A 72089-nucleotide genomic window follows, 5' to 3' on the forward strand; every position below is an offset into this window, starting at 1 on the left:
ACAAGCGTAATCCATCAAAATACAACCTCGCTACGAGCTTTCCTGTTTTTTTATGAAACTGTACGTAACTTTTTTTTTCTTTCCTATGAACAGGTTTTCGACATCGGCAGCCAATTTCACCCGAGCCATACACCTGCAGAAAATAAATGGATTCCGGACTCTGGGGCAGTGCGGCAATTACATTCGTCACCATCTTCGTGCTCGAAAATAGGAACAAGGTGCGTCCACCGTGTCACGATAATAAGTTCACCCTCATCCAGTGGGTAAGACCTGCTTATTTTTTAACTACCATATTTTCGACTGTTCGTCACGAGATTCGTGCCCTCGCTCCGCTTTTCAGTGTAAAGGATTCCAGGAAATGACCTCCTCCTTCTGTCTACTCAACCAATTACCCCGGAGTTGAACCAGCTTCGTTTTCCTCGTTTTAAAATTCTTATTTGAAGCGAGAAAAGAGATATCAGTTCAAACTTTCAACCATCCTAATACAAACGTTGTTAAGTAATAATAAACGAGTATCGATGGATTCAAAAATATCATCACGACCGTAGAACCGATCATTTATTCGACTATGGTTGAGGAATTCCGCAGGTGAATATCATTTTTTTCAAGAAATTAAAGGTTCCTCGAACCAACAGACGTTTGATTGCAATACCTGAATTCGTCAAAACCCCCGATTAGCTTAATTTTGTTCAACCGAGCCGTTTTCCAGGCGTGTTGAAATTTAAAAATTTCTCAATGCCAGTTCTCGAGCAAAGCACGTAGGCGAGTAGATGAATATGAAGTTAGGCAAATAATTGGCCCTTTGCGAAGCGAAGGTTCAGGTCCGATTGTAGCGGTATCAGAGCGACGTCGTTTCCCCGGTCCGATATCCATCAAGCGAGTTGGCGTTCATAGCTGTTGTATGGGGTTATAATGAGGCACAGTGGCCTTGGCACCGTGCAGGAGATTGGAAGGCGAGGTGGCCCGAGTTTTCGAGCAGAATATACACCGTCGGCCTGTCCTGCAGCCGTTGCACCGAGCGTGGATGTGAAGAGGCCGGCATAGATCTGACGTGAGTGGTGAACGCGCGGCAGGATAATATTAATGATGACTGGTCGACTCCTCCCGTTGTCCTGGTGCACGCCGACAACGCCGCGTATTCCGCCTCCGCTCTCCGCAGCGGCTGTTCGACCGCCTCAAGAAGCCCCGCAGGCTGTTCGAAAAACGTTTCATTTATTGGCGAGTGATGGAGGCAAGAAAAGCAACGAGGTCCTTCTTCCTCCCGCGGTATCCTGCCGCAAGCTCGATCTGGAATTCACCCAAGGGGCTTTCTCCCCGCAGGTGAATGATCTATTTGGGACTGACCTATGAGGGGACCTGTTGCGGTGATCGAGTGCCAGCTCGATCATACGGTGAAAAATTTAATGATTCCGCATTAGGAAAATTACGTTAAAAAGCAATCAATAACTTAAGGGCAGTCTCGTCCTGCCCCGCTTCGGGGCCAACAAAATGGTCGATCCGGACTCGGAGGCGACCGGCGACGCAAGACGCCAAAACTGGTCCCGCATGCCCTCTAGGGTCCGGCCGTCTATCCCTCCGTAGGCCTCGTGACGGCGGCCGAGATGACCACCTGCTGCCTCTTTGATTCTACCGCCGGAATCTCATTTAGCCGTGTAATCCCGATATTCATTCACGATACATCACACTGCACTACGTCGCGCCGAGTTCAGGCGTTCGCCGCCTATTGATCCGTTGCGCGGACGGATCTATTGCCTTTCTCACGAATTTCGGAATAACGATCTAATTTTACACAAATTGCAACAGTTGAAACAGTCTTAATTCTTGCGATCGGACAACCACTGAAAGTTGCCGTAAATAACGATGGCTAAGAAACGCTACAGACGGAAAACGTTCCGTCTGATGTGACGTGCACTTTAGAATTTGTTCGTACATTCTTTATGTGTAGATTATTGTGCAGCAAGGCTGAACAGACTGAAAGTGGAGAGAAAATGGTCGCTTTTGCTCCCTGTACGCGTAACGTCTTACTCACTAATGGATCTCCGGCATTACGCGTACGCTCGAGGGATGAAATAACTCTTATTGCGGTGGAAAAGTCAAGTGGCAAAGACGGAGACCTGCACGGTTGATGTCTACGGTAGACAGGTAAACTCATATTAATAATTTGCCACTCTTGGTTTCCAGACTCTTCGAATTTCTCTTTATGCTATATATCCACTGATTACAATGTGGTAGAATTTAATTTCACAAGAATCGTTATTTTCACGTATTTCTTTTTTAACTTTTTAGATTCGTCGAAGCATTTGTCAAAACCAGAAATACAAAGCCGTAATTAAGGTAAATTATAGTCTTAGAATAGATTTGCTCTACGCATGCGACCCGGAAACAGGCTTGCAGAAAAGTAGCCTAACATCTATCGAAATTGAGGCACAATTATATCGTTCACGTGCGTGCGGTAATCTTATTAACGAGAAACAGAAGACTGGGTAAATGATTTTGTTGATAATTTGAACAATAATCGAGCGATCGAAGATGGCATCATCACGGAATCTCGCGATTTATTACCGTTCGAGCAGTCGCACTTAGGCACCCAATAACTTGAACGCTAAGCCGAGTGGTTACGAATGCGCGGTTCTGTATACGTAGGTATATAATGGGTGTGCATCTCATAGGGAGAACGGTCGAAAAATCTATTATAACATTCGGAGCTGGCTTACACACATGTATATCCGTATAAAATGCAGCGGAGAAAGAAATGGCCCCCGATACCGGGGCGGGCAGGGGTTGATCCAAAAAAGGGGATGGAGAGGGGGGCGGGAAGGGAGGGTTTCCTTTCTGCAGGCTCCCCTCTATGATATTCCCAAACACCCACCCACTCTCGGCTTGAAGCGGAGCTACGCAACCCCTGCAGGACCCCGTCGGGGCCCGACGAGAACCGCGAGAAAGCGGAGAAGGAAGGAGCGAGCGGAGAACGGAGAACGGAGAACGGAGAAACACGGCGGACGCAGCCGCGCGGCGCTGCCGGTGGTGGTGGTGGTGGTGGTGCTGCTGCTGCTGCTAGTCAAACCAAAACTCAGGCATGATTAATGATCGCAGGCAGAGCGCTGCTTCAAACAACAAACTTTTCCCAAGGAACGGAGGAGAATACAAGAAAAAATATATAAGAAAGAGGGAACTCTCTTTCTTCGCATCCACCCTTCAGTCGACTAATACCCCGAGCTCCTCCACTCTGACAGCCTTTCATTTCTTTCTATCCTTCTTTCCCTCGTCCTTACTTGCTTACTTTCCTCTCCGCGTCTCTCCCGCTCCCTTTTTCACTCTCACTCTCACTCTCTCACTCCCTCTCTCTCTCTCTCTCTCTCTCTCTTCCACTCTTTCTCTCTATCCGCGGTCCCGTTTCTGCGGCATTGTCAAGAATTTCTCTCGCTCTCCGTTTCTCTTTCTCCGCGCTGAGAGCTTTAATATCGCGAAGCTTGCTGTAAGGACGTAAGGAGTGCACATCCAGCGAGTCATTAAAACGATGTTTATCGCTTTCGCTTCGGTGTATTCCGGAATTTTCATAGAAAAAAAAAAAAAACCAATTGTATTAAGAAGAGAAAAGTGACCCTGATTCCTATATTTTTTTTCTCTCTTTTCTACTTTGCCAAAAAAAAAAAATTTCGCTCGGCAGAGTAGTACATCAAGATTCATCGCTGTTGGTGTCAATTTTCGTTCAAGTTACGGGATCTGCCAACACCATTTTGAAACCAAGAGTGATGCGAGCTTAAAAAGTTTTGAGGAGATGATGCGGGCATATTGCGCTCATCTCGGTGAAGCGAGGAGATAATTTTTCGACGAAAATTTTCGGCAACTGAGCAAGTCGAGTCGTTTGTCGAGAATCCAGAGACCGGGCGAAAAGTAAGAAGGGAAGAAGGACAAAGAAGTCGGTGCGAAAGCGATGCTCCGAAGTGAAAAACAATTATTTTCTACGAACGGAGTTTTAAACCGTGTAAACTCAAAGTAGGCATCGAAGAAAGCTGAAGAACGAAGCTTTTTTCCTGAAAACGACGAGACGGTGCGTTCCGAACTTTTGATTCCGGAGCACGCGCCATCGGGAAAACTTCAGCTACACCTGGCCGTGAAATTGGGTCGAACGAGGTAAAAAGTCGCGATGCATAAAGGGGAAATAAAACGAAATAGAACTCTCACGGCGTGTCGCGTAAACTCGAGGAGCCGAAATACGGGGCAGACTGCTGTTCCAGCGTGCCACGCGGTACTGACAGGGCACGGGGCCGAAAGTGCAAAGTCACTGGGACAGCCAGCCGACGTGGATGAGGCTGACCGAGCAAGCCTGCATAACAGTACACGGAGGATGGCGTAGCGGTTTGTCGGCGAGCAGCCGTCGGCACGTAGATAAGTCGGCGCTCGGACACACGGTGGAGAATAATGCGACTTATTAGCCAGCTACCATTTGTGGCCGATTCACTTGATGAGCGCATTCGGGCCTTGTAACGAGAGCCAATTGACGGATTCGGCGTATCGCGATGCTTTCGTCTCGCGGAATACCTCAAACGTAGTGAATCTTGACGGAGAACTCGGACGCGAGCCACCAAGGGATTATGACTGATGAAGCAGCGGCTGATCGCACAGGTCTGCAAAAAAAATGTATTCTTTTCTCAGCCGTATGGAATGTTTTTCGTAAGCTTTGTGTTTCCGAGCGTCCCGAATCGAAAAATGACATCCATTTGCTTCCGTCACGTATACAGTGTTCTTGCAAAATTCAAGGTGCTTGCATAAAAATGCATAACAATAATGAAAAAAAAAGAAAAAAAAACACCATTTTATTACGATGAACTGAACAATATTTCTTACAAGATTAAATTAAATTAAACTCTTTCACACACTTCCGAAAACACTCGCATTTTCCATTTTTTGTTTGTATTTATTCTTGAGTCTCACTCTAATACATGTCAAATGGAAGTAAGAAATTATTTTTGTATAGAATTTTCAGAATCAAGAAAAGGATACCAGATTTCAAATTGAACGGCAGTTTCCACTCTAAATGAAACTACGAACACGAGTTCAAGAAAAACCCTGACGTATGGAATTTTTAGAGTATTTTTCCCGGTTTCAATGAGGAAAAAATCTGTAAGATAAAGTATAACAAACACCTGTCCAGTTTCTCAATTGCAGATCTGTGCAGGTACTTACAGCCGGTGCATCGCATGAACACTCTCCACTCCTCGTTCTTACATCAAATTAAATTGCACCGTCCGCGAAGCCTGATCCTGAACAATTAGCGGACGATTCACTGAACTCGAAATGGATCAAGGAGCGGCGAATTGTTCTCGGTCAGATGTCCTGATGATAATTATTCTATGATTTGTCCTCACGGGTCACGAGTGCCACTTGCATTACTGTCGTTGCATCTGTTGCTCGGACCCATGTACGACTCACGCGATCACTATGTTCGGTTAATCAATGCTGTGTTGAACTCTGGACTCCGAGTGGCGGCGGCGATGCGCGAGCTTAACGTCTCGAGTGAACTTCATGTAATTCTACAAGTGTGAATTCTTTCAAATACATTGAATGATGGACTCTGTTCGATGTTGACTTGCATATTATTGTTGACTTGTTAACAGGTATGTAACGGGTATGAAAGTTGGTTGTGTGAATTTCAGTAGTTTCAGTAGAATAATCTCACCTATCAAAGGCCTGTCACGAAATATAATAATATATAAGGTACCGTGTGAAGTGATAAAAACATGAATCATACTGCAGGGTTAGGTAAAGCTGAGAGTTGTTTCGTCGTTTTATAATCACGAATAAATCCTGGAAGGTTTTCATCGCCGAATATGAAACGTTTATAGTGTGGAGCTTACATCATCACTGCGTATCTGCAGAGGATGAGAAAAGTTCAGGGAGATGTGGAAGACCTCGAGAAGTCCGTCTATTACTAGAAAACGATCAGGGATTCCGAAGGGGTGAGCTTACCAACTTTTCGATTTCGTGATACACGACTGTTTGTATCATGCTTGTTTGTAACCCGATTTCGTTATCTTCAATTTACGATTTTCGAAGTACGCTATTGTTAATCACAGATTCAAAAATCTGGTAGTTGACAAACTGGATCATCCAATACTCTTTCAAATATTTCAATTATTCTCCGGTGCAGTACAGCGGCGTTTCTCGGGTTCCGGCAACTGTGTTAGATCCCCGATTGCGAGGGCGGTTTAATTAACCCAGGTCAGGGGGTTCATAAAACGCGCCGAAGAAGCATTAGCGTCCGGCAATTCCGAGTTCGGATCGAGTGTATCGTATCGGTTCGGCGACGGTTCGAGTCCTGGGGAGATAGATACCTGAAGATGATGCGCGACTAGGTATCGGGCGGGTACCTTGAAACTACGGTCCAAACGTAGAGGTATAACGTGATTAACGATGCCCGGGTCCACTTCGAGGTGGGTGGCACATGCCTTTGTGACAGGACGGCGGCTGCTCGAGTCCAAGGATCCTTGACAGAGCCACCGCGGCTCGGCGAGCCTTATTTTGTTCTAGTCGGAGCGAAGTCGTGATTACATCGAACAGCTCACGGTCCAAACAAACTTCAGCCTGACTCAGGATTAATACGTTTCGGAGAAAGTTGGTTCGGAAAACGGAGCGGTGATCGGGCGAATATCGAGAAAACCTGAGGGAAAGGAGAACGCCATGGGAATGAGCACGCCGAGGTCCATCTCGCGGAATGAGTTCGGCCCCGGAGAAACAGAGGCGGGTTCGAACGCGCCCGGGGGAACGAGGAGGGTAGCTCGATCTGATGAGGGTAGTTTCTGGATACGCGAGCACACGTGCAAGTGTACGTCGCTATATTGGCAGGCGTGGCCGCGGGTCTGTTCGGGCCGAGGGTTCAGGGGGAGGTGAGGGGGCAGCTGATTGGTTCCCGGAGTATCAGCCCCAGGTTGAACCCCGGCGTGAACCGAGCCCCTTGGGCGAAGGGAACCCCGTATTCGCGTCTCGAGGAGTGCCTTAATAAAATGCGCATTTATACGAGCAGGGCGATATTGAACCTTGGGATAGAATTTGCTCCGACGCTTATCGGCTTATCCGCAAAACCCCTCGGCTCATTTAACGCGACGGTCGAAACGCGCCTTGTTTCCTGGCTGTGCGCGTCGCTGCTCAACCGCGCGTGAAACCGGAGAACGAAATCGCCGCGGGCACGGCGAAAACGGAGGCAGCTAGGCTGGACGCTTCGTCGGATATCGGAGTTGACGAGTCGCTGAAAGGGCTGAAACGGCGCCGGACGAGCAGCCATCCGCTTTCCGGGGTTCGAGAAGACGGCTGAACTTTCCCGAGAAAGTTTGATGAGTCTATCAAATGCTATTATTCGGCAGAACCTGCCCCCCATCCCCCCCGCCCCTCACCCCGCGAGGGCCACGCACCGCCCCCCGTCCTCCGCGTTCTTTAATCATTCAAAGTAAATCAATCACCCATCCAGCGGCCTGCAATCGCGCCAGTCACCCTCCGGTCTCCCTCAGCCAGAAAACTTTGTATCCCTCAGCCCGTCGCTTTAGACCTCAAAACTGAACGACGTTATCAAGGAGACCCGCACCCTCCGAAACCCGTCCCTACCGCCATCGGCTGTAATTATAAAAGTCTGGGATGCCAAAATTGCTTCTTTACAGTCACCGCGGGACGATAATTTGAGTGACTACTTGTCGCGACTCCGATTCGAGGAGAAGGTATCTTACGTAACATCGAGCGTAACTCGGAGCAGTCGGTCCTCGATGATGATTGACTCGGTCCTGTCGCAGGTAAAATGCCGAAGTTTGTTCGGCGAGCCGAGATTTTCGGAGATCTGGACGATGGAAAAGGGTTACGGGAGTCAAGAGAAAGTTGCTAACTTTGAAAATTTGAATAATTTACTGCTTGTAAATATGGCAGTGAATATAATCAACCGGAAGCTGGGTCCATTGTCCAGTTATCGGAAGGCTACAAACGCTCACCGCAACTAGTAGTGGCTTACGGTAAGCCGTCCCACCGTCCAGAGGACTCCGTGTATCGAAGGTACGTCAGGCCAAGCTGCAAGTAGCCAAAGGGTTTCCGACGTCCACCTTTCTCCGTGATTTATTACCGTGCGAATCGAATTTTTTCATTATTCCGCCTGTGGAAGATTTTCACGACTGCCAAAAGACGGAGACAGAAGTTTTCTTGTGGACTTGGAAAAGTTGCTAACATTTTCGAGTAAAGTCTCGGAGAAAATTCGTCCGTGATAAAAATGAACGACAAATTTATCTCGGATTGATTCTCCTGACCCGCATGGCATGAATATTGGCTGGATATTATTCGGGATGAAATCTTTTACGATCCTTGAGGACTCGCAACGGGGTGAAACAGGATTCGGAACGACGTCGAGCACGGATGGACCGGAGCTGCAAGTATCGAGGGAGCGAAGGATAGCGGTTCTGCTTACGGAGTGTTATTGTGTGCCGATCAGTTCCGGCTCATCAGCCGACGAGGCTTCGAGTAGGACGCGTATCCAGACGTCCCTGGATGCCAACCCGTTCCTCCCCGCCCCTTCCCTCTTATCTCCACTGTTCCTTTAACTTCTGAAGATTGTTATTCTTCCGCCGTACGTTGCTTCCACGGCGTCGAGGCCTGCTCTCCAGGTACCCCGCAGATGCCGAAAACAGGAGTGGGTGTCCTCCGCCCACATCCGTCCGCCGATATAATTGTAAATTCGGCACTGACAATAAACACAGTACAAATTGTCGGGCTTTTATCCTTCGACATGCGAACGAGTATCAGTCCCCTGGGAGTTATGAAACGGCAAAATTGCTGTACCTCCTCCTTGCCCTCCCGGTTCTAACTTCTTTCTCTCACTCTCTCAGCACTCGAACCTTGCTTCGAAACGACGAAAGGATGTACTCGCAGTAACGACCCGTCTGAATGACGCAAGGGCGAATCATGTGGAATTGAAAATCGCTGGACTGAGTCGCTGAGGAATTTTTTTCGATTAGCAAACAGGTCGTGTAGCGAGTATCGGAGAATTTCGTTTGAAACTGTTGAAAATTTTTCGCACGTAACTTGAGAATCAAGAGTGGGTACGAAAAAAAGCAAAGTTTGAGAAGAAGGTGCGAGAAAGAAAAGGCAGCGGTGTGAGGGGGGGGGGGGGGGGGGGGAGAGAGAAAAAAACGCGCCGGTTTAATTTAGCTCACCATTTACGTTTGCGAGCTGAATTCGCAGCGATTCCTTCGGTCATCCGGAACGGACTTTTTGAAAAATGAATGTTTTCTCCTCGAAGAGTGGGTCCCTAAAATGGGTGAAAAATACCGACAATGCAAATCCATTAATCTTAAAGTTTGCCGCTCACAACTCGAACTCGTGATGCCGACACAGACATCCCTTTGCACTTACGTCTCTGCTCTGTACGAGGCTCGTGACTTCGACCTGCGTTGCAGCGAGCCGTCCGTTCGGCTGCATAAGATCCGTTTTGGGATAGGTCGGCAGAGATGCGAGTCCTGCAGGTCCTTTTCGGACAATTAGGGCTAGAGAATGAAAGTGGGTCATTCCTCAGCGGGGCAGCTACCCTTTGACCCAGGATGGGATTCGTATGCAAACGGCTGAAAGACGCGAACGGTACGACGACGTCGGAAGGCCAAAGTGGGTGGATGTAATTTCCAAGGTCACGGACAGTAGCTGACCTTCACCTCGTGCCCTCCACCTTCTCCTCCTCTGCATCCATCCTCATCTGGGCCGGTAATCACCGAAGAGCAGAATTCTCAAAGCAGAATGTAATGCTCTTGAAGAGTTTCAAGAGAACCGCTGACGCCTTCTATCGTCGGCTGTCACGCGTCGACGTACGCCTTAAAAATGTGTAATATACGTGTGCATGCGGACCCGAGCACGGCGTTTACCCGCGAACAAAGCACTTCTGGACGCCATTATGTTAACGTCAAAAATGGGCAGAGGTCTATTTGAGTGAGGAAACGAAAAAGGTAAGGATGAAACAAAAAAATAAATGAAAAAAAAAAAAAAAAATGCGAGAACGAGAGAAAGAAAGAAAACTAAATGAGATACGAAAAGAAGAGATAAAAAATGCTGCTTGTACTTTTCGCCGAGAAGTGATAATTGCCCACTCGAATATGACGCGGCTTACAAAACTTAGGACTGATTGTTTTGACGCCTAATAAGCTCCTACTGAATGGGAGAAAAAAGTCCTCTGGGTTGTTTTTTTTTTTTTCCTTTTTATCGTTTATCCACATGTTTCAAGGTTGCTGGTTTCTTGTTTGCCTTCTACCTTTTCTTCTGTGTAATTGGTAATGTGGCAGTGTTCCAACAGGCTTACGATTTCAATTGATTCTAATTATTCGTATGTATACATGTTAATTGGCGACGGTGAGCTACTTCGAGATCGCTTGTGACCTTGACACTTTTCAGTTTCTGCTTATTCTTTTTTTTCGCCATTCTTCGCCTCTTTGAAGCTTCTTTGAAGCAACGCCACGCTGTCAGAGAATTACACAAATACTTGGAATTGAAAGTAATTTCACAATTAGTTGACACAAATAAGCAGGTGATACCAACTATCTCTAGGGAGTCTATCCCACCTCAGGCTATTCAGCCGATCAATTCGGGTTTGACAACTTGCTCCCGAGATACAAACTTACCTAATTAAATTCTGCATGATAGCCCGAGAGTACTGATGTCAGTTAGGATCGCGAAATTACGATAAACAGAAACATGAAAACACGTTGAACGGATACTTCCGAGTCGAAAATTCCGTTGAAAATCGTTGAATTTAAAAGCTGCGAATATATTCTGTGAAAAAAAAAAATTCAGGATTCGTTGACTTGACTGACTTTTCAAGGAGAAGAAAATTCTGCACGCGTATTCTAACCCTGTTTACCTGCGAGAATAGCGACTCAAAAGGGGGATTCGATCCCTGGAGAAGCCGGGGGCGAGTCGCCATCCCCGTAGGTTCGACCTGAGCTCCCGCTATCGCGTGAGTCAGCGATACGAGTGTCTCCAGGGGCTCATTTTTCCCCCATCGGACAGTCCGGCTACTGCCAACGCCTCGGGTACGGAGTAAAAATATTTTGAATTTTGTACAGGAATGATCAAATGGAAACGGACATGCGTGAAGACACTCTTGACGTATACCCGTGATCAATAACTCCCGAAGGAAGCGGGTGAATTCGTTGCGAGCTGAACTGTCCTCATATTTTTGTGTATTTTAATATTATTTGCAAACATCCGATTTCACGCGGTTTCAAAAAATAGTCGAACCTCCCGGAGGATCGATCGATCGTCTTGGATTCCCTGCGGGATATTGAAACACCCTAGTTTGATCGTCATGATTCGTACGGCACAGCTCGCGCAAGCTTTTCTTGAGTGAGAATGAATTTTCGGGACGTCTTTTTAAGCAGCTCTATTCACCCGGATTCTTGGGGAAAATTAATAAGGGGTAAAAGGTCGGAATATATATTTAATCTATGAACTTTGGAAGAGTGAAAATTTAATTAAGAATCTTACAACACGAGACGCTCGCGTAAATTGTGTTGATTTTAAACTTCACTCTCTCACGATTCGGCGAAACGATCAACAAGTTATTATGCCTCGATTATATTTAATAAACCGGGGAAAGAGATGAATCGTGTTACGTCTTCCCCGCGGGGCGCGGCAGTGGAAAGCTATATACGTTCACAGCGGGTTATTAAAACTTTATACCAATGCGGCATATAATAAGCATCGCGACTGGCTCCAGATTGAAATTAAATTGCCAACCGTTTTGTTACCATTTATCATTATCACGAACAACGCGAGTTTAACCCCGCATTATCTATCCGACAATATTCACTGGAAAGTTGACGCGATCCGCACGAGTTGGGTAAAAACGCGATACAACCTCGCGAAATTTTTCCTGAAATAAGAGAGGCGAAAAAATCGGGCAACACTATCGATTGCCGTTCTCAGGCCCGCGTCGACGATGACGTATTCTCTCCTTGTCCGCAAGAAGAAGACGAAGAATGGGAAAAGTGCTACCGCGAACCTCGAGGACCTCGTATAACGGGGGAGATTGGCGGTGAGGGTGGCAAGGGCGATCAACGAAGCGATAGTCGCGGACCGATTTCGAGATGGCAAGGATTCGTTTTGGGGAGTAAGAGCGCGGACCGGGAACCGGCCAGGATGCAGGACGAGCTGGCGGCGGGGTTCTGGGGCGGCTGAAGGGCCGGGTGACACGCCGCCGGTCTCCGGGAGAAGTGATTGATTGTGTTTCACCGGAAGAGAGAGGAGAGCCGGAGGGTGGAGTGGGAGGGGGGCGAAGTTTCGGAGCGCGAAACGCGATGATAGAGACGAAGCGCTCGAGTCCGCGAGAAGATGCCCTCGCCGGCAGCTCCAGCGTCCAAAAAGCTCGGGATTCCACTCGAAGAAGCTTTCCTCAACGATTTACACTATCCGCGTTCATCTCTTCTCCGACGGCGGCGCGTCGGGTTGGACAAAGGAAAAATAGAAACACCCACCCCACCGCGCTCAAGAGAAAAAGTGAGTTGTTCGAACAAAAAGCAGGTGACGCGCTCTCAGCTTCCCTCGATTGCCACTCTCCTCGCCTTCGTCTTCGCCGATTTCTCCGCGAGGGTGAATTTCAGGGTGGTAAAAAAAAAAAAAATTCCACGCAAACCTCGCCTGGAAACCGTCATCAGTGTCGCCGAAATTGCATACCCGAATCAAAGACTCGGACGCTGTGACAAGAACTGCGATCTCGGGACTAGGACGAGGTTTTTCAAGGGCGAACCCCGCGTTCATTGATGAAATTCATGGCTGCTCGCCTCGCGGTGAGAAAGGCGATAATTTCATCGATGCGCTCAGCGCGAAAGAGCTGACGATATTTTTTATATATAATTGCCCCTTTGCATAAGACGTTTATTAAGACGTGAGTGGTTGTCAAATTAAATTTTTTCTCTCTCTCTCCCTGTCTGTCTCTCTCTCTTTCTCTCTCGATTTCTTATTACCAGAGATAATTACAGTCCGCACATACGGTGATTACCCGCAAATATATTTATCCTGCACAAGTCTTGCATTGAGAGACGCGCATTTATAGACGATACTCGCGATAAAATCGCCGGGGGCAAGATCGACGGGATTCAAATTACTCCGTGGATATATATATATATATATATATATATATATACAGGAGATATATATATACAGACCCGTACCAACTTATTCATAAACGAACGGTTTGAATGATGCGACGAAATGTTACGGGCTCCACAATATTATAATGACCAAGCAACTTACATAATTCCCCTCCCACTCGGAGACCACGACACCTGCTCTTCGAGCTGCGCAGAGAACCCGAAGGTTGTCAATGCGTGGCCTTTTTGTCACGTATTTGTTTTTTACCCTCATCACCTTTATCCCCTCCCCTTCTGCTGCAATTTGTTTCATTTTAGTTTCATTTTTTCTTGCTTCATTTCAATCTTTTTACTCGATCTAATTTGGTAATCGTGTGTTATTAATGACTCGATCTAACGCGTGCAATGACCGAGAATTTTTCAGCATCTACTGGTCTCGTTTCGTCGCCGAGTTTATGATTCAGTTCCTGAACAAACGATGACAAGGTAGAAAAAATATGATATTGGCAACTGACAAGTTTTATTGGTGAGCAAAAAAACAAAAGACATGGTTAGCAATATTTTTAGCTTTTATATTTAACCAATAGTTTTACATTGTATTTTTTATAAGAGATCATTTCTTCTCACTCATGTTTCATTTCGATGAAATTTTTTTTCACTGCCCTGCTTCGAAGCTCTTTCTCTCTTTGCGCGCAGAGAGATGCGTCGAGCAATTGGAACAGCTTCCCACCAAACTGAAATGCATGCCCTGCAACTGTGCCGTCAATTTTTCGTTTTAGCAGAGTATAATTTATATCTATTATTCACGGTTGCCTTCAAGTATCAAGTAACAGCCGTCTGGGCCGCCATGCCCGATTCCCATTCAATAAAAGGTCCCCCTGCAGTGCACCGGGTTGCCAATATACACATACCGACTCTTGTCACCCATCGATACTGATCTCTTGATTCCACGTTGCAATTTATTCCGCATATACCTATTCTCAGAGGTTACTGCGAGCACTCCGAAGCGAACAAACAACTCCAAGGATGCACCGTTGGGAATAAGGCCCACAAATGTGTGTTTCTCAATCAGCCGGGCTCGGAGAATATTCATTTTCCACGCTTTTGGACAACGAGCGTGTTCCTTAAATTTATTATTGGACTAGCACCGAAGTTCCGTACATCAGACTTCGAGTCCGTCAACGAGTAATGATAAGGAAGCGATTGAAGCCGACGTATCTACAGAGTGATGGGTGGGAGAATCATGTTCGTGTTCGTCAATAAATAAAAATGAGATAACGTACTATTGATGATCATAATATGCATGCGCGAAGGGTTGAAAAAAAAAAAGAAATGTTCCCAACACGCTTCCGAACACTTTTTTACAGATCGTCAAGCATCGCTGACGTTACGATTTGTTCATCGCTTGTGCAATTTGTTTAACCGTTCGCGCGTTTCTTTACTATTATCCTTTCTATCCGTTCACGAGGACCGACTGCCAGGGGCACTAATTTTATCGTGTAAACGGTCGCTTCTTGCTTTGGAAAAAGAAGAGAAAACAGAGGGTAAAAAAAGAAGAATGTCAGGGGAAAAAAACCGTTGTTGTATCATTATAAGAGTACAATAAAACGCGGTGAGTGTGCTCTTTGTATAATGACGGGGCGTTTCATGCTCTTTATACGCCAGGCTTGTGTCACAAGTGCGCCCAGAGACTGCTCAGTGGGTATTAAAGGTGTACTATAGTTGGTTCGCCGCGTGCGAGATCACCGTCGCACTACTATTACTGATTGTGAGTATAGGTCAGGTACGAATACGTGTAGGTTATATCCACACAACCGAAAGTGTCGGTTGACCAGGCAGCCGATAGCGGAGACCAAGTCAGACGGAGGCCACCTTTCACCGTGATACCCTAGCTCCGAAGGCACTCGAGGAACGGTATTGTCACGAGCTGTTCCCCAAACATGTCGGTCCAAGCTATTTATAGAATTATATGCCCAGCAGTAAACACTGGCATCATCGGTCGAATTTACCATGATCGTGCATACCCAGTGGATGTCAACCTACAGGAACGGGGTGAACGTTGAACGAGATGTCCATCATGGCCTGGGAACCTGGGGCGGGTTGATAAGTTTCGAGAGGAGTGACCGTCCGGCTCAACCCCCGATATAGTTCCGAGTCCCTCAACTCGACGGCTAGAACGAGATTTTGGGGATGCTAAGGTTGGCCTGCGGAGCTTGGACTACGCTCTTCTAGGGGTTGGTCTCGGCGGGGTGGCGATGGCATGGCAGTGGTGGTGGAAGTGGTGGGGGATACTCTAGGAAACGGGGGTGGGGAGCGTCAAGCAGCTGGGAATGGTGGCGGCTCGGTGTCGGCGGCAGGACGACCTGGAGGGAGTGCGAACCAAACAGAGAGTAACCAGACGAGTTTCTGCCGAGGCACCGCGAGCTCTCCTTCGCGGGTTCCTCCGGGAAAAAGTGCCGCGCGTCATCCTTCGCTCACAGTACAGAAGTGGAATTCGATACGATCATTAGCGGTGCTTTCCGCAAGTTGAGCCGTCGCGCGAGTTGGACGATAATCACCCTTGTTTCGTATTTAGATTGATTCTCTGGAATTGAATTGGAACAGTCGCTTTCTCAAATCGTGCGTCTATCTGAGGTGTCGGATAAAATATTTTTGCCGCTGTTATTCCGACATATAAGCCAGTGGTTCGCGCGCTAAGGAGCAAAAGAGAGTCAGGTGGGTAGGGAAGAAGGAAAGATAAAGAGGGAGAGTTACGGCACCTGCCACCGTCCTTGCGGGGCGCCACTCGCACGCTGCGTGCGTGCCGGCTATCCATCATGGTCGCGGACGTCGGGCTGCTCTGATTGGTCGGGAATAGTCACGTGGTATGGTAATTGGGAAGAAGTGGGCGGGAACGTATAGCGTCGCCTCGTGTACGCGGCGAGAGGTTCAGCGGAGAGGATCGGCAAGAGTGTCCGAAGAAGCGGTGCGAACAGCCGTGTCCGTCGCGAGTGAACCAAGCGAAAAGTGCCGCGGCCAGCGAAGGTCGGACTCACGTAAACCCCGATGATGGACCCCAGTGAAAAGTGCCGTGATCGCCGGGCGTGTGCCAGAGTGTGAGCGTGAGCAGTGGACCGGGTGTAACTGGAGCATATACGAGGACTCAGTAAGAGAGTGCGACAAGGTTTCGCCGAGTAGCGATGAGCTCGTTCCTGATGAATCCGTCGACGGCTGGCGGGTACCATCAGCAGCACCAGCAACCGACGCCGCACCACTTGGCCCCAGCCTCCGTCGTGGTGGACCCCAAGTTTCCACCCAGCGAAGAGTACAGTCAGAGCAACTACATTCCGTCGACCGGCGCCGAATTCTTCGGCGGTGGTCACCACCTCAATCACCCCCAGTCCCACCAACTCCAGTACCACTACCACCAGCACCACCACCAGGCGACTTCCACGCCGTACGGTGCGTCCCCGGCCGTTCAGCTGAACGGTGGCTACGCAGGTTACGGAGGATACTACGGACCCCATCATCCCCATCACCAAGTCCACGCGGTGCACCATGCCAGCCTCCATCCTCACCACCAGGCCGTCGGTGCTCTCGCGATGCCGCCGGAGGCTCAGCAGCCGCCGCTCACTTGTCCGCCTTCCATGCAGAACCCTCAACCCCATCAACAGCCCCCGGCACCCGCGCCAACAGTGCTCGGGTCGACTGCCTTATCGCCACCCCTGATGGCGTCCCATGTCCAGCAGCCCGACCCTCTGCAGCAACACCAGCAGCAACAGCAGCAGCAGCAGCAATCCCAGCAACCAAAACACGAGAGTACGACGTGTAGTCCGGCCGGGTCGGGATCCCTGCATCGTGACAATTCGCCGGATTTACAGCAGCAGCAGCAACAGTCGCAGCATATTCAGAACTCTCACCAGGCTCAGCAGCAGCATCATCTCGACGATTGTTCGGATCAGGACGACATAGAGGACGATCAAATGATGGAAGGGTCACCCGGCATGATGGACGACGACGAGGAGGACGATGAGAATGGAGACCGCGTCATTTATCCTTGGATGAAGAAGATACACGTAGCTGGCGTCGGTGAGTAGACGATGTCGCACTGGTAGACCTTCATCCAGAGGTAGCGAAAAGTTGTGAAATCCGTTGGGACGAGCTTTTCTTGACTCGGAATAGCTGAAGCAAGAGTGAGAAGAATTCCGAAGAAGCTAAAACGGAACCACTTGTATCAGCCATTTTATTGTTACCCACGTGAATTCGTCGCGATGGATTTACTCGAGGTGAAATATGAGGGGGTTGAATGAGGAAGGGCGTTTCAAAGTGACGCAAGGTTTGGCCATTGTTGACCGTTTCTTCGTGTCCACATGCACCTTACATGTCGAATCGGATAATGTAGGTTGAATATGAAGTCGGGTCTCGGGACTGGCGCCGCGGTTGTTGTTGCGTCGGAAGATGTATGGGATGATATTCATTGCCTCCTCTCTAGTCATCTGTCTCAGCTATGTCTGACCTCGGCCATTGAATACGGCCTATTATTACCATTTGTCATCATTTCTCACTTGAACGAAACCCTGAAAGTATTTTCACCTGAAACCTGCCTCGCTTATCCTCAAATCAAAGACTGCCGTCTTCGATGGTTAGGGGGACTCTCGAGGCCTTCCCCAATAATATTATTGTTTTCCAACGACGTGATCTATCGACTAAGACGCCCCTTTCATCGACACATGTCCTCGGCTCACCGCAAACCTTATTCACTGCGACAAGAATCAGTTACCATACATCATCTCAAAGGAGATGAATAAGCTTCTCAATGGCCCAAGGAAAGTTACGATCGGAGTACTCTGTGAACCGATGCGACAAAAATACACGCAAATTACTGAAATATAAAATTTCCTCCACGGAGATCGAGAATTATCTGTACTTATTTCTCGCACCGTGAGACGCGAGGGAATTGCAAGAAGCGTAGAGCGTAACCCCGATGTAGTTATATCCGAAACGTTTTATTCTTCGGAAAGAAGTAACAATTATCTTGGAAGTGATAATTACATGTTATCGTATTTCAAACTTGCTTCAAACGTGCCGTCAACTTAATTCAAGCTAAAATATTACCTTGATTAATTGTTTCTCAACATTAATGAGGGTACGTAACGTGTACGATGGTCGGTGTAGCCGTAAATTTGCTTCCTCTACGTGTTCAAATTTTATCTCACCTCGCGTACGTGGTAGCTGTATATGAAAAATATGTAATAATTTATCACTGAGCTGGATAGATTATTCAGCCGGATACCCAAGCCTAGGCGCGTTTTTATTAATCATATAAACGCGATTACAAGACGACATGTTCCGTCATTTCGTAATTTCCCCAACCGTATCGGAGCGTAACAGTTTCGGTTAAATATTTATAGACTCAATTTAATGCCTGAAACATCCACTCGTTATGATAATCAGCCAATCTTGTAGCAGATAAGACAATTTTTGATGAGATGTTAATGAGATATTTGAAACGAATTATCGCATTATACACACACGCAACGTGCGGTTCCTCGTGGGAATTAATTCTGCATTCTGATTATCAATTTGACACTGAACTCGCATTTTTCCATTCAACGAATCGACGCGTTCCCATGTACAACATTACACGCTTCGCGGTTCATCCGTGATTCCACGTTTGCGAGGCCATTTTGAGAGGGCGGATTCGCACACCGGGGAACCTGGTCCGAGATTGTTAGTTTCTTATTTCCCGACGGAGGTTGAATGCTGGCTGGCGGCACAAAAGGGCTGCGAACCCGCAGGCCAAAAATCCCAAACCAAACGAGAGAATCGGCAATTCGAATCCGGGCAACCTTCCGTTGAAAACTAAAAAGAGATGCCCAAAGTTAGGTCAAAAGAGCAGTTGCAGGTGAGGGGTGATGGAAAGCGCATATCATTACAACTTGCAGTAATAACTTTCTTCGAATTCAGATGGGCTCCCATCCCCGGGGGCGGCCGACAAAAGTACATTTCGCCGTGACTTCTCACCCCGCATGGTAACGGTCCAAAGACTCAGTCGGCGTTCCAACAAAGAGGCTGAACGTTTCGAGCATGAATTTAGCGATAACGAAAACGCATCCCGTGAAGATATTTCGACGGATGATAAATGCCCGGATCCTTTCGCCCGCTTTCCACCCCCGATCGGCCTCCCTCTCCTCCCCCATATTTCAACGGGAACGAATATTGGCTCGGTTCGCTTTGATTACGGGTTCGACTCGACGTCGGAGCGGTTTTCCCGGTATGCAGGACCGCAGCCGCAATCTCCCCCACGACTGAACCCGTCCGTAGGGTCCCTCAGTCGCTGGTCAGCCTGCAACTCGGAATGGAATGTGTCCGTTCTGATTCTGAAACACCGGAGGCGAGCCCGCATGCATGCGTCTTGAAAAATTTCACCCGGACCACCGGTGCCGCGGGAAAGGAAATATAATTAGCCCCGGACCCCGTTTGCGTCTACCAGAAGCCCGCGACGCCTGCCAGCCGCGTATCGCGATGAACAAAAGGAAAATATCAGACACTCGTAGGTGTACCAACACTGTATACGGTTTCGTTGACTGTCAACTAACGAATTGCATGTTAGCCGTGGCAAGCCAGTCATCCCGACTGACGTGCGGGGCCCCCGTCTGTCGGTCAAATCAGGCCTGTAATATTAATGTCTTTTTACCCGCTTACGGCTGGCTATTCGCTAATTTTAGACACCGTTTTTGTCCGATCCATGCCCCAGACATCCGAGTCTGCACTTGCCCTTGAGTACCACCCCGCGGTTACGAGTCTCTGCGTGCTGGCTGGCTTCCGGTTTAGGTTTTCACACCGTCTTTGACCGAAGTTCTTACTTCGGCAACGTTCACCTAAACGAGCAATCCCACGTCAACTGGTGACGATTATCCGCTTTGACCGTAGCTGCGTAGCTCAAATTTTGATCCACCGGGAGAGAATAGTCCGGTGGGACTGTAGAGGAGTCATTTTTTCCGACTGCGGGAATATCAGCCAGTCGGCAAAACGGTGATAGACGTCTCTCTTTGTGGGCCATAAGCAAAAACTGCCTGCGAAGTGAGTAATAAACGAGAAACGTCCAGGTCAAACGTGTTACCACTCGACATGGAAATGTTCAAAAGCGTAGCGGCTGAGTCAGCAATGACGGCACGCTGGGCGGTGAGATCAACAGATGGTTATAATAAGTGGTAGCAGTAGCAGCGACAGGACACAAGCCGCCTCTAGCTGACGCGAGAGTTTTACACTAGACGATTTTTGTTTCAGCAAACGGATCTTACCAGCCGGGAATGGAGCCGAAGCGTCAACGGACAGCGTACACGAGGCACCAGATCCTCGAGCTGGAGAAGGAGTTTCACTACAACCGATACCTGACGAGGCGACGACGCATAGAAATCGCCCACACGCTGGTGCTCTCGGAACGTCAGATAAAGATTTGGTTTCAGAACCGCCGTATGAAATGGAAGAAGGACAACAAGCTTCCGAACACGAAGAACGTGCGGCGGAAAAACGCGAACGGGACGCCGCCGGCCAAGTCGTCTAAGGGAGGCGGAAGGGCGAAGGTACAGTCCGGATCGGGGAACAACAACAGTCAGAGAAAGAACAACAACAGTTCGCCATCGGGCGTCATGGAGGGCGGCGGCAGCCTCGACGGCAGCGTCGGCATCGACATGGCCGACGTCCACGGGGTGAACTCTGCCCTTCCGCATCCGCACTCGGCCCATCCGAGTTTCCAAGGTCACCCGCACTCGCTGGCTCATCTCCAGGCGCAGCTGAGTCACCTCCAGGTCGGGGGGATGCTAGACGCGACGGGCGCCCCCATCGGGCACATGGGATCCGGGAATATCAGCCCCCTGGCCCCCGCCACCAGCCCACCCTGTCTCACTACCCCCAGTCAGCCGTTGCCCGTCAAATCCGACTACGACCTCACGGCCCTGTAACACCCGATGAAACCCTGGAACGCTTTTCCCCAGCTCACCGACCTCACCAATGTCATTTCGACCCGAGGTGCCTCCCCCCAAAATTTTTACCACTATAATCAAATACTCGAGTCGTAGAGCTGCGGCCGGACGTTCTTTCTTTCAACCTCACCACCCCCTCCGCCCAATTATTACCCAGTTCTTACTTTGCACTCATCATTGTTTTGTTTCTAAGATATTATTATCGACATGACTATTATTATTATTATTATTATTATTATTATTATTATTGTTGTGTCCAAACGTAAGTAGATTTTATTGTTTTATCTATCGTTTTAGTAATTTCAATTATTTCAAATTTTCGTTTCGATTTTTAGTTGCCCCCGTGCCATTGCCTAGATCATAAGTAGGTATACCTCGTACCTTTTACGACTCAGTTCTGAAAACTGACCTCTACTGAAGATATTTTCATTTTTTTGCATTTCGAGACAAATTTTAATCTTTTTATTTTTATCACATGTACAATATTCTAAAACACGATTCGCTTCATTCCTCTGTTGTTACAATTCATTCGTATCTCTGCTACGTGGTGCGAAATGATTTCCCAGTGGAGCGTCAATCGATGCGTGAAACTTCTCCCCGGTAACGATGTAAATAATACCAAGCGTGTATGTATATATATATACCTATACTTACGTAATGTAATTATTGATATTATTATGATTAGAAGATTGGCATTGTGTCGCAAAGTGGATAAATAGCAGTGTTTACGTTTAATCGAGTACTATCGTGTGTAATTAATAACCTAACTCGCCTAATACTTAGTACGTTGTTGAAGAAGAAGCAAAAAAAGAAAAAAACAAGAAAAAGTTGTTAATGTATACAAAGCCAATAAGTGAACGGTTTTACAGTGCGTTTTCAGCCAGATGCGCGAATCTACCTCGATCGGGAAAAAAAATTAACGGTGTTAATTAATTACGAACTAAAACCCAGTGCTCTACCAAAATTGCGAAACACGACGTCCATCACTCGTCGCTTCGTCCTCTGATCACGTGATCTTCTCCTCTAATCTCACGATGATGCAAGTGCGTCGTTCTCTTTTCTCTCCAATCGTCACGTCTTCTGCAACTATGCGTGATATTAACGATTAACGATATTGCTGTAGTTGTTTAGCCGGACGACAAAGATACGCCGCTTGCTTGAATAGCGGTGCAATTTGGCCTGTCGAATCTAAACTTGACTCGGGTCAAATTGTTTCTAATTCCAAACGTTTAGCCCAGTGATGCTGTGTACTCGGTCATTATCGAAGTTCTGCATTTATTCGAGACAGCTCAATCCCGACAGATGGGCGCGTTGCAATCCCGTTACTGCTCAGCGTCGAGGAAAAAGGAATAATGCCCTTAGCGCATTATCACCGATTTGATTCGGTAATGTACGTAGATTGGTGAGATAATAATACCGCGCGCGGTAAGATTGAGCGAGAAAATAAGCGATGCCTGTCCGACTTTCATATTTCTAACGGTAATAATAATTCACACAGCTGCACAAGATGTGAGTTTCACCTATTATAGAGGTTCGATTCTTTATTTTTCCGCTTCATTCCCTCGGCGTTCTTCCTGCGTAAGACACGGGAACATGTTTACTGTAATTTAAATCTCGCTGAAAATGACAGGTATCGCGAAATTACGTCTGGTGAAAAATTAATTCGCATTGCATCAGATTTGCATAATTTCTTACCAGATCGGCTTGAGCAAAAAATACAGGTCACGTATATTCACGTCACAAAAGTACGTCGACTTTGTTATTCAACGAGCGTTAAAAGATTTTTCGCCACCTGCACGATTGAAACCTCGACCACGAATTACTTCTTGATTTATCTGTGCTTACTGAACCGAATCACGTGGCGAAGTAACGCGAAATTGTAATCTGGTCGCGAACTTTCTAGTATTTAGGGATTCTTGTTAGGAATATTTCCAACTTGCATAAAATCATGGTTTGAAATTGCAGAGAAATTGTCGATTTGTTGTAAAATCGCGATGTAATTTACCGTACATTGCACTCGGTGGAACTGAGATTTGTTTTGAATGAAACCGTGCTATTTATAGAAGCCATTAATTAAAATCGAGCTATTTATACCATGCACTACGGTTTATACAGCAGCACGTGGTCAACCGACTAAAAATTACACTGTCATTCTGAAGTTCATTAGTTACTACGTACGGATCGTCATGCTTTCAATTACAAAATATTTTCTGTGTCAAGTTCGAGCAAACTGGATCAGTTGCGCAGGATGAGTAGGTGAATGGAATGAAAAAAAAGATGACAGTCCAAAATTCTTCAACTCTGTAACGGTAAAAACGCACACTTTGTTCCTTTATTAATTTGGTACAATAACATTTATGCCTTGATCAATGGCGCGGTTGTTGCAAACATCGTGCACGGATTCTCGTCGACATTAACGAGAGGGAGATTCGATTGAGCTGTGAAATATCTGTGTCCAATAAAATTAAGTGACGAGAAATTAAATGATTGATCTTTGGACGAACAAGAAATCTGAACATTCGTGCGGATACTTAAGTATATTATACCTCCGCCGCAGATGGTTAAAATACGCGAAGAAATTCATCAATTCGATATTTCTGTGGATAGAATAATTGTAAATACACACACATGTAACCAATACTCTGAAAATATATTTTTATCGCTGAGACGCGTAGAAGGGAAATGACCAATAAGAATATTGTAGAATAAAAAGTAAGAAATGAAAAGTAATAAAATGCGTGAATAAAAAACCGTGTATAATAATTAAAACGTGACGTTCATATTACTATAAAGCGAGTAGAAATCAAATCGTGAATCCATGCACAGAGTCGCTGTGACGATATACCAAAACAATATTAATAATTATACATATTATACAAAGTAACGTGTAAGTGGACATAATAAACTATACACAGAAAAATATACGCATATAAATAAATGAACATAAATATATATTACAAATATAAATATGAATATAAATACAACAAAAAACGATAGATGTTAAGATTTGCTATGATTATGAAATTTCGACGGTAATAATTGAGCTATAATTACGCGTAAGAAGGAAGATTTAAGAATCGTAAAAGTACAGATCGAGAGACACACACATACACACATATATACATATTACCTATAAGCGTATAATGACTTGTGAGTAATTCCCATCTATGTATATATAGTCTATTGTATATTCTAAGTATTATGCATATAGGTTGTTTATAACACGAGTGCTGCGGTTCATTCTGCGTTTTCAGACTTGCCGTCAAGTTATGTAAATTCTCATCGCAAATTGCGTCAACGTCGCGAATATCAACGTGCTTCCGAATCCATGCTCGTATGTAAAGCTCGTTACTCCAAGTGCGAATTTAGCAAGAAATTTTGTGTAATTAAAGTATACAAAGCCAGCCTCGCGTGTTTGCGAGAAAAATCCCGAAGTAGTAAGAGCTCCGTTGAGTCAGCCGCGTCTGGCGGTCGAACAAAGGGTCTAAAGTTCGATTTTCGATTTGACTTGACGGTCTGAAAGCGCGTCCTGATTTTTTCAAGCACTCGGAACACCCAATCACCTTGTATAATAGACGCGACACACATGAGAGTTTTCTTGTGTTTGTATTGATTACTATCCTATACAATAGAGCCGATGAAAAGTATACAAGTGAATAAATGACTAAATAAATGTTTCGTAATTTACAATAATAATCCCGTGAGTCTGCAGTCACTGATGCCCGATCCCTGAAAAGAGCATTAATTCATCGTCAAACGTTTCATGCTCATTCGATGCGTGGCGAATTCCACCCACACGCGTCTCTGCGCCTGCGCAATGGATCGCTGTGCCGCAAAGCTGTCAGTGTGTGCGGCGCGTTGCGTGCGCCGCATGCGTGGTAGCGGAGTGTGTGAGTCGGGTGAACGAGGCGGCAGCTCGTTCCGGAGGTTCGAACCTCGGAGGAGGGTGGCTCACGGGAAGCGAATGGGAGCCGCCGCCGACCTCAGCCTCCGCCCATCACCGCGACCAACTCCAAAAGTCGTCCGATACTGCGAAGGAAATAAGAACGCGAGCGACGCTACGAGGCGACGCGCGGCTCATTCGGATTTCGGAGGTGTGATTTTTTTCAAAATTCAAATTTTTTTCCAGGCGAGGAAGTTACGCAAGAATGGAAAGAACGCTCACATCCACGATATCCTTTTTAAAAATCTCCCCGGACAAAAAGAAACCCACTAAAAAATTACCCGGATAAAATCCTCCATGCGGCACTTCATATTTTCACCCAGATTTTCATTGAAACGTCAACATTACACATTTAATCGTCAATTTTGTACAAATTGATTTAATTTAATATGAACTATATTTTATATTCTTTTCTTTTATTTTTTTTTTTTTTTTTTGTCAGGGGTGGGTTTATCCTGCGGGGATTTTACCCGGGAGAATTTCGTCGTGAGATTTTATCGGGAGATTTTGACCGGCTACCGAAAAAACCGGGGCCTCCGCTTCGCACGAACGTCAAAAGCTGCCCCTCGGGTTAGCGGACCCAATTATTTAATTCTTCGAAGCTGTCATTACCTCGTTACGTTTTGTTAACGGTCTGGTGTTACTGACCGCTGTTTAATGTCCCCCTCACCCGCGCAAAGCTTTGATGTCATGGCTGCGCAGCGCTTTGCGTTACGCAACAAAATTTTCAGCTTGAATATGTCTGTTCCAGCAAATATTGTTTGTGTTAATCAGCACTTGAAACGATATAATTTTTCAAGCAATGGAGAAGGTTGTACATACCTTGGAAAATTGATACTTTTTTTCGACAGAGTTACGCATTGAGTTGCGGAGAAAAAAGAGATTGGAATCATGAACGGAGATTTCGGTATCGATTTTTCATCTCAAACCGCTTAAAGATGGTGAAAATTTTGTACACACAGTTAATTTCAATACGCGATGGCTTATTTTCTTTGGAAAACTGTTGCCTTCAAGTTCACCGAAACAGATATTTAATTCGATATTGTTATTCTTTTGACAAAAATCAATATCAGTGCTATTTTAGAAAATTAAATATTTAACGATACTAAAGCGATGAAAACAAACAATCGAGATGGGATTGTAGAAAATTGTCGCCTGAATAAAACGACTCGTCGCAAAGTAAAATCGATACATCGAATTTTTTCCCATTTTACAGCTGTTCACGATGATAAAAAGTTATGGGTACCTGAACCCTTGTTTATGATTTCTTTTTTTTTCAACTTTATGGATTATCAGGAAAATCGCTGTAATGTAGAAACATATTAATAATTTAAGAAAAAGTCAACGCGCTGCCATCTCGTAATAAAATAACCAACAATTGTGTTGATTAACAATCAACGGACCTCCGGAAGGCAACTCACGAAGTAAAAAGAGTTGTCATGAAAATATCAGTGAAAATTTTGTTCATCCGTTAGTTAAATATATGCGAAATCCGGTAAAAATATTTTAACCACCACGTTATAAAATGATTCAAGTTTTATCTAAACCTATCGCGAGCATTTTATGCGACAGTGCAAGTAACAGAAGTTGAAACTTGACACGAAATTGCTTGAACTAATTCTTAAACGCCTTATACGCAAATTCCCCCGAATCTCCGAAAATCGGAAAGACCAATCAGCTGTTCCCGACTTGCCGATACTTGTATTCCCAGTTTGACGAATCCATTTACAATCAGTACCAATTCGTCCGTCGCGGCGTAACGATTGGCGCTGTATCGTCGGCTGGATCGAGCCACTGTACAAACTTGGGTAAACATTCGGATCGGTAGGACGACGCGGTTACAGTTCGACGAAAACAAAGTCGGGCAAGCTCGAAATCAAAACAAACGATATCAGTTGCGCTCTATCGCTTACGGTGATGGCGTCGCAGCGCGTAAATCGTTCGCAATTTTTCCAGTAACACCGGTATTAAATCGGCGTTTTCTTTCCGCGCGAGGTTTCGGACTCCGAAGACGAGGGTGAAAGTGAGTGCCTGGATGACGTCGGCATCTCGGCGACCCGGAAGGAAGCCGATTTCCGAGGACCGTTAACCGCCAGGAGCAGTTCCTGTAAAGAGAAGCAGCTGAGAATTGATGCGAAATTATGAGGTAAGTGCCGACGAGCTTTTTTGCCACTAATTGGATTCGACGTTGACGCCGTCGAAACGATCTCGCGGTGTGGCCGCGGTCCGGTTCGCAGCCAGATGCTCGTCCCACTCGATCCTCGTCGTATCGCTCGTAATATCAGTTCCGTAATCACTCGATCTACATTCCGGGCAGTGCCGAGTGCCGGATGGGTGGTCGACGTCGCGACGCTACCGGACCAAGGACACCTCGTCCAGGCGGTTCCATCTTTGGCCACACACCCAGCCGTTCGACGATACAATCGACGTGTCAACTCCGTACAAGCAACGAGCATCGCGTTATTACGAGTCCGACTCTCTTTTCTCAGGGCGATCACCACCTAATCGCGGATGAAGAATTGAAAGCGATGGATCATTCGAACGGCGTAGATGATTTCTCATGAGTTATCATATTCCAGCTGAGCTCGAATTTGATAATTATTAGTCAACGTTCAATTCGGTGATTTCCTTACGCTCGAACACTCCTACCGGATATATTTTTCACTCGATGGTTGATTTTGGAATCATTGCCAATCCTTGTATGAGCAGATATAGTAATGGATTCGGGCCGTTGAGCAACCTCAGCCTCGATCACAATCTTCGAAGCATGTATATAAAACAAGGTGTTCAAAATGGGTGGGTAGCCGAGCCACAGCCTACACGCTGAAATATTTTCCCGCGAAGTCGGTGGAAATTAATAGCTTTCTTTCCGGCATCTCAAAACCCTTATTCTCCCCCTCTTTCTTTATTTCTCTCTCGAGCCGAACGTCAGATCGCGTGCCAGGAGTAATTTTGTGAACGCGTTTCGAGGAGAGTCGAATGTTCGCAAGCATCGCGGAAGATGTTGATAAACACAAGGAGAGTAGTTCTCCTTGTAGCGGTACTTTTGTTCACTTACACCGGTAATTAATAGCCTGATAAAGAAATGAGATAAAATTTTACACGAGGGCTGCGATAATCGTATACATCTAAAGAATACTTTTATACTTAGAGTATCACGCATGTCGATTTAGTCGGTATTTCTCGGCTTTGGAAAGCAGGATTGGCTCGCTGTATAAATACGTTCGCGTATATCGACGGACCGGTTGTTAATAACAAATTGAAATCTGCGATTTTGAAAATAACGCAAGACAGACCTGGTGTGAACAATCCCATTAGATGTAATTGGAGGGGATTAACGACTCGCGGCTCCATTTATCAGAGCCTGTAATTACAAAGCGCCCACCTCATCTCCTCCCGCGCTCCTCGCTCCCCCCTCGTCCAGCCGTTCGAACCCGTTCTGCTCGACAACCACCGATCCGACAACTACGCCGACACTCCTCGTCGCCGTCCTCTGACGTCCCCCAAAGACGTCAAGTCGGCACCTCGCATACTCGGAGGCTTGACTACCGGAGATAACTCGACTCCCTGATAACCTCATCGGGGGCAATTTGATTTCGCGTCGATATCTCGAGTCAAATCTCTCGGACGTTTCCGGATAATACGATGATTCATTCCTCGTTGTTATCCCGCGAGTGTCCAACGATTTAGAAAAGATACCCTCAATTAGGGACTTGTGCGTTTCTATCTACACCCGACGACGCCAGAGGGACTATTTCTTTTTAACTCACACTGTATACGTATTTTACGATACGAGTTTCTTACCTCTGGGCAAAACGGAAATACCGTCGTGCGAGTGTCGCGTTCCAACTTTAGTTTGAGTAATTATATTTTGTCAACTTGTCAGCATTGACCGAGTTGTACGTTGGCTAAAAAAAAAATAAAAGAAGAAGAAGAAAAAATGTCACTACACCCGCCGAGTGACAAGTCTTCCGAGTCTTTTCGGGTACCTACATGTTCGTTTAATTGCTATCGAAGGGAATATCGTGCGCTCTGATTCCTCTTATTCGTTTCTGCGGATCTGAGAAGGCGAAGCGAAGTATTTCGATTATTTAAAACTCAATTTGCGGTCGCGAACTCCGAGCTGACCGTGAGCCGATACGGTAGCCGTTAATTGTCGTCTCGGAGAGGTTACACGGCACATATCGGACCGCGTAACACGTACGGTGACTGACTAAGGCTCGAGATGCGGTTCCGTGGGCGGGCCGAAGTGTCTGGAAGATTCATTAAAAAGTACATAACCCCCGGTGTTGCCGCAGAGCCGTGAAGTATAGAATCGTTGCGGTGCGTGTATTTTTATCTCGCGTTGCGGCGTCGACGGTTTCGTGCCCTCCGAATTACCGCAGCCATCCGCATGCGGTCTGAAAACCCCGGCCTCCCTTCGCCCCGAGTTTCTGACGGGCATATCTGGTCGGTTCGTTTCGTACAAGCGAGCAAACGAAGTCGAACGAAAGAGAGAAAGAAAGAAAGAAAGAAAGAAAGAAAGAAAGAAAGGCAAGGAAAGGAGGAAGAACGGCCGCTCGCGGTGGCGCGGAGAGCCCGAAAAGGTTGGCTCTCGCAGCCGCTCTTGCGTTCATTAATCTTGATCGGATCAGCCGAGATACCGGCGAGCTGTTTCGGAAACCCTCCGCCGTCTCCCACCAGCCGCCCTCTTCGTCCTCTGCTCTCGGTCCCGGCGTCGAGTCCTGCGGCTCCTTCGCGCGTTTCTACGCCTCTCTCTGCAGTGGTAACGCGCGCAAGAAAAGCCTGCCCGATCAGCGGCCGCGGCCTTAATCCCGGCCCGATTGCCTGCCAATCTCAGCTCCTTATAATTCATTAAAATTCTTTTTGGTCCCACTGAAAACGTGATGGATCTTGTTTTCAATTTAGTGGATCCCCGCTGCGGGCTTCGCGTCGTCGTATGCGTATAGTATACCGACTATCCCCTCTCGGAATAGCAATGAGACCTCGGCCAGTCCGCTCCTCGCTTCCTTCCTTCCTTCCTTCCTTTCTGCCTTCTTTACGGCCGCCTGATACGAGGAACGTACTTTGGGTCTATTCCGCTGGACATTTTTACATCCAACGACAATTTCGTTTGGTTCCTTCATTTTTACCCGCATTCCGCGGAGACTATCGACCGATTAATTCACTCCGGTTCACCGACGTGATAGCGTTTTGCGAACGGACCAACCCCTTTCATCGCTAGTGTACTTCACTCCCCGCGTTGAATCGAGGATTAAGCACCCTTTGTGTAATGAATCCCATAAGCCGTCCACTGACCGCTCCGAATTCTCGCTGACGGCTCGGTCTGACCAACGAGTCCCTCGCGGGGTATCAACGCTTGTTATTCCCAAGATTATTCTCTCGAGAAGCAGGAAATTAACGATATTTCATTGTCGGTCCTCGCGACTGAGACGAGAGGATGCAACGAACATTGAAAAATTTCCGACTGGCTTCCACAGTTTTCTGTTCTTCGATAATCATCTTGAATCGAAAAGAAATCTCCACAAATTTTACAAAAATACACACGAAATCGCATCGAAATTTTTCAACTACACGGACTCGCAACGATCCGAATTACAAATTCCTTTCAAAAACCTCGCCGCGAATTTCGAAAAAAACAAATGGTGGGTGCCGCCTGGACTTGCCTCGATTCCCGGTATCCCGCACTCCCAATATATCTCTCTCTCTCTCGACTCCCGTAGGGGTTCGACGGTATATGGGGTGATCCTGAGAGGGCTGAGGCCCTTCTATACAATTAAGAACAACAAGGACAGCGAGGAAACGCCCCGCGTCGTTCCATTCCAGCATCCCGGTACACCATCGCGTTTCGGGGCGCAGAGCTTGGCCGAGACTGCAACCGGAGAGCGAGAGAGAAAGAAATCAAACCCGGTGAGAGTCGGGATAGGGGATGAGGGTTGGCCGGGGCAGGGAAGGGTCTTTCGACACCCGAGAAGGGCAGGCCCTAGGCTTCTTCCTACTTCGGTAGGCTGCAGCTTATACGGTCACGATACCCGGCAGCGAACTGCCGCCACTTTGAAACTCGCATGGCTGCCCACCCACTCGAATGCGCCGAACGATAGTTGCATTCAAAATATCACTAATTTTTATACAGATATTTTGTGAATTCAGTTGGGTTTCACCGAAATAGGATAGACTATTTTTCGACATCACGTCACTGTAAAGTTCCACCACTGCATATTTATGTATGTTCGCGTAAATGTGATGCTGGCTAACTTTGAAATATCACAAGGTCGTTCGAAATAGACAATAAACGATGCCAAATCGGATCGTGCCATTTTACAGCACACCTAATGTTCGAATCTCGTTTATGTTTCGTATGGTTAGTCACATTGTGGTTCGTAATTCTTCAAATACGAATTTTTGAAATATTCAGATTCTTTTCTAAATAGGCACATCTGTAGGCGAAAACTTAATTCGCAACGTAGTACATAAAAGTTTACATCAGATCGAGCTGTGATTTAAATATTCATAATTGCTGTCTGCAGCGAATTCATTGCAAAGAAGAGTATAAATATATTTTTCACCTCCGATTTTTGGCTTGAGAATTGTAAGTTGTAAATTTGTGATGGTTTATGATTGAAAAAAATTATATACCAATACGTACAGGAGGGCAGGAAAAAGTTTCTAGCAAGAAAATTTTAGCCATTTTGTATTTGTTTCATTCATTCATTTTATTTCGCGAGACTACCATTTGATGAATTATTCGACTACACCAGGCTTACATCGTACAAAAATATTTATCATATTCCTGAATCATAATTATGAAAGCGGAGGTTGATTCGAATTTCGTCAGGTTATTTATTATATTTTAGGTTTCCTCCACTTTTGTGAATTAGCATTCCAAAAGTTATTACACGATTTTTTGGTTCATTAATTTTTAACCCAGCTGCGACGATCGAATGATAAAAATTTAATATCATTAATCTGAGCGGGTATATCATAACCAGGGTGAAATGTAACCGGTAGTCCGTGAAAATAGTTCGTGAGTCGAAACGACTCCGCGTGTTATAACCGAACACTTATCTACATTAAATTAACATTTTTCATCTTGTTATCCAAATAATGAACGAGCCTTAAACAAGCCTTGATAGATGTTTAAACCGAACCCTTAATTGAATTCACACTTAGTCACTCTGCAGCATTTACCCAAACGGCAAGTCACCCTGCACTGATTTTCTCTCCTCCTTTCACTCTCGCTCTTTTCCACATGTAATATACCTACCTCCACTATAAATTTGTCAGTATTCCTGCACTCTCGCCGCAATTGAGCTTGTTCAATTTCGACGACATTGCGACTCGGTAATTCCAAAAAGTGGTCACAGCTAAGAGGGACATTTTATCTGGGGGTAGTTTAATCGCAATTTCTAGCTTTGGAAAAAAGAAAAGGTAAAGAAAAAGATTTATCTTCTCGTAAATCCAAACGTCACGGTAGAGTTTGAAGAGTTTTGCAAAAATTTTGCCACGTTCTAAAAGCGGAATGATTATCAATGGGTGAACATGGGGTTACTCCTGCGACAAGGACCGCTGACTACCGCAGGTTTCTGAGTGGAAGTGAAAGCCGTGCCTCCAGGGGTAACAAAATGGAGTCCCGTACTCTAGACATGGAGCCGAGAAACGTTTTAAAGATCTTAACGCTCATTGAATGCAACTTTTAATATTTTTCACATAATATTTAACTGCGGTATTTGACTGACTTAAGCACTCGGAACAGTTTTTAATTTTGACAGCTGAAATTGTCTCATTGTGAATAAATTTAGGGGTTGATTTAAACGATTTACCGAACGTTGTATACATGTAAGAAAAAAATAAAAATCAAAAAACTAAACTATCATTTTGCACGGGATACAAAAACATTTTAGTACTTATACTTATTCAAAATACTCTTAAGCTGATTGCAACGAACGACTCGAAAGATGTATCCGATATATAAAAAAAAAAAACTTATCATATTCTCTCCGCGATTGCTCAAATTGTGAATAAATAAAACTGACCTTGTCGGGTTTTGCCAAAATTTTGAACGATTTTGAAAGACGCTAGAATTAAATCTTACACATGCTATGTCGAACCGTTAAAAAAAGAAAACTATTACTAATGGTCTCGAGTCGCTGCGATCACCGTTCTGAAAATTGCTCGAAAAAAACAAAGAAATATTATGATCTTTTTTCAGCTGTCAATTCTACGATGTCTTGGTTGCGTTTATTGAGTTCCTCAAGTGACGATTACAGTCGTTCACGAATCAATGCTTCTATAACAAATAATTTTTGGTTCCAAAAATCGTAAAAAAAAATAGAGGCCTACTACTTTTGATTTTGACTGATTTCAAAAAAGCTCAGAGTCAAGCTTCTGCCGTTAATTTGACAAAAAATTTCACTTTGAATATCGACTCGACATGCGCGAGGTCCACGCAGTACCGAACCACGGATTAATTTGCAGTGAATTAATTGGAGCAGCGTTGGCAGCTCCGAGTGAGTAAATCGGCGAGGGTCGAATTCGGCTGCACCACGCACGGGATATTCGGGGTAGAGTTGTACCTACACATACCTCTAACGCCTTATCGTTTCGAGGGAGTTATCCCTCACCGTTCGCTCGGAACCCGGGGTCGTTACATTATTCATGTTTAATATCACCAAGTATTTCATCCCTCCCTGACTGAAAGCAGCCAGCCATCCAGGCAGCCAGCCGCTGCCACCGTCGACGTCGCCGTCGACCGCGCTAATATCGCCTCGAGGGCGGAAGAACGAGGGACTGACGAAGCGATAACGGTCTCGGTGCGTGTCCCAGCCAGGAACGAACTATACAAAAATCGCAAATTTCAGCCTGAGATTATCGGGCCGGATAACGGGGATGAAAAACGTAACCGGAGGGTAGGAATTCCGCGGCGGAAGAGAGCCGCCCCGCGAAAAATTCCGCCTCAATTAATTAACGATCGGCGGAAATTAGCGAGGAGGATATTTTCGATCGATAACGAGTATCGCGAATCGTTAAACGCGAATGGATCGTGATTCGGGGGTCACGGCACGGCGCAACGGCATCGCAGTCGCTCAACGTTTATTCATGGTCCGACGCGAAATCAAATCGCCATCACTCAGGAGCCTTAACTAAGTCGACGCGCGCTCTGCATAAAACGACCATTAGTGGAAGTGTAACTAACCTGGAGACAACTCGCGGAGGGGTGGAAATTGGAGGAGATTCTGGTCGTATACCCGCCCGCTCAACCGGAGGGATGAGAGTTTCGACGCTCTCTCGCGCTTTTAGGTGTCACCGGGATAAGGAGACAGGCTCGGATCAACCGGTGAAGCGGCTTTTCTTTTTCCACTCGTGAAATTATCCTCGAAACTTGCGATGCGGAATACATTGAATGCGTTTCGTTTGAGTAAACAGGCGTTCGAATTTTCAATTTGATTTTTGTGCACCATGTACCTACGCAGTATTATCTACGTACAATAATATCGACGCGGTTGAGCGTTGTATGAATAATGGGCAGGCATGTTGCGAGAATTGAGAAAAAGATAGCGAAGAAGAGCTTGCGGGAAGAGGGACCAGACGCGTGTATGCATTATATATAACGGCGAGCTTCCGGAGAGCAAGGCTTTTAATCCGAGCATGCAAGAAGAAATCGGGTGGGATGGGCGAGACTGGAGCTGTCAGCGTCTTGGCGTCGCCAGGGACGCCGGGCGTCCTCGCCACCCCCGAATCCTATCAACCTCACTCTCGTTGCCGACACCCTTCGAGCCCCTTCGCGCCCCTTCGCACCCCCCAGCGGCGTCCCTCTGCCGCCCCCGTCACACAATACACCGGAAATTTCAGCGAACGGATCGCGGCGCAACATCGGCGTTGATTTCCGCGGGGAGTGACGTGTCACGTGCTCGTCGGGGGCGGTGGGTGGAAACTCGCCCACCCAACCTCCCGCAAGTACATACGTGCTGTAAATTATATGCGTACGATATATTACAGATCAGATATTGTCTACGTCTATGTGTAACAGTGTATATAAAACGTACAATTCGCAGACTCGTTTATTGCGGGCACGATAAACGATTATACCATAATCGTCGAAGAAGTAATCTTTCATCTTTGTGGCAGCTCGTCTTTTCCTCCTGACCATTGGATCGTTTAATTCAATGTTTCCCCGACAGTCGTAGAGAGAATCGTTTCTTCGTGTTTGAGACGTACGTTTGTCATCCAGAAATATATCTTTCGTGTCTTTCGTCCTCTCCGGTTTGACGCTTTTTTATCCTTCCCCTTCACGTTCTTGTGTACTCCAATTTTGTAGTGAATAAAAAAAAATAAAAAATGAAAAAACAATCGTCATACAACGCGTACAACTTACAAATATTGCGATACGTTAACGAAAATACTAGTAATTCTGAAACTAATGTTGAAACACGCGATCGAAATACAAATAGAGAAAATTCGTTTCTCTGGGGTAACGACCAGACGCGTATAGAAATCATTAGTCCTGAGCGAGAGATTTAACGGTAACTTTCTACGGCTTTGTGTAACAAATTCATCTCATTCACCCTTTTCGTCCCCTTCTTTGTGCGAGGGGGCAAGTCGAACGGAGCTTCCACCCGACTGCACAACATGCAGAGTCGACGAATAGGCCGAGCGGTGTATTCACGCCGCTGCAACGGGACGTCGAGCGATGCTGTTCCTCTCTCTCTCTCCCTTCGTCCCGACACCGGCGGCCGTTGCGAAAAAATTGGCATAATGCGGTGCGTCAAAATTCTTTCGAGTCAGCAGGACGTTGCACAGAAGTCGCAGTGAACCGGTTGGCGGGTCGTGCCGGTAATAATCTGCAGCCCTGCGGAGCACAATGCAGTTCTAAGCCTCGACGGAAGAAAGCCCGTCGGCCTGCACACACCAGGATGGCATTTTGACGCAGCGGTGTTCGTGGTGGTGCCCACTCGTTGCGGAATAAGAGAAGAAGCTCGTAGTCGTCGAGCTGTGGAACAGTGCAATGGATCCCCTACGTCAAGCGCAGCGAGCGGGATGAACAAGGATCCTGTGTGTGAGTGCACGCATACACAGAGTCGGGAGAAAGCTCACCGTACAGGGGAAGAAAGCGGTCCAAAGAGAGGAACCCGAGAACGGAGGGCGCTAAGGGGACCAAGGAAAGCGAGGAGGACGGAGAGCCACGTCAGTCGTTCGTTCGTTCGTTCGTTCGTTCGTTCGTTCAGTCGGTGTACTATGTGCGCGGTCGGTCTACCGTCGATCATTAATCACGTTCCACGTCGCGGGTAGCACCGCGCCGCCAGGGGTACCTTACTAAGGGTGTATGCCGCGTCGGGACGCGGGGCCGAGGGTGCCGCCCCGGGGAGAAAGAGAGAGAAGGAGAGAGAGAGAGAGAGAAGAGGGTGAGGGGGGGGGGGGGGGTAGAAGAGGATGCCCCTGTTGCAGGGGACGAACTCTGGTACCCGCGTCCGGAGACTCGAGCTCCTCGGTCGCTGTGGTCGGAGGAACCAAAGAGCAGGAGCAAACGACTACCGCCCCGCCGACAGTAGACAAGCTGATTACCATTATCGTCCTCGTCCTCTTTCGGCAAGAAATCAGTCTGTATCGCCCCCGTCGGATAGGCTGTTTGAGTGAGGAGTTTTCGTGAAACGGGGCACGCGGCTCTTGTCTTGATAACGGAAAAGAGTTGCTCATTTTTAGACCCTCGGCTCCGATGCTCTGGGAGCTTTCGATCCTCGTCGAAAACGTTTAGTTGTGTGATTTGGATGATTTGAAACGAATTTTCAACACAACCACGGTGATGGGAATGTTTACTTTTAGGGTTGAATATTTTTGAGATAGCGAAGTCGATTTTGGTTCCATCCGTGAACCAGGTTACTCGTAAAACTGATTGGATCAGTGAATAGTTATTATAAAAATGCGTGAAGAGTGAGAAGTATCATCGAGTTACTATGAATATTTTTGGAAATTGAGATAGCTCGTTTTCGAATTCTGTCGAAGCTTTCGAACCCAACTTTTTACAGTAAAAAGTTAGCTTTCGATGATTAGGATCGATTCGAAGTTTAGCAAATGTAAGGTTTAACTAAAGTATTTATCGAGTTGAAGCTAGTAACGTTATCGTAACGGTTCGCGCTAAGGAAAAACCTTTAATCCGCAATTTTGCAACTGTTTGAAATTCAGTAAACCGTAATAAAACGAAATATACCTACTCATATTTTGCAATCCTAGTTCCTTAAAAATCATAGTAAAGATAAGGAAATAGAAATTTTTTCTCAACCTTCCGCTACGATAACGTTACTAACTTCAACCTCGCAAGTATTTAAGGGGGGAGCCTGCTTTAGAGGCTTCAAAAAATCGGTTTTTTCGAGGATTTTTTTGGGAAGGAAAGAAATATCCGATTAAAACGAAACTTTCAGGGTTTGTTATTATGTATTTCAACAGTCTTCTAGAATTTTTTCATTAGGATACATGTCATATTATGCCTGGTACAACCATTTCACCCAGGCGTCTCGAGTATGCATTTGTCGTGCGGCGGGAAAGGTGCAGGTCGCAATTTCCATCTGAAACAAAGAAACCAAAAAAATTTTTACTTCTCAATAGTATAGCTTCTAGTTAAACCAAGAAAATTCCACAAAAAGTGAAAAATTCAACACTATTTCGCAAATTAAAAAAAAAATTCATTTTTCTTGGGAAAAGAATTCACTTTAGATTGTTTAAAAAGTGGGTTAATCTTAGCTTTCTTAAGGTTTTTTAGGTTCAACTAGAAGAAAATTTCATCCCGAGTACAATGCAATTTGTCTCGTTTCGATAGGACGTTTAGTTTTTTCCCTATCTTTCCCGCCAATCAGGAAAAAGCGTAAAAATGAAAAACGGAGAAATCGTGCGTCAAAGTTTTCGTACATAAAAAATCGTAATTTTCTTGAACTTACGGCATTAATTTGCTAATCAGCGATTCCTGGTCCATAGAGTTGCCCTTCAGACTCTTCAAAAAACTGGTTCAAACTCTTCAAAAAACTGGTTGAAAACTTCAAAAAACCACTCGTATACCTGCTCGACGCTTGCTCACTATTTCTTCTGTAACTCCCAAATTATTTCGAATTTGCGTCTGAAATTTTAGGGACACATTCTTGGATAGTTTGGGAAGACATTTGTGCAAAAAAAAAAATCGATTTTTTGAAGCCTCTAAAGCAGGCTCCCCCCTTAATGGTATTCACACCGATATGTATGAAGCGTGAGCTGGAAGCGATTCGAACGTCAAAAATTAGTCGTAAATAATAACCAGGAGGGAAAGGTTTTATGACCCTCTGTATCTCTACGCCCGAACTGCAGCAAGAGACCGCATGAAAACATGCTTTGGCCTCGGAGCATTGTGTTTATCGGCATTTAACCCTTTACCTGAACCCCACGAATGCGACCATAAATACTTCAGCTCTGTTTCCTATGTACCCAGAGCCTTGACTTCCTTTCAGGAAATTTGCATACCGTTGAAAATTAGCCCAAAGCAGACGTACCGCCGAGCGACCGGGTCGAAGCACTTAAACTGGGTCATTTCCGACGAACTTCTACACCGTCGACGTTCCGTCTCGTACGACGTTGGCACGAACGTCGAACCAAAATTGAATCCTTCGATCTCGGTGCCGATACTAAGTAGCCGATTGCGTAGATAAATTTAACACCGACGGTGACGGTTGTGGATTTTTTTCAAGCAAAAAAACCCAAACGCTTTTCGCAAGCTCCACACTTCGATAGCTGCTTCGGTCAGCGGCGATTAACTCACTCTTTCGATAGCTCTCCAGGCTCGTATAGTCATCGACGTATACCAGAAGTCACTTGGTCGATTCATTCATCCATCAAGCCCCGCGAGTCTACTCAGGACGTACCTTATTGCTGCGCAGGAACGATCATGATGTATCTACGAACGATGAAACTTCTCCTGCTGAGTGGACGTTCGGTAGAAAATCGTGGAATTAAAAGAGCAAGAAACGATCAGATTTGACATTCATTACGTAGTCCGACCTGGAGAAGGATCGGGAATTTGATTGAACTATCGCATACGGAATTCGTTGAACTGTAATGGAACTTCTCTTAACGAACGCCTCTTTAAAACGGACGGTCTGAGAATCTCCAGCAACGCAATTTACAGGTTAATATTGATCTGAATATAGCGGATACTCCTCTATAACGGACAATATTTTTAGTATCGAAGTTGTCCGCTGTTGGGAACTCTTCGCGAAATTGAGCGATAACACTGCGTAAACGTGTTTGTGCTTACTCGGACACCCCGCGATTTGTGAATGATGGCGGCGGCTGCGGGATGGATCATGTAGTGAGTCGGAGCGGATACAGATGCTGATACAAACGATGTAATGCGGATAAATAATTATCACCGCGAATGGTGGATGTGTTACATGCACGGTACGTTGGAGCCAAGCGGCTTGAAAAGCTGTATGCACGCCTGTACGATAAACGAAAGCATGCAGGCAGTGCGGAAAACTCGAAGAAAAGAAACTGTGCGTGATTCGAGCCGGGTTCTAATTACTTTGAGATAAATATCACTCCACGTCTACGAGTGGCGTGCTCCTGGAGCGTTTGCTGAACGATCGTCAGTCATACGCCAGCGAGCTGCTCCGCGTTTCTGAACTGTTATACCTAGGAGGAAGGATTTTATCAGTTATTCGTACCATGATCGTCCGGCTTGGGTTATAGGGATACGTTTTACTACCATGAGAAATGAGATTCCTCCGCCGTTTGATATACTTCCAGGAAATTAATTGCAGAGGGATGTACGGTGGCATTATACACCGTGGCTCCAAAGTTATCAACGATCTAACGAATCCGCTACGGACCGACGATTCGATCGATTCATTCGAACACCCAGTGGATTCATATTAACACCATCGACATGATTCGCAAGTTGCGCGATTCATACGATCGCGTAATCATTTTTACTTCACTTTACTTACGAATATTACGTAACTCGGTGAGCTACTGTGTGATTTTCATCATATTGCTTCTTGATCCACTGATTATCTCATTCGAGATTAATAACTCTCAACATTCATTTTAATGACCGCGGTCTCAGACGGTTTATTTAGAAAATTTTTAACACTCTGACGAATCAAATTTTTTAAGATACGTCGGTTTCAATCATTTTCAATGAAGTAGCGTAAGCAGAAATGCGAGACGCGTTTAATTCAGGAAAAATCCATCGGCACGTCGCTCGATTATTCGAAGAATGAGACGAACTGCGTCCCGGCTTGTGTTCCTTCATATTCCGCGGGGTGTATAATATACGAGTGATCGGCGATGGGTGTAAACCGACAAATGCCATGTCAAGCTAACCCCTGTACTGGCTAAGTATATTACTCGGAGAAGCACGGCACGTAAGATATTGTTCTCACGATGAAATTAATAGTGGTAGTGAGCTCTGGCGTATAACATTAATCCTGGCGGTATTAGTGACACGGTAAGGCGCTGAGCCCGGCTGAGAAGGAGCGGCAGGACCGGGGCCTCATGCCCTCCTCTCTTCCTTTCCTTAGATTCTCCCATATTCCCGAGCTCCCTGTTACCGGATAGCAGGATATTACCCGCGGGATCCACTGGACCACCGGAAGATAATACAGGATGAGGTCTCGAGAGGTCTCGAGGACTCCTGTATGAGTTGCCGTTTTCTCAAGATGCAGGTCGTGCTTGAAATACTTGAGGATCGAACACTCCCGGCACCTTTCTTCGTCTTTGATCCAGGAAAAAAAAGTTCTTCGAAATAGAAAGTTATATTTTAATCACTTCTTTATATCAATATAGGTCCAAAAATCTCTTGCATGATCTATAAATTATCGTTACTTTGTTCACGGAACAAAGAACTTCTTTTTTTGTGACACAAAAATTCCGAGTAAATGATACTATAAAAAACTTATTTTCGAATTCCTTGAATTTCGGATGTCGAAGCATTGTGCATTCGGCTATTGATAAGATTCTTTTACCACAAACGATATGGTTATCGTCATTCTTCCCCTTGGGGGCTTACGGTCTTCCGTATTTCGGATCTGAGAGTAAGAACGAGAAGTTGATAAGGTTTATTAAAACGAGAGACGGTTGAGAGAGAGAGAGAGAGAGAGAGAGCAGGATAATACAGGAGACCGCGACAGCTGACGGGGACAGCGCGCGGCCGCGATCAATAATATAATATCACGTTGCCCAGGGCACCTCGTTGCTATCGCACCATCACACACCGTTCTTCTATATCTTGGTCGTATTTTCAACCGGTATGTATGAAACGAAACTATACGCGAGTGTAAAAACCGCCTAAAGGTGTGTTGAGAGTAACGAAGCGCGCGTGCCCGTTCAAACTAATATTCTTGAATAATATTTTTCTGGGTAAACTATGATAGAAATAGGAGAGAATTGTACAAGTGCGTGGCACTTGTGAGTGACGCTCGAAAACTCACATTTGAAAAAAAAAATAAGCAAATCGAATTAATCACTGATCATTCAGTTGCAATAGACACGATTTTTTCCGGCGATTCATTTTTCAACTTACATTCGTATGCAAGTGATAATTTGGAAAACATTTTCATGTCATTATATCGTGTCAGTAACATGGATTTTAACAACATTCTACCGAAATTAACAGATAGCATGAAACAAAACGTCAAGAAATATTCAATCAGAGTATCAAATTTTTAACGTCAACAGAGGAAAAAGAATATTTTTCTCATCAATCGTGGTAGAAATCTTAACTGATAAGCCAGATTTAAGCAAATTCTTTAAACTATCATACGAACTTTTAAATTTCATTCATTAGTAATTGAGAAGTATTCTGTAAATTCTGTAACCTTTTGGGAAACTATTTTTTTTTTTTTTTTACTTTGATCTTACGATTCATGTCATTGTTCCAAAAATATATTCTGCTTCATTACCAATAATCAAAAGTCAGTTCAGTCAGCCTTACGTAAAGTGCAGTTGAAATCTTCGGTACCGTCTATTAATCTGATCTGTTTAAGAGATTGTAATAGATCTCGCCTAGTTGTCGCTATTTTCTTAAGAAGCGACAAAAAACTCACTGATGGTAAGCGATCAGAGGTTGGTAAGAAGAGTTTCGGCTTAACTATGGCCGTTAGTTGCAGATGGTTAACGGTCCCCTCCGTGCCGACATTGACTCAGATCTTGGCTTACTGAGTTGAGAATGACTCTGTAGAGGGAAACCGTTCCCAGGTAATAAAATTGTGGCGAAAAACGAGATCGATGAAATGTTCGACACCGGTTGGAATTGTGGTAAAACGTTGTTGTAAAAAAATTTGAAAAATTGGGCTCGTTAGAATAATGTGTAGATAGATTAGCGTGGTCGTAAAATTCTCTTCAGAAGAAGCAAAAATTGTAATGGGAGAAATTCATTTTTTGTATAAGTGGATTGTATTTTTCTTTTTTTTTTTTTTTACACCTGATATTAAACTTGTGTACAGCTTATTATCTGAACTGCTTGCAGATATCTTAAATATTCTAATTGGCAGAAAAGAAATAATATCTGCCATCGAGATTATTTTCAATTTCCTGCTGTAACAGTTCGATGGCATTTGTGAACATTATTATGATGGTTGCATGTCTGGCGTTGATAATTAATTACCCGATCAATTTATTAAATTTATGTTCATTCGAATTATTGATCTTATCCCGAGGCGGTGTAAAAATTTTGTATACAACGGAGCGAAATTGATTATGAATGGTGCGAATTGAATTATGAATAGTAATCAGTAGCTGCAGAAATTTCGGGCATCGTGATTGATTCGTTGGACAATTGAGTCACATTCGTGAAATGACAAATCGACGAAACCTAAATTGTTCTCACACTAACTGAAACTCGCGATATTGCTTCAAACTTTAGGATTTGATAGTAACTTTTACATATTTGTCAATGCAACAAATATCAGCTGCCGAAATTTAATTCAACCCATAGCTGAATTAGAAAATGAACCAAAAAAAAGAAAAATACCAAGTCACATTGTTAATCACAACTGCTAAAATCAACTCGACAAGACTGATATTAATTTTTGAATGTCGAATAATTAAAGCTGCATAAAATAAGGCGTGAATTTATTCAATCTACTGGCTCAGTATGTTCTATTGATTTTCATAACTTCGGTACATCGTCGTTTACGATCGTCATGAAGGATTAATTAAGGGGTAAAAGAAATAAACTTTCCTATTTCATTATTTTATTCAAGCGGTTACAATGCTTTCATTTGATGCGTGTAATTTTTATTAACGACGTATAAAAAATATTGAGTAAAAAATAAAAATAAAATTGAGTAAAGTAAACACTTTGTCTTTAATTTTAATACAGTAATTGATGTATCTTGTTTTTATATATCTACGCTTAAAAGAATATTCACTTGTTTGTACATTGCGCAATCATTGGACGCCTAGATAAAAATAACTAACGAAACAACTCGTTCTTAATTGATAATCGTAAGTCGTGCGTGTACGTAAAAATAGAAATTTATCATGTGATTCTTATAACGATAATAAATTTATTCCTGACACAGCGCCAGCGTTCGAATTGTCAGTGTACGAAAGAAATTCTCTTCCATAGATGGTGGAACGGAATTCGGAGAAAGTCGGTGTACGTTTCTTGCAATCATTAGTCGCGTGGCATGTCATCCGTAAGATACCTGTAGAGACGAGCTTCTGATATCTACAATTCTACAAAAGCCCGGATCTACAGGGTAGATCACGAATGTGCCTATCTTATGCAAGCCATCGTTAATAAACCAGCTTCGTTGTCTCCAGCCGAACCTTTTAGGCGGCAAGAAATCCATCTGAAACATAAAATAACCAGTTACAGTATATTCCCAAGTAAAAACTGTCACTAAATGCTTATAACAGTGAAATTTATATCAGTTTTCATCGCCTTATAATTTTCTTTTCCTTTTCAATCTTATTCAATCGCTTCTAGCCTCCAATCAGATTCTATGAATACCTATTAACAATTGGCAAAGTGCTCGAGACGTGACCTGAGGAATATTTCACGCCATGTAATGTCCTGAGATTTCATTTTCTTCGATCACCGCGGTTAAATTATAGATCACGCAAAAACGATTGACGATTAAATTCAAGGAAAAAAATTTCTATCTCGAAAATTATTGACTAGAAAAATGATCGAGAAAAAATCTTCCGGCTTCTGTACGGAGTATGAATCTCTACCTCATCTAATCCATGCTTCAACGAAGTATTTAGTTTTGCAGTCGAGCCTTGCAGTCACATTCATCAATATTCAATACGAGTTTCGAATTAAATCAAACCACCATTGAAACATTCCAATTGATAGAGAAAGCTGCTCAAAAAAAAAATATCGAGAGCTGCAGTTGCGAAATTATCACATTGAAAAATTTTCATAAATTTATACGTACAAGTACTTCAACGTCGGCATTAATTGCTGTTATTATTTTTGAAAAGTACTCTTGATTGACTCGAATAAGATCCCGAGCTTGAACCAATGAACGCGTACAAACAAACGCAAAAAAGAAAAAACGAAATCAGTGAGGTTGAAATGAAAATATTGCAACAGAATTGCGAATGCGAGCAACTGAGCTCGAGCCTCCAAATCTGAGTCGATGGACTTCTGAAAATTAATACGGAATTAGGCAGGTTTATAAGGGTATAAGTGTCTTTGCGGAAAGCCTCGTGCCAGCTTGGTGGTCGGTCACAATACTCGCTCACCTCAAGAATTTATGTCCAGGCTCGCGTTAGCTTTGAAGATCACGGATCAGTGCTAATGCTTGCCAAAATAGGAAACAGCGTACAATAGCGGCTACACAGCCTTCTTAATATGGTTATAACGGAAGTCACGTCCGACGAACCTCTTCTGTATACCTGACTCGACTACGCTTATTATATCCCTCCTGGAATTGAATAAGCAATATATCTTTCTATCGGTTGGAATGTTTCGTTTCGATTATTGATTGCGACAATGTTTTTTGTTTTTTTTTTTCAGAGTGCTCAAGATCGATAAAAAATACTAAAATAAACAAAAAATAATATGCACGCTCGCGAAATCTATTTCATCTAATGCATCTGATGACTTTTTTTTTCTTTTTTATAAACGTTTACTCTGACGATTCAAATTTTTGCTACACAGAACAAACTTGGAAACGAGAAATAGGGTGCATATTGACGCTCGTAATTTATGTTCATTTCAACGAACTGGATTATATTAAATTCAAAACTCTTGTACGTGGTTGGAAAGGATTCGTGTGACGCTTGTCAAGGGTAATTCAGTTGTACTCTTTTCCTGTTTACTGACCGTAACCGGGGACTGGATTGGAAAATGTGCGTGTATGTATAGTATGTGTACGTATAACAGACACCGGATAGTGAAAACTTTAGAGGAAAGATTTGCGAAAGGTGAAGAAGATGATAAAAACAGAAAAAATTTGTAGGCGAAACCACAAGAAAACCGTGAGTCGATTCAGGTAAACAATAAAAATGCAGCACGTGACGCAGGAATCGTTTAATCGTTGAACAGAAGGCAAGGAACAGTTAAAAATATATCTACAACAAAGATTCGGCGCGTAAAAAAATTTCAAAAAAATAACACAAAATATCAGGTGGGCAACGTCAAGCATGCATGTAAAGGATCGTAGGATGAAGAAACGAATTAAAGTTATCTGCATGTACTTGCGAAACGGATATGCAACAAGCGAGGCGAGACAAACACGGTACAACAGACACAACATTTAACAAACGTGATCCGAGTCGTGCGTTAGGAAGACAAGACACTTATGGCGGTGTATCAGCGTCCAGGATCGAGATCGGCGTCGGCGGGAGTCCGAGGTCCTTGGAGGTCCTGCGGGAAGCGTCGTCTGGTAACTTGTTACTCGGTCGGGAGTGACGGAGGCCAACGCCCCTCTAGCACACCGCGTCGCTGTTCGTCCGGGTCTTCCTCTTTTACCGAAGTAGTGGTAGTGGTTGGTAGTTGGCGGCGTCGACGTCGTCGGCGGCGGTGGCCGTCAGGGCGGTGCGGCTCGTCTCGTCGGGAGTTTTCGGCGGATGCCGCGAAGCGCCGGATGCTGCGATGATTGGACCGTCGTCGACGAGTTTAGAGGGGTAGGGGCGGCATTCGCGGTGTTTCGGGGTGGCTCGATCACCCTCGGGAAACCTCGGCGCCCCGTCGGGGTGCGGATTCCCGTCATCCCGTCATCTCGCGTCTCCCCTCACGCCCTCTCCTCTCTCTCATTCTCTCTCTCGCTCTCTCTCTCTCTTCCCGAAAAACCTCCCCGAGGCGTCCGAGGCCCGGGAAGCTGCCGCGGAGACACCGCGGTCCTCGTCGAGGAATTCCTTATGCGGCGTTCCTGATGCTCCTCCTGCATCTCCTGATGCTGCTGATGGTGTTGATGCCGTTACTCCCCGCCGTCGCAACGACGGATCCCGTTTATTGATCGACGCCCCGGATTCGGTCCACCGACGATTCAGGGGCGGCAAAACCCGAGGGAGACGGCCGGATGACGGGAGTCCTTGCAGAGCTGCTGAGGTCCGGAGTGACGCGAGGTCTCCTCCTCCTCCTCCTCCTCCTCCTCCTTCTCGTCTCCCTCGACAACTTAACTCGATAAATCGACGCCCCGATCCCTCGTGTCCCACCCCCTGACGGGATCCCGTCATCCCGATGTCAGTCCCTGCTTACCAATCACTCACCCCTTTCGATACGCTATACGCCAAATTCTCACCCCGTCAAACCTCCGCGACACACTCGGCCTATATTTCGCGCTACTTCGTCTCCTGTGATCCAATTTTCATCCGGCTATCGCAGACACGATTTTTTCATTCTTTGGTCTTTTATTTACCCTCGTTTTTATTACATCTACTCACCCTCGTCGAATCCGTCGATATTACTCACCTTGTTCTTGCCCGAAGAAGAATAAGTACACGTATGATTGGTCCACTCCATGAAATCTCGGTTAACTTTTTCCACTCGAGTTCAAGTACATCTCATTCACCCGCGGCATTATCGGGGAGGAATCAAGGCACGAACGTCTTTTGGGCTGATTGCTCGCGGCAAGAAACGCGATGTTTGACTGACCGTTTCTATTGTCCCGAGGAATGCTTTTGGAACGAGGAGGAAGGTGGTACGTACGTCCGGCAGCCGTGACTCGAATGATAATTTCTTGCGCCAGCCGATTTCCTTTCTGATTTTACTCCTCGTGCAAGCGACAATGCGGCGACATTAATCCGCTCGTTTCTACCGCACGTACAGCAGGACGGATATACTCGGTATCTGAAACGAGCCGGGTTGTCAGGTGAAACGAAATTACAAATACAGGAGTATGGTACGAGTTGCAGGCAAAAATTTAACCCGTCTTTTTTCCCCTTCGTTTGTGATTTTGTTACATCGTACTTTTATCACGGCTTATTATACCGCCAATGAGAATGATTACAGAGTTTATACGATCGGTATATTTTATACGCTTTGTATGACTGAAATTCGCGCGTTGCGTGAAAAAAAAAATAATAAAGAGTAAAAAGAAGGGTGACTGCGTATCTATAAAATATATAAAACATTATTGGCTTTTCTATATTGAAGAAAGGTGAAATTTTTACGTATGTCGTTGAGTACGTGAAACGAATTTATCGTTTTATAGAAATTTGTGAGATTACAGCGGTCGAAAAAGATAACGGCGAAACGGAAGCGAGACGGTGCAATAAAAGTTAAAACGACGAAAGTAACGTTTATATTGAGATGAGCCCGGTTTTCTGGGGAGAAATTGTGCGAGGGGTTAAAATCCACCCACGCCCCTTGTCGCAGCTTAGCCCGGTACCGGGGAGCCTCGCTTATTCGCCGAGATGATATAAGTATGCGTGTTTTCATGCATTTTCAAAGAGATACCGCGAGTGAAAAACGCTCTCGACTGCAGAATCTCCTTTTCTGATACATTCCAAATCCCAGCTGTATAATGCCGCTCTACCCGAGGACGTAACCCAGTTTCATATTATATCCGAGACGGAGGAGTAAAACTGGCTGCAGGAACGCGCAAGGAGCATAAGCATTGATCCTTGAGGGTCGAGGAGCGTCGAAGCTGGCGCACGCGAAATTTCCCTCCATATTATATTTCGCGGAGGGAACGCCGCTGCTCCGGCTCTTCTGCACCTCGCGTGTTAATCATAATTTATTTAAAAGCCGGCCGCCTCTCACTACGCTTAACCGTTCGTCGTAAGTACAGGTTCACACACCGCTACCTTTCAATCTGCATGCAGGAGCCCTGTTTCCACCTTTTGTATATTTTTCCTATTATACTCCTTTGAATTAACCGCCAAGTTTTGATCTAAATTATTCATCTCGTACGTGAAACGTGTTCTCGAAACTTTTTTTATTTTCCCTTTTGATTAATTGACGCCGTTTTTCATTTTTCCATTTTTTATTTTTTTTTTTTGTTTTCTTTTAATGTAATCGCGACCGGGTTCTCGCTAACGATATTTTTCTCCTCATTCATCGTTGCTTCAAATCTCCTGTCAGAGAGTAAATAGCTGTTCGATGTCACACCTGGACAGAAGTAATTTAAGTTCTCAATCTTTCTGAGCTTTCGTCAATCCCGTATAATTCTTAAAGACTAATATTATACCACTCTTCTCATTGCAATGTCAACAGTTTTAAATTCCAGGTTTTCGCGTGGGCGAAGGGGAGCCGCTGATCAGCTGATCCGTTCATTCATCATCCGCAATCCGAGACGGATGACACGTCCTGGTGGATCGGTACAACTTGTCAGATGCCACGCAGTTTCTCCGCGTCAAGCTCTAACGCCAGCAAACGTCGATCGAGGTCGTGGCGTCCGTTTAATTGCTACACGATTCTGAATATTTTTCGTTAAATTTTCCAGAAATAAAGACTCAACGAAATCAGGAGGGATCGGGACTATCAACGGCAGTGGGAAACGATTCGGTTAGCGAGGACGGGATGGGGGAACGTCTCTGGAGTCCCGCAGGAAGCCGTCGGAATCGAGCTGTTGCAAACATTCGGACAATCTAGGAGGCAGTCTGTAAAGCCCGGTGAAAGACGACTTGATGTCTGTCCCGAGAGAGTTTTTTCAGCGAATGGTTACTCGTTACTCACGGCAATCCGTGCGCCGTCTTTTCCCCGAGACCTGAGGGCTGTCCGTCCGAGATCTTAGCGTCACCGATAAGTTGGCAGCTGATCGATGAGATCGTTATACGGAGGTCCGTGAATCTATTCTTCGAGTATCTTTTATTTCTTCGCAGGAAACATCGGAATAATAATTCTGGACGAGCCTGCAGATTATGGAATTGTCGTTACGTAACGGAAGGATGTGAAAATCTTTTCTCGCTAGACAGATCCATCACGTGATCCACGGTTTCAAACGAAAGGTATGCATTAGGGTGGGTCAAAAAAATCAAGTATTTTTTTTTTGGATTCGACACACGAAAACTAGTTCCTAGCTACCTCTAGAAAGTACTTACCAAATCTAAGCTCTTAATATTAACGGGAAGATTATGCTCATCATAGTTTTCCATTTTCAATTTAGTCTTATATAAAAATGGCCATATCTTATCACCAATAGATTGTTAAATTAGTTGCATCGTCAATATTTATAGGAAATTGACCGCTCTACAAAAATGGTCTCTTATACTTTTTTCATTAATCTAACCATTTAAAAGATATTCAAGGTGAAAGGTTGAAGTATTTTAAGGAAAATAACTTTTAGTTTTGAATTTTGTAACTTACTAAAAAATAATTATTGTCAAATGAGTTTCAGATATTTTCATAGGAAATTGAACGCTCTACAAAAAAGGTTTCTTGTGGTTAATCGATTACTGTAACCATTTAGAAGATATCCGCAGTAGAATCCCAATGCCTGTTGATTTTAATAGTTTTTAAATAATTATTTCCAATTTATCCATTCAATTTATGAATTTTTACAATATTCATGAGAATCTGAGTTTATTTCGAAAGAATGACAGTTTGCAAGTTATGTCTTATCTTTTGTTTGAGAATATATTTCTTTCGAATCAATTTTTTAACGATATTTTCTTTTTATAACTTTTATCACAATTGAGGATCGTAATTTGATATTTTTCAACGGGTTTATTTAAAATGTCATTCAAATTTCTTTTTTCCAAAAAAGTTATAATTGAATATTTTTTGTTTGGGGAATTTGAAGATTTAATTTCGAATGTTGGTAGTTCTGTTACTCATTACTTGTTGAACTAGCGCCATCTGTGGTTTTATGTCATTTCTATGTTTCGTCTTATATTTCTGCATTGCATACTATGCATTACTTGTTGAACTAGCGCCATCTGTGGTTTTATGTCATTTCTATGTTTCGTCTTATCATATAGTCATATGATGTCATATAGAAATGACATAAAACCACAGATGGTCATTTCTATGTTTCGTCTTATCATATAGTCATATGATGTCATATAGAAATGACATAAAACCACAGATGGTCATTTCTATGTTTCGTCTTATCATATAGTCATATGATGTCATATAGAAATGACATAAAACCACAGATGGCGCTAGTTCAACAAGTAATGAGTAACAGAACTACCAACATTCGAAATTAAATCTTCAAATTCCCCAAACAAAAAATATTCAATTATAACTTTTTTGGAAAAAAGAAATTTGAATGACATTTTAAATAAACCCGTTGAAAAATATCAAATTACGATCCTCAATTGTGATAAAAGTTATAAAAAGAAAATATCGTTAAAAAATTGATTCGAAAGAAATATATTCTCAAACAAAAGATAAGACATAACTTGCAAACTGTCATTCTTTCGAAATAAACTCAGATTCTCATGAATATTGTAAAAATTCATAAATTGAATGGATAAATTGGAAATAATTATTTAAAAACTATTAAAATCAACAGGCATTGGGATTCTACTGCGGACATCTTCTAAATGGTTACAGTAATCGATTAACCACAAGAAACCTTTTTTGTAGAGCGTTCAATTTCCTATGAAAATATCTGAAACTCATTTGACAATAATTATTTTTTAGTAAGTTACAAAATTCAAAACTAAAAGTTATTTTCCTTAAAATACTTCAACCTTTCACCTTGAATATCTTTTAAATGGTTAGATTAATGAAAAAAGTATAAGAGACCATTTTTGTAGAGCGGTCAATTTCCTATAAATATTGACGATGCAACTAATTTAACAATCTATTGGTGATAAGATATGGCCATTTTTATATAAGACTAAATTGAAAATGGAAAACTATGATGAGCATAATCTTCCCGTTAATATTAAGAGCTTAGATTTGGTAAGTACTTTCTAGAGGTAGCTAGGAACTAGTTTTCGTGTGTCGAATCCAAAAAAAAAAATACTTGATTTTTTTGACCCACCCTAGTATGCATATAATGGAAGTGTGTATAATGGCGATGATGAAAAAGCGAGCGCAAATATTTTTCGTTTCCCGAACAAATTACCATTCGCTAAGAGCTTTCAACTTCTTTTCTTTTTTTTTTCTTTTCCTTTCTTTCTTTTATCTTCTCTTCTTTTCTTCTCTCGCCGCCGTCAGCGAAGATTCTCACAGAACGGCAGAAGCTCCTCTCGGATTTCCCAACAGAATTCAGCGGACTTTTATCGACTCGAAAGAGCCTCGAGTCGCATGCATACCTACTCGCTCTACCTTGTTCAGAACTATGTGAAATATTGAGAAACTCACAAGTATACGGCAACGAAGAAATATATATTCATTGTTCCCATGGAGAAGTGCCAGAAGAGGAAGAAGCAGAACAGGTAGAAGAATATATAACATGAAGCTCGAATATTGAACCTTTAAACGGTTGTCCCTGACCGTGTAACGCGGTAATATGTATAATCTTCATTGGGGAAAAGATATCAGCGCCTAAATCGGGTACCGAGAATATCAATTCAAATCTTAGACCCGTTAACAATTTCCGGTTGCCCATTAAGACCCGATGCAGAATTAACCGACCAAACAAGGAACTCCGTATTAAATACACCATTTATTAGCATAGGACATCGCTGCCAGTTAGCTACGTTAGTTTTCCACGGCAGGGGCTAGTAATTGGCTTACTTGCATTGTCTTGCTTTCGACCGCGGCCAAATATAAGTGTGTCTATAGGCATGCAACGCTAACGTTACCAGTCTCTCCATGAATATTGCGTATCGATTATAACCGTCTGCAAGTGGTTAATTGAGCACGTCGTTACGGCCGTTGACATATAGGAGTTCATTACGTTTTACGTGTATGACTATCGCAGACAGTGTTATATTGAAATGCGAAAACTGGTACGCATCGCAAGCATTTCGATATCGTAGACCAATAACGAGGCAGGGGATTTCTAGATTTATTAACGAATAAAAATCTGCTGTTTATTATGAAAGAACAAAAATTGACAAGAGTAAAAATTTAGAAAGATTACAAAACAGAAGCGTCAGAATATTAAATTTTCCAAAATGTGAAATTCCGTGTTTACATGACAGTTAGTATTTTGACGATCTTATGTTTCAGCTTTCTGCAATATACTTTGACCATCGCGACATTTTCACTGTTCCACATTTTTACTATCTATGGACATTATAAAATTATAAACTCCTACTTTTTCTGCACTTTGAAGTACGGCAAAAAAGATTTGCCCGGTGGTTTGGAAAATTCTACTCTGTGACCCTTTTTCTCTTTGATCGTTTCACATTAGTATCCCTAGCTGGAAAAAAAACTAGTCGAGTCTGTACGATTGTCAAACTACGTTCGTTTAAATTGACCGCTGGTTTTACTTCTATTGTGTGCTAATTTAATAAACGAGAATTACACCCCGCGTCCCGTTCCTCCTGCAGTAGCAGCACAGTAGTTTCCACAGGTTTTTAATTAAAAAGTACGTTTCAGAGATGCATAAATGGGCGGTACCAGAAACTAACACACAGTGAAAATACATTGGTGCACTAGTGTACGTGATTCCTCTGCCTTTGTGTCAGTTCAGCCACCCCTGCTGCACATGTACACGATTATACATACCCACGTTCCAAGGGGTGTGTGTGTGCGGGTATAACCAGAGAGACGGGGTTGGTAGACGGCATAAAACTTCGAAGGGGGCTGGCAGAAGGGGAGCGATTCCATCTGCCGGCTTGTCATTCAGATTCAACGTATAATATGTAGACTGTATGTATATATAATATATATATCGTATATATATGTACCGATGCGCCACGGATGGTAGTCTCGATCAATACGTTACAATCTATACAAAATGGCTGTTTCGATGTATTATCGTTTTTAATTCAGTATGTCCAACGATGTGTATAATTTTTTTATTCGCTGTTTAGAAATAAACGAATTTTACTATCGGTACGCGAATTTTTTCGTTCGACTATTGCGAATGTTCAGAGAATAGAAAATAATATTAAATTTGAAATTTGAAAAAAACGCGATTGTAGACTTTTTGAATTTGATTTTGAAGACGATTATCGAACGTTCAGCTTTTCAAACTATGAAAAAATCAAATTTACGTCCAAAACCGGTTTAAACTGTGTAGCAATAAATGATGGGTCAAATCGTGAATACCGATATGAATTCGCTACATAGATCCCGGTCTGGTTTAATTATCATGCAAATTGACATTTCGCGCCCATTATTATCACGCAGAGTCGTTAACCTCGGATATAATCTCCAACATAATCTCGAACAATATTCCGATTGAATATAAATTTGCATTTATGATGTTCGAGAATAATTAGACTCCGCTAATGCAATGAAATCAACGAAACAACGCACACGTATAACACGTTCCGCGGTATATGGAAGAAAGGAAGATGCGCTACCCCGATAATTATTCATTATCGTAAAAATAGCCGCTGCAAGGGTGGATATACCGAGGGGTTTATGGCGGGAGGAGAATTAAATGGAACGAGATTTTAGATTGGTTGGCGAACCGCTGCGTGGGAAGCAGACGGGGTGGAAAAACAGGACCTACTGTTCGTGACCCCTGCCAACCAGCGCCATCGTCCACCCTTGCCAAGTCCTTCTCGGTTCATCGAATACTCGATATGCGCCGCCACTTACAGCGCCACCGGGAATTCGCGCTTGAGGAATCTGGATCTGTGAAAGGATCTGTGGAAACAAAGCGAGCGGAGAAAGTAAGAGCAGAAAATAATGAGGAAAAATAAAAAAAAAATTGGACTGGTTGTGTCAAATTTTGCATTCTTGTTTTATTCAAACTAGTCGAAACAATTTTTTTTTAAAAGTGTTCTGTAGTTTTATATTCGTGTAATTTTAGTCACCAAAAGAGCAACTTGTGTTTTTTTTTTTAATGACTGATCAGTGTATCGTAAGTAATTAAAGATCGACAAAGTAAGAAACAAATTGGGATCAAGGGGGATGAAATAATAAGATTAGGTGTAGTTTTATCTTGAAACAAATGTAAAAAAATAGCTCGCGTGCATTGATCACAACATTGAGCTTGATCAAACGCCGATCGTCCGTCTAAGATTTTCTAAATTTCTTTCTCATCCCTCGAATGATTTTTTACAATTCGTATAAGCCGCGATTTTCCACCCCCGTGAATCGTGACGTCGTTATACCACAGTAACGATTTCCCATCGGTCTGTCACTCGCTTCAAGTTAGCGCCGGATCCTCGAAGTCTCGTCAAAATTTCAACCCAGAGCGTGTAAAAAAGTTTCACGTTTTTTCCGACAGTTTTGAAGTCCGAGAGTTTCGCCAACCTCGCAAAATCGTTCGACATCGCACATCCATCACCGAGGAATAATAATACAAAATAGTTCACTGATCAAGTCGCACGCACTCGCGAATCGTCGTTGCGAATGTTTCGCACGTTTACCGTAAAACTCGGTGGACGGAAATTAGATCTGAAAACACTTGAAACTGGACGGCGATTTTCTTCCTCAACGCGGTGGGCGCGACTGCCTGGCTGGCAGGCCACAGCACAACTAACGCGGGAATCCTGCAATAAAGGGGATCATTTTGAATCCGTGTCAAGTGTACGAAATTTATAGCTTCCCCTCTCTTTCCCCGTACTCCTGAGGGCCTTTCCAAAGTTCCACCCCCCCCCCCCCCCCCCCCCAGATCCTGCAACCCACCCCTCTTCTCGTCCTGCAGAATGGGGCGCCGCTAACACCCGACGATTAATTCCACATCCGGTTATGCTGGACTCGCAAAAATCCCGTCCGATGTTATCCCGTTGCAATGATGCAACGCGAACAGAGCAGCAAATCGAGCCGAGAAGATCCATCGTTACGCATTTGTAACATACCTACTTTCAATATCCCGAATTTTTATAACACGTCATTTGTTCACTTTGACTTATTCCTTATTTTTACCTGAGTTTAAAATCCGGAGGTTTCAGCTTCTCCAACCTTCTTCGCCAAAGACAGCGTAGTCCGGAGAACTCCAGGTGATGCTGCCGGTCCGCTGTTCGACCGGGTTCTGTCGCTGGTCCGTACCGAGGGGTAGAGCACCAGGGGAAAGTGATTTATGACTTCGGAGAGCCCAGGTATAGCCGGCTCTCTCATTCACAGCAACTGGTGTATCCGATCCCCGAATACCGGGGTGCGACTTCTCGCGTTCGTCTACCAGTTGGCGCATTTACGCCTCTCGCTGCAGACCGCAGACTCAAACGCACTTTTTGATCGCCTACCGGATCGCCGAGGACAACGATTTGGTGCCGAACAACCTTTCGCGGAATGGAGCATACAGTGGATTGGTGATTATAAATGTTTTATTCGCATTACAATATCGACCATTTACGAAATTCGATTCGAAAAGTTTTTGTATCAGCTTTGTACAGTTGGTAATTATAATTGTATTATGGAATTGAAAAGATGTATGAAACTCTGATGTGAAAGTTTGAATGATTCTTAATGGCAGGACTTGGAGATTCGTAAGATTTTATTACCAACCGAGATCATTATTTTGAAAGTCTTACTACCAACTAGTACTAAAGAAAAACTTATATTCTACTAATATATCCATGCCATATGCGGCACGTATTACGTCCGATGCAGTCGTCAGGCTTGCAGCTCACATCGGTGTGAAAGTTTTCGAATAACGGAACCAGGTTGTGCATATGCGTGTCAAATCGTTCAGCGGAAGGGCGAGGATATCGCATGTGGCAGAATTACAGTTAAAAAACGTGTTCCAAAACCACGTCCAAGGAAAAAATGAAGGTAGATGAAAGGGAAAGCCGAATGGGACAAGCAAAATTCAAAATGTCGTGTAAAATCGTTGGAAACAATTTTTTACTGATCGAACTGATTTCCCAAGACTGATCGGGTTGGTAAAACGGGGCTGCTGTTATCGCTTCGTCGATTTCGACGCGTCGCGAGCTGGGATATCTGGTTCGGATATGCAGACCGTTCTCCTTCGTAGGTAACGGAGGATGATCCTGCGGCAGAGTTTCAAGGAACCTAACGTGAACCGACGGGGACAGAAAGAGCGAGCAGAATCCGTTCCTCGCGTTGACGGAAGCGCATATAATCTTATCGCGGGCGAGATGAAATCTTTTGCAAATCAGTTTTTAAGCACCAATATTTTACACCACTTTTCTCGATTTCAGCCCTCCTTGCCAATATCGCAGTCAGAAATTTCGCGACGCGTCAAAGTTACGGTCGAGGACCAGGAAGGAAGCGAGTATAATGAAGAAACGCGGTAAAGGAGGAAGACACGGAAGAGGAAAAGGGACCGGGCACCACTAGCCACCCCCGAGGATCATCAATCACCGGGACCGAGACAATCCGAGACAATCGATGTGCGCGCCCGACCAACGAACAGCTGTCGCCTCGCCGGTTCGACCGATTCCACGTCGTCCACGTTTCGGGGTGGGTGTACACCATCCCCCGATTGTAAACATGTGCCAAAAATTGGAAAACGGCAACAAGAAAGAAGAAAAATACAAAAAACTGGAAACTAGAAACGGTAAACGCTTAAGCTTTGCCGATTTTCATGAGCATGTGAATTTCAGGGTGATTTTTTGAAAAAATATCAACGATTTTGAGCTTTTCCTACGACTTTTTCTACGACACCTTGAGGAGTGTGCACGTCGACGGGCAGGAGGAGATGCGTTTGTATCGAGGCATCGCGTCTCGTCGCGTCGCATCGCATCGCATCGTATCATATCATATCGTATCATATCATATGTCGCATCGCGCGGCGACGGCAGCGGGGGGAAAAATATGGTGGTAGGGTAAAGGCGGGAGGGGGGAGGGGGGAAGATCCCGTATATTGCCCGCTACGTTTCATAAATAACTTTCATATTGCGAAAAAATACAATTTCAATATTACGTACGATGGGCATGCCAATATTGCATAGACGGCGTGATAGATAGACGCGGCGTTATTGTCCTTTATAAAAACATAACCATTTGTTTTAGAAATTCATATTTTATACCTGGATGTGTGTGCGCGCATGCGTGCGCGTGTGTTTGCGAATCCATATGTTGCATGGATTTTTTTCAATTTCTTTACATCAATATTCTTCCCGGGCAAAGTGTTTCGTGAAAATATCTTCACGAAAATTCGATCGAATTTTCGTTAGTGCGAATTTTAAAAAACTGATTTTTTACTTCACAGAGTTCTTGGTGGACAATTCATCGAAATTTCTGGGAGCGAGATGTATTTTTATTTTTTTTTGAAGACAGAAAAAAAAAAATGAAGAAAAAATGAAGAGTCAGTTTTCTGCAATGCGGGAGAAAAAGGAAGACGGAAAGCGGTTTGACGCTGAAACGAGGAAACGGAGATGTGCAGCGACAGAAATTAAGATATGGCTTCGCTCTCCGTCCGGAATTATATTAATAATCGCGGAGGGCGTTATCTCCTTTCTTCGACGCAACTATGGCCGCGTCCCACATTGCTTAATTAAATTTCTCAGGATTTTATATTACACCTGTGACGGTTCACGGATGCGGGAATATTGTGCGAAAGTCGAGTGAAACGATCCCGTATATTAAACGTGATTTAAAATAGCAAGTGGTAGAAGATATTTGGCGAGGATTGAAGCTCAAAGCTGCAGACCGAGATTCAAACTGAGAAGACTTTTGGGACTGCACGGGATCGCACCAAGTGTCGATAAGTTCGGGATCGCTGACGTGGAGTCGGTAACTGAGGCCAGTTACGTTACCAACTGCTAAAATTATTCTTCTCGTCGTCACTGAACCATCGGTAAGTCTCCTCCAACACTTTACCGCATAATGTTATATCGCCAATTTTTAATGCATCGTTGAACAGGATTCTGGATAAGATTCATGATTAAGATATCTATTTTATGATTCGTGGAAATTGTTCATTGTTATTGCGGCCAGGTTCGACCAATCAGTCATTTATGCGATGGAATCGAAAGTTCCGTTATCGATTCACAGCCTCGTAATATCGACGAAGGTGGAAAAATTTAGAATCATCGGTCATTTATTGGTTTGGCCATGTGATAGGGAATTTATTTTTTGCATTCGTTTACCGCTTGACTCTTTACACTCTGTTTTCAACGTAAGTTTTTCTATGATTTCTTTTTGAGTTTTGACAGTGTTGAATGTCGGTAAAGAAGATCTCGCATTGACCGCTGTACGTATCGTGAAATTGGTAGATTTATACAATTCACCTGTCTATGAACGATCAGTAATACCCATCTATTTCATCGAGAAAGCGAATGAATTTGATCGAAATAAGAAATAATTGAGACAATACATTTCATAAATTTAGTCGCTAATTTATAGGCATTTAGTATCGCACGACAAAATCTAAGTGAGATTTGTCAAGCAAAAAAATTATAAAATAAATAAATAAATCAACGAAGGAATCATTAACGATAAAAATACAATTAAAAACGAGCTTCCTGAAAAAGGAATATTCAATACCTGTAACACATTCGAAATTGTTAAACATTGGTTCCGGGGAATTCGGTTGATCCATGGGGGATTTGTTTCACTTTCTAAAATTTTAGCCCGCGGAAAACCGATCCTATTAAAACATAAGTTGGCTGGGATTAAAGGGACACAGGGGGCCACTTATTTATGCATTTCGCGCGGAGGACGGCCTTGTGCGGGGGATCCGAGGGTGGAGAACCAACCACCGCCATATTTCGATCGATCCGTGTGCGCCACGTGCTGCCGCGAGTGAGTGACGTGCAAAAAATATATTCCAGGGAAAGTACGGGGCCCGAATTTCATTTAGTTCTTCACTTTTACCCCAACGTTCCGCGAAAAAGAGAGAGAGAAAAAAAAAAAAAAAAAAAAATTACCAAATTTTTAGCTACACTCTAGCCTGTCGCTTTTTTCAATCGATGCGATCACGTACCCGACGAATTGGGTATTTAGGCAGACAATTTTTCAGTTGTCCCAAAATTTGACGTCGATAAAAATTGTCTATTCGAATTAAAACTGAATTTCACAAGTTCAATTATAATGTTATACAGATGATTCGACTGAAACTGGGTTTGTTTCAATCGACAAATACTTATCAACGTATAGTTGTTTTGAAGATATTTACCAAGAAATTTTTTCCAAGTTTTGTTAATTATGAAAAAGTCGGCAGCTTGTAGGTGAATATGAAATACAATTCCCTCCGACCGAGCAACTTATAGATTAAAAGGTTTCCGAAGCTGTCGATCTGTATTTTGACGGAATGCAACGCGTACGTGTATGTATACTGTACTGTACATGGATTAGTATGAAACGTTGGAAAACTAACGATCTTTTAATACCTGGTAAAAACCAATATACGTTTCACGTACAATCGGTTGCGTGTATTTCGCCTGCAGTATACATAAACGCCCCTTATCAAATTGAATTCAAATAACTAATCGAATTTATAATTTTCCTTCCCGATCACGTAACACGGATCGTACTCAGAGTTACCGGACGACGACCGATCAACTCGCCGCTCGATTTCGATCCTCTTCTCGTTTCGACGAACCCTCGAATAAAACGGGGCGAAATCTGTAACATTAGCAAAGTTTTCAGCGAATCCGCGCGTCATTCGGGCAATATTTATACGCCAGTCGAAACAATTCCGTGATTGACACGTCGGTGTAATACGATTATCAATGAAGGCGTAGACGCGACTTATAGTCAAAAGTGGCGAAGCGAGGACGGGGTTTGTCACCCTTGTCTCTCTCTCCCCAACCGGCGTGAGAAGCCAGCCATCTTGAATGATGTATGGCGTCGGTTAGGAGGTCGACTGCGCAGCCATCACTCAACGCTCAGCCACACGTATATAGCCCAACGATGGGAATTCTCTTGTACAACGGTGAAGCCACGTCTTCGTCCTAACCGCGGAAATGCCCCGGTTTTCACGCCTTCTTCTCAACAATCTTATCGCGCGATTAGCAGAGTTGCGCGACAGAAAAGAAAACTGCGCAAAATTTATTGAAGTGTCGAAAAACTTGACGTTTGGGAAGAAAATCTTTAAAAACATTGTTTAACAAATTTTTAGGGAATCTCTCTTTATCGCGTGAAATGAATTCGTTGATTCTTCTTAACAAACGTGAAGTTTTTGAAAATTTTATCATTATTTTGAAAATCTGGCTTCGAAATTTTGTAAAGGCTGTATTTACGAAACTTTTTGCTGCTATTATCTCGGAATTGATTTTAATCACTTGCGATTTATTACATTGTCCCTAAGTACCGTATTGAAGTGTTTGAATTATGATTAGGTACGTCATAAATCATCGACACGGCAATTAATATTTATTCGTTATTTTTTAAACAGACCTCGAGATGTTATTATTGTTACATTTCATGGACATTTAAGCTGATTCTTCAATATCTCCGGAGTCAGTAGAACATCCTTTTGGCGAAGTTTATACTTTGAATTAAAGTTGTTTGAATAACGCACTACAAATAAAATTCATGAATTTTAAGGACATATCGAATGATAGCTTGGAATAATTTTAACGATGAAGTACCGTCCCTAATTTTTTCATTTGACTACCGTTGTCTTCAGATACAGTTAACAACGAGTGTGTAGTTCGGTTATTTTCATAGATCTCAATGTACGATAGATTTCTTTTGCTCAGAAATGAACGGTATATTATTCATTTTGTTATTATTAGTGATAAATGAATCCAGGTTATGTAAAAATTCGATTCACGATATTTAAAATCTGCGCCATATCATCGGATCTAGGACGCAACATTTGTAACCTATACACCGTAGGTGTTTATCATAAAAAATCTTTTCGAAACAGTCGGCAACGTCTACTTTTCAACATATCGTTGGAAAGATCATTATTCCAAAAACCATTATCTCGTGTTTGGTCAAGGCTTACGCATTTTATGAGATAACTGTGACAGCATTTCCAATTTTCAAAAAATTCCTCTTCGCGTTTTCGCTCGGTAATCAGGTAGGATATTCAAAGTTGGGATACACTTAATTTCTATTAACAACCAGTCCAAATTTCAATTACAGATAAGACCTTTGGGTTGATCAAAGAACCACTTAAATGCGGTTACGTTCTTACAGCATCGATCTAGTTAACATTTTTTAGTGAAAAATTGAAAATCGAATTTCGGTAAATTCAATTTTTAGTCTTCTCCATCAACAGCTCGAGTATTTTACTTTCTCAAAATTAAATTCTCTCCGCCTCTCTCGCCTATCGAATGCCGTATACACAAAGGAAGAAAATTGTTGGTTCTGTCGACGGTATCGCTTTAATATCTGACGGTGTACGTCAATGACAGAGACTTGTAATCAATAACCATACATTATACGCATACGCATTGCTCGCGGTTCGGCACGCATATATCCGTACGCATCCCCTCTCGGAGGGCCAGAACATCGAGCAAACCCCGAACCATTATATTTAATATGCAATACTCCATTTACCCCATTGAATACTCCCGACCCAGTAAATCCACTCAACGACGACCCAAATTCCGCGACACTCGGCCTCTGTAATACTCGTAGAATAGCAAGGATCGAATCGTCGCGATGGACAGGCGGGCGAATTTCGACAAAAAAAAACAAAAAAACAAAAAAATAAAAAAAAAAAAAAATATCGTCGCATCGTTACTTTCGGAAACTTATTCGTCTCGTAGGAAAAACGTTCTCTCCCCTCTCCAGGGCCGGTGTGTGTGTGCATTATAGACACCGGCGTTGAGCTTAAATTATACGGACGATTGCAATTAATTAGTCTTAATAAAAATTATACGAGGAATCGCAATTACAAACGACCACCACCTACCCCTGAGGGATCCTGAGGGAGGAGCGAGGACCGCCTGAGAGCCGCGAGGAGGCGAACGTCGGGTTTGGGGATGAGAAGGAGGAGGATGAGGAAGAGGAAGAAGAGGAAGGGGAGGAGGAGGACCTGCAGGGCTGCTGTGGTGCGGAAGAAAAGAGAGCCAGCCATCGCCGTACGCCGCACCGCGCCGCAATCCCGGGGGCCGCTTTAAATGAGTCAGCGTTTTTATGCCCGCGATGTTGTCAAAGTGCAAACAGCGCCCGATGATATATCATCCCCGGCGCCCCCTGGCCGACCCGGACCTGCGGAGAACCAGGATTCACCCGCGTGCCGCGACCCTAGGAACCCCCGTTTACATGACGCAGATATAATAATAAAACATCTCGCGGTACAAGCGATAATATCTCCATTCGCCGGATCTTCCTCCCCCGTTCCCCGCTCAGAGGATTTCTCTTGGAAGACTCGGAACCTGCACTCGAAAACGGTTTCTTGACGCTCAGTTTCGCGGTTTTATTAAACCTCCGCAAATCGGTGATCCTGCGCTGAGAAAAATTTCATTTGTTGTAGTAACTAGAAAAATTTAGTAAAACAGGTATCGTTAAAAATACTGTTCGAATGTTGTTGGAATTACGAAAAACGAGGTACGCGTAACTATTTTCCGCTATCGTCGATCATTTTTTTGGTAATTGTAACGCAAAATCAGTTTGCGAGGCTTAATCTACTTTTTTAGTTCGATAAAGCTTTAACGTCAATTTGTCGCTACGCAAGGATTGAATTTTCCCAACAGTTACAAGACAGTATAGTAACAGTGATCGTAATGAGAAAGAATAGTAACGGATACTAGACTTTATGGCAACAGTTACAAATCTGATATTCATTTTCTACCTAGAACTATATTTTTCGATTGTGGTAAAAAATGAAATAGTTAAGGACTGAGCGGTAACCGGAACTAAGAGTATTATAAGAAGGAAATGGGGTAAAAACAATTTTTTTACTTTTTTTTTCTACATTAGCGAGGGAAATGTCAAAATTTTATTTGAAATTCAAAAACTATTAAATACCTTTCTTTGGGCACAAGATTGAGAATTTGACTTACTGTCGTAAAAAATTTGCAAAACAGTACCTCTAACAGTTATCAACGATGCTTTCACTCATCTTCGTGTGAACGGTGAATTATTTTATTTTCCATTTTATTTACATTTTCTCTCTAAAGCGTATGAACAACACCAAAAAAAAAAAATCCAAAGATAAAAATAGTGGAATGCCTGATGGTCGGCGGGCATAACAAAAGTTGATCTAATCTATGCTCATGCGACATTAATAGGTTGGACAAAGTTTTTTCTCGACATAAAGTAGAAGAGCGGCCTTGTGTTTCTTAAAAGCTTATCATCGTTGCACACTGCAGTGCTAGTCAGATAATGGATAAGTACCTGAGGACACGATGTTTTAACCAAATTCATTTTTCGCGTCTAAACGCGCGTTCTTCGATAACGAGACTAGGAAAATGAGAATTCACCAAAGCGGAGGCTACATTTGTTTTTCAAATATGTCCCGCTCGTAAATCAGTTGTTTATTTTAAACCACGTCTTTTTTCCTTTGCTGATCATTGTCGAAGTCCGCAGAGTAACTGAAAATCCGAAACCCTGGAAACGTCTTTTTTCACGCTATTAACAAGCGTTTCTAAGCTGCGGCCCGGAAAGAATCTTCAATTTCATGCCAATAAACCAAACTCATTGAATATTCCTTGCGTTTGGAATTAGCTCGGACCACAAGCCAGCAATGGACTCCCAACGGGGGTTTCCCAACCTTCAAGTCCAGCCACCCCATCCCGACACGCCCCAGCCACGTTATTATACATATATATCTTCCTCTTTCTCCGACTTCCCGATCCTCTTCTTCTAACTCACTAAACGGACTCGACGACTTACTGAAGAGAATCTTACCTCTCAGGGCATACAAACTTTTCGTGTCTTGATTAAACTGGTCGCGAAATTTTTCCACAAATCAGTTTTCAACGGGAAAAAAATAAATTCGCATTTGTTCTCGTCGTCGACCTACTGAACATCTTTTTTTTTTATTTCCGTTATTTCAATTGCACCGTGAATTTAAATTTCTGAATATGTACAGTTATTGCACTTTTCGTTTGTAAAAATTAAAACAAAATAAAACCAAAATTTTTCATGTACTTTTGTACAAGAAATTACTCAATTCAAAAATACTGTTCAAGACAGAAACAAAAATTATCGTAATACTAGCAATTAAGAGACGAACTGATACCCTCAAAATTCATTCATCGATCATTCCGAGTTAACCGTTGCAACAAATTGAAATATCTTCGTTACGCGTAGAGAGAAAGATCTGACAAACCAATTAGTATATATTAAAACCAATAACTGATTGTAAATTTTGCGAATAATGGTGTAGCAAAAAAATTTCACCGAAGGTATACAGTACAGGTATAGGTATAAGTGGGAATGAAAAATACTCGATGCCACGTATTTAAACGGCTTCGGCCGAATCGTTTTTACGACTATTTTGCCATCACGATCCTTAACCCCGCTTATCTCTTATCGCGAAAAGTCTGCCGGCGAACGAAAGATTTTTGGATAATTAGAGATCGGCACAAGGGTTTGCAAGCGATATATTTGACAAATAGCGACGTGCCGCGCGACACTGCGACGCCTGGGCGAAGGGCTTAACGTGTTTCAGACCCACGGTAAGTCAGCAAGCCGAGTGATCTTTCGGAAGGACGACACGTTCGGGGCTGGGGAAAGTGGGATGGGGAGTGCGTCGGTATCTTCAAATGTCCGGGAAACCTAGTTTCCAATTATCTAGTTCCTGTTAGCACGCGTCAGTAATGGGCGCCCAATAGAAAATATTATTAGGCCCGAGTGGGTAGCTCATTTACCGCACTCCTAATACCGCATATCCTCGAGTCCTTCGTCGATAATCAGCCTCATTTAGGCCGTTGTCCCGAGTTCAGTTTATTACCAGGATCTAAATATAAGTATTCTGGGCGCGAGCCTCTTTCGACTATTGTTCTTTTTCCACGTCACCCAGGCTGCAATAAACAAGTCAAGTGCACCGGAAACGATACGTTCGGCACCCTGGCGCCGAAGAAATTTGTCGTTTGGAATTTTTCTATTCCCTCTCCTTTTTACACCGTTGAAAAATATGTTAAACTTACAACAAATTCAAAGTGCAAAGTCGTGTGACATTACAAATTAGGTACGTGAAATGATCGTTCGTAACCTTGTATAGCTACATTCGAACTCAAGCATCAATTTTCATACATTGATGCAAAATTTGATACACAAGATATGGTAATCAAATGTTGCTGAGAAATTTTCCGCTCATGCACTGTAATGACACATTTTTTACTGAAAATTATAATATTTGTATATTAACGTATTCGTAACGAACAGAGCATTGAAAGTACGATATAGAACATTTAATTTTGAAAACCGAGTTAAAAACTCGTTGAAGAACTTTGCAAACACGTGACGTAATAATACTGATAACCATACAATATTCGTCCGTGGTGGGAACATGTATCGCAAACAGTCTCGGGGAAATTTTTTGCCCTAATAAATTGTTTGTTAACACTGCTAAAAACGTTCGTCAATTTGCTGCACATTTACTACACAAAAATCTAGTAAAAGTAGAAATTTGGTGTTCGAAAGTGAATTAATCAGTATTCTCATTAAATTTGCAATCAATTTTTTCAATTTTCCTTCTTGCTTTGAAAAACACGAAAGCGTAATTTGAATTTATTTAATTGTTGTGGTACATTTGTTGTATTTGTAAATTTACTATACTTTTACTGTACCGCATTTGGAATTTACTAAACATGCAGCTGGAATTACCAGACCGATGAGCAAAGAAATTCGATTAGAGTCTGTTAAAATTAAAATTGTATTGTGGCAACAGGAATCTATGTATAATACATGTCTATTAATTTTGCTGTACAATTAGTCTGATTTCCGATTTCCTAAAACTGAATTCTAAAGTATTGAACATACTATATATGAAAAGTTTCTTTACAGTCTTTGTAAATTACGGAACTTTCTTTTGAATCCACTCATCTTGTGCAGGTACAAATTTTCATACGTAATCCATAACAGTTTCAGATTTAAGCAATGCCCAAAAAATTACCCTGTAAATTGTGAAATTAGTGATCAAATCTTAAATTTATGACAACTACACCGTAAATTTACTAACATTTATTTTGAATAGGAATTTTGAACATATCTTATTCATAAGCGTTCATTCAAGCGTAATACGAATCAAATAAAGTCGTGATTACCAAGTTCACGATATTTATCGCACTGATGTTTGGTAATTTTACTAAACAGTACTATAGATTACTGATCACACAATTGCTAATGGTCAAAATGCTTATCACATGTATAGTAAATTCACAATACCGAACCTGAATAATGCTCCCTGTACATTTTTAGTGAATTTACAACAGTAATTTTCAACAGTGAAAATGAATCCGTGGAAAAATGTATGGTATGGTCTCCGAGAATAACAAGACAAATTGACATAAAGTTTCACAACAATTGAAACCAATTCGGCAATGAAGTAAATTTAATACACTACCTTAACTTGATATTCAACATTTGTATTAATTTTCATATACTTGCAGCTTGAAATTCCTTTGCATACATGTGATTGACATAACAATATTATATTACTACACGGTGAATTTATTATCAAAGCACGCTCCTTTAATTGTCAATATCGTGTTTGAATTTTCACAGACTGTACTTCCAACAAATGTGTATTACATTTCATACAGATTTTTATAACAGTGTACTTGTTATAATGCATTGCGTGGCACTGAATATGTAAGCTTATCGAACTAGGTAATTTCATATCTGATGTCCATCCACCACATCTCTTCGCCCTCATTCCTTTCATCTCAACACCATATCGTCAGGTTTTTCTTCTCAAGCCAAACGCTGAAATTATCTTGCAGTACGTACAGATTCATTCCAATTCCCTTTTCGAGAGTACAGAGATGATGTTTCGACTTTTTCCCTCGCCTCGTATCGCAGATTTCTTACCAAATTTTTCGATTTATTCATAAATTTTTTTTTTTACCGCACGCACATGCGGGCATAAATGTATTTCTCAAGTGGCGAAGACAAGTTGGCTGGCTTTATGCTATACAAGCCGCAACGTTTTCGACGACAGCCGACCGATTTTGTATTCAGCAAAGTTCTATTATAAGATTGCTAACTTTTTTCCAGCGCTGGTCGGGAGCGCGAGCTGATCGTGGACCCTGAGTATAAGGAAAGTACGGAGCGTCGAGGGTTGGGTGGGGGGCGGAAAGGGGCGAAAGGGAGGGGGAGGGGTGGGCAGGGGAGGAGGCAAGAGGAGAAAGGATGACGCGAAACGTCAACCTTATACCGACGTCAAGTCGACGGAGGGGTGGAACGGCGGGGTACAAGCGGCATTCAACCCTGAAAGCCAAAATAACTTCCTAAACTTTAACCTCCAGAGTGTAAAAGTGGATGCCTCGCTTCTATCTGGCTTGAACAATCTTTGCTATACCGCGAAAACTCCACCGCGGCGGCGGCGGTGGTGGAGGATGAGGAGGAGGTCGAACGATAAAAACACGTCATATCCGCGAAAAGCCCGGGTCTCGGTCTCTCCGTTTCGTTCCGGGGAACCTAACCGATTCCGGCAGGGTCCTCATGATCTGCGGTGCCCTCAGGACGACCCGGGATCCACCTTATACCGAGCAAGAAATCAACCCGAGACGCGGGGTTTCCTTTGGGATTTTCCTATCTTTGCTGGTATACGTTGCGAATGACTCGCCTCATCATCCCTCTTTGTTGACCCCTATCTGCGACGAACGGCAAAGAGTTGCCTAATCGGTCTAGTCGGGTGTTCGAGCCTTCGAACGACTCTGCATCGTCAGATGCTTTGACTAATCCGAGTTGCGCGCAAGTCGTCCACCTTTCAAATCCCAAAGTCGCTGTGAGTTTTAGGGAACTGCAGTTCAGATCGTCGTTAAATTTTCTCGCAAAGTTGGTTTCAGCCGCTTTGTTTGAACGAATTCGGCTATACCGTGTACGGGAAATTTCAATGCAAGAAGAAATTTCACTAATCTGTGCACAAAAGGTATACCGGAAAAGTCAGGTTCGCGGCTACGATCTTACATTGATAAGATCCCGTAAGCCCTCGTCAAACTGTAGCGGACTTCGGAGAATTATGCTACGGAACATTTGCATTATAAAGCCGGAAGTGAACGAATGACGCAACAGTATTTCGTTGACCGAAGTTAACTGGACAATTTGAGAGTAGGTACGATTCGGTTCTCATCATCACGCCTTTTCACTTCATTCTTCGCCTCGGGTGAGAACCAAAGCACGTATATAATCGTGCATTCGTTTCTACGTAGATATACTCGGTCTTGGAACATCGGTTCAACGCAGAGGTAAAAACGTATGTTCTCGATTAAGCGTCGTTTCAAAACAAATTATCAAACTTTCGTAGAACAGGGAATACCGCGCCTTGGGAACTTGTCAGAAAATTCTTCATGCTGGATTTTTTCGGTAAATCTACAACGAATGAAAACAAAAACAAAAAATCCCTTCCCATTTTCTTCTCGCCCATTACTTTTCCGTATCAAATCTTTGCCGGAACTCAATGGGATTCTTAAAACGTCGGCGAACGTTTATGTTTTATCGCAGATTACGTAACGTGTGAATAGGCGGTGAAAGAGGGGGTGGGGGGGGGGGGGGGGGGGGGGGGGGGGGGGATCAGGGATACTTGCGGTTGGGAAAAGCGTTTGACGGCGCTGAGGCGCGGCGGGGTTTTCGGTATAACCGTGTAACATATGCTTTTATCTAAATTAAACAGTGCTCACCCGATTTTCATTTCCTGGCTTGAAGCCGCTGATGTTATCCGCGTGGTTAAAGCGGGCGTCTCTCTTACCGGCAGAGCGAGGGAAGCTGTGCCCCGCACTTATGCCGGAGGTCTGGGAACACCGCGTCCTATCCTATCCTGTCCTATCCTATCCTATCCTATCCTATCCTCCCCATCCCCGCATCCCGTCCTATCCTATCTCCCTGTATACCAATCCCTTCACCCCCGCGCCACGGCTGTCGTCTGCCTCCCCCCCCCCCCCCCCCCCCCCTCCACACCCCTCCATACCCCTCGTCCTGTCTCCTTCTCTCACCCTCACCCTCGCGCCGCGAAAGCCCCGTCAAACTTCCAGATTATATAATACAAAAGCGGAGAGATACAGTTCTCCATTTCCATCGTCAACCGAGAACGCGGGCAACTGCGGGAGAACGATCGAAAACGGGGGAAGGTAAGAACTCGACGTTCGACGCGGTTCCGTCAAACTTCTAATTGGCGTGGAACCGATATTTCTCGATGCGGCCAAAACGCCGGGGATGAAGAGTAAATTATTTCGCATTTCTACCGAGAATGTTAACGACGGTGTTAAACGCCAAGGATTCTCGGGTTGTCTTTAATGTTTTACTACGCACAATCCAGCCATATGTCGACCTTGCCGGAAGTTGGATTATCACCCCGATACACGTTCTACAAACAAGAATTCCAAAGAAGGCATTAATTCGCAAAAGACGATCGGTATTGGCCGGCTAGATGCAGCGCAACTTGGCTCGTAGATAATCCGATCTGAATATTAATTTTTGAAAAAAATTTTACGCTAAAGGTGAACCTGAAAGTAATCCGCAAGGGATATATGATTCAGCTGAGAAATGAGACGCTGAGAAGGTTGCAGTTTTACCGAGGATAAAGCGCTCAGGCTGCGACGAGGAGAAGGGTGGCGGGGGATCAGCGCGGAAACGTAGGCGGAGACCGCCGGAGAGGGCGGAGGAGGGGGGGGGGGGGCAGCAAAAAGTTGATTGCAAGAAAAGAATTAGCGGAAGAAACAACGGCGCACGTTTTTGCCGGGCTTTTTCGCTGATCTTTGTCTACGGAACACTAATGCAGAAAAAGTGGCGAGGCTCCGAGGGTCCGAGACACGCCGGAGAAATCCTGGCACTGGGAGCTCACGCCGACGGAGAATCGAGAAGGATTCTTTCCCGTGTGTAAAGGAAGACCCCGAGGAACACGGGATGAGGAAAACGCGGAAGCGGACGCCCGGAGAAAAAGGAGGGCGAGATCCGAAAGGGAGCAGAGAAACGCTCGGACGGACCGACGTTGATCAATCTACCGTTTTCAGATCCCAGCCACCGCCGTTTTCCTCTCTCTCTCTCTCTCTCTCTCTCTCTCTCTCTCTCTCTCTCTCTCTCTCTTTCTCTCTCTCTCTCAGTCTGCGAGTTCCTTTTGCGGTTCGCGGGATTAGCCGATGCCGAAGTGACTTTACTAAACTGGGAGGATGGGAGCGTCTTATTCCAGGGCTACTGACGCCCGTCAAAGTCCGATAGCTCTCTTTCGCCCGCGAATATTCTTCAACGTTGAACACGTTTATTTATGACAGAAGTGTTTTCGGCTGGATCGTATTATTCAAGGGGTGCCGCTGAAAACTGGCTTCTAACGGGAAAACTCCGGCGCTTAACTGGCCGAGTTAGAACACCTCGTTTAATTTTTCGATTTTCTACGTCAAAATGTGTCAGTTTACTTTTCTATCTTCTTCCTTGTTTCGAGAAACACTGAAAGTTCCGTTACTCATCCCATCACGTGGGGCAGTTTTGGGGAAGAAGTTGAGGTGGGGGGGAGGTCTATCCATCCTATAAAGGCAAATAGCGAAAATTAAGCAGCCAGTCGGGCGAACGATTAGTCACGGTGCGTTAACACGACTGTGATATTCGTTAAAGGTGGAGTGTGCATTGGGACACTCGAGGAAGTTGACGTTCTCAAATTATTTCCTCGGCACCATCGGTGTCGAGGTATACGTAGAACATGACTGCCGACGACTGACTTGGTACGAAGTGGTGCATCAAGAGCGAGATATAATAACAACGGTGCATTGGTGTAAAGCGACGTTTTCTTTGTCCACGAGTCTTATCGGCACAGCCGACTATTATACATGGCTGCAGTCTAACCAAGTGGAAAAATATAATCAAGACTCGAGTTTGGATATTCAGTAGCCGCAGGATCGCCGGGGTGTACAACCTGGAAGGTCATCGCCTGGGGCACCGATGCGTTCACCTTAGTCATCGAAGACTTTTCAACTTCTCGGAGCTGTCACTTTGCCCGATAAGTGCACCACTACTCCATACACGCACCGGACGAAATACGTGCCGGTCACGTATACCTACACTTTGATGGTGGGGTGGCATGTCCGAACGACGAACGCCGGTGTGTCCAACTTTTTCGGACTGTAGTAGCGCTGCGCTCTTGACTTTGTGGTGATTTTCCTAGACTTGGTCGTCACGCCGCCGCCCCCGGCTCGCACGATATTTTGTTAGTCAAAAATTGTTCACAAGTGACGTAGGTGTTCCAGTGAACGTGATGAATATTCGACGCATGGTGAACGGGAGTTAAGCGAGTGAGGAGTATTCCGATTGTTGACAGTGACAGGATTGAACGTCATCGAATTATTCAAGGCCCGAGTGATTCGGAATCATGTGAGCGAATTGCTAATGAATAAATATCGAAGGCAAATTAGCGCGGTGTGAAATTTCGTTTATAGAAACGAGCCTGACGGTGTAGTCGAGAGGCACCCTCGTGGGCCCGTTGTCGTCTTGTATCGAGAGCTTCGCGGCTCGTAAATCCAGGGACGCCGTAAACTTGTTTTAGTACATCCACGCGCCGTTCCCTATCACCCTTGGTATCCCCCCCTCCCCCCTCCTCCGGAAGGAACGAATGGCCTCAAGCTGAACAACTTAATGCTGGAAAATTTTTCCAACCAACGAATTCGAGGACCGGGTTAACCGAAAGTTTTGTTACTGCAAACGAAGAATCGTAGGTTAAGGCGCGAAGCTGTGGC

The 72089-nt window shown here is 44.0% G+C and overlaps 1 protein-coding gene and 1 long non-coding RNA gene across 2 annotated transcripts; both read left to right on the forward strand.

Moving 5' to 3' along the window:
• The first annotated feature begins 15504 nt into the window (after positions 1-15504).
• Positions 15505-24763, forward strand: LOC124176154 (homeobox protein Hox-A4-like). The gene is made up of 2 exons (XM_046557056.1): positions 15505-17171; positions 20373-24763. The coding sequence occupies exons 1-2, from the start codon at positions 16283-16285 to the stop codon at positions 21044-21046; spliced, it is 1563 nt and encodes a 520-aa protein (XP_046413012.1). The 5' UTR covers positions 15505-16282; the 3' UTR covers positions 21047-24763.
• Positions 24764-55400: 30637 nt separating this feature from the next.
• LOC124179394 lies at positions 55401-57634 on the forward strand. Its single transcript, XR_006870024.1, has 3 exons — positions 55401-55703; positions 56556-56817; positions 57569-57634. It is a non-coding gene; the product is annotated as an uncharacterized LOC124179394 (long non-coding RNA).
• Positions 57635-72089: the final 14455 nt, after the last annotated feature.

The sequence above is a fragment of the Neodiprion fabricii genome, chromosome 1 (assembly GCF_021155785.1).
Source record: "Neodiprion fabricii isolate iyNeoFabr1 chromosome 1, iyNeoFabr1.1, whole genome shotgun sequence".
NCBI classification, from domain to species: domain Eukaryota; kingdom Metazoa; phylum Arthropoda; class Insecta; order Hymenoptera; family Diprionidae; genus Neodiprion; species Neodiprion fabricii.

What these genes read in the sequence shown, in the direction of transcription:
- LOC124176154 (XM_046557056.1), top strand. Translation starts at nt 16,283, where the DNA reads ATGAGCTCGTTCCTGATGAATCCGTCGACGGCTGGCGGGTACCATCAG. An exon ending in GATACACGTAGCTGGCGTCG is followed by an intron (nt 17,172 to 20,372) that starts GTGAGTAGACGA and finishes TTTTTGTTTCAG; the next exon opens with CAAACGGATCTTACCAGCCG.